Below are 58,402 nucleotides of genomic sequence, written 5' to 3'. Positions count from 1 at the left end.
AATAAAATCAAATTGTAAGCAACGTTTTTCTTATATCATACGCAAGTGGATCAGTTTTCTTTTGAAGAAAACAAAACCGTGGAAACTTTCTTTCCGGGAAATTATGCTTCAGGCAATATAAATAGTTTCCAAATGTTAGAAACGACTACATCTCAATCTATGTACGGATAATGAGGCATGAACAAATTAATGTTACCTTACCGCTTGTTTACAGGGTAACTGCAGGTCAAGTACACTTCACAACTTGACGTTTATTTCTTTGTGTTCTTCTCTTCTTTTTTTGTACTTTGTGTGTGCTCCATTTTGTTGTGCCCATTGTTGTATTTGTTGTTGTTGCTGCGGTTTTGACTTATGTGCGCGCTTAATTGTTGTTAAGAAGTGAAAATCAACGGCAGCAGCAGCAGCAGCAACAACAATGAGAAAAGAGAAATAAATCCAGCAAAGCCCCTGCTGTCAAGTGGTGGGCGGCAGTCAGAAGAAATGCGACTAACGGGGCAAGGGGAGGGGTGTGGTAGGGGGTAGGGCACTAGCACGGCTGTACGGTCGATTAATATGACTACCGTCTTGACTTAATTTCATTTTCGTTGCATGCATGCCCGGATTCAGGACTGTGCCAACAGCTGAAACTAGAGAGAGAGAGCGAGTGAGTGAGAGAAAAGCAGCGGGAAATGGAGAAGCAGAGGGGTGAATGGTGGGGATTTGGTTTGACTCGGTTTGCATTGCTTTTGAAAATGGTTGAAGTAACGCGCGCAACTGCAACCGGGCCACAATCATTTGGCCGTTTTTGCATATTTTCGTGCAGTTTTGCAGCTTGATGGTTTCACGCTGGAAACGAAAGCGTCTGCAGTGTGCACAGTGGGCTGGCTCTATTTGTTTTGGTTGGGTGACCAAATACCATGAGCAAAGATGGCAAAGCTGAAAATAGATAAGGAATAAGGAATAATTAATAAAAAATAAACATATTATATTACGAATTTAACTGACTTATTGTCGTCTCGATTTCTAATATTTTATCTAATTAGCGATAAATACATTTTAAAAAAAATATTGATTATTTTGTACACTCTTGAAATAAAAACAAGTAAAACAAGTAAACATTTCCTTGTATGTGTATGCAGCCACTTCATCATATTTCATTACATTACTCACGCATTCTTGCACCACGGTGCATGCCTTGGCAGTGTCTGCATTTTTTCGCTGTTGTTGTTGCTATGCAGTATCATCAACGCCTACAAGCATGCCAAAAAAAGAAGAAAGAAAACATCTGCAAAATGCATAGGTGGAAAAAGGAATATCAAAAAAAAAAAAACCTAAAAGTATCGTCATGGCGAATGCGACAAGAAGAAGGCAAGGCGATTAAATGCCATGCTGCAAGCAGAAAGAGCAAGATAGATTGACAAGGATACGGGCGAAGAGGGGAGCAAGAGCAGCAGCAGTAGTTTCGTAGTTTGTCGTAGTTCGTTGGTAGTTAGGCGCCGCTTAGTCACAGCTGTGCACTCTCTCTCCCCCTCTTCCGCGCTCTCTTTTACACTCTCTTTCGCCTGCTCACACTTTCCAACATTCTCGCTTTGCATTTGCATGCATGCTCACGCTCACATGCATATCAGCTGCATCAGCTGCAGCAACAATGCGGCGCCCCGTTGAAAACTGACGCGCACATTTCTTAATCTTTTTCTTGCGCCTTTTCCTTGCTTGTTTCTCCCCACCCCACCACACACACACACACATGCATATCCATCATGCCTGGCAAGCTCGACCTATGCACCTCGCTCCCTCTCTCTCTCTCACTCTGACTGTGCTCTTTGGCCTTATGCTACTGCATTCATGTGCATGCCACGCGCCGCTGCGTCGTCATTGTTGCTTCTACCAGCAGCACAGCTCTATTTGTTGCTGTTGCTGCTGCTGCTGCTGCCGTCGACGCTGAGCTCCACTTGATCTTTGACCCAATTTGTATTGCATTGTTTGAATGGTAATGCAAAATCTCCTTTTCAGCTCAGTTTGCAGTTTAATTTTCTGCTTTGGCGTTGCCATTCGTCAGTTCGCGGCTTCAATTTGATTTGATTTAATTCCGCGTACAAAAAAATCACTCAAACACACACACACCCACACACTCTCACACACTGGCCGAATATAAAAGATACAAAAATCAACGCTTGCATTTTTTTTGCCTTCCATTTTCTTCCTCATGTTAAAGTCACAGGGGAGTTGACGGGCAGCAGCAGTAATGCAAATTGCATGTGTGGTTCTCTCTCATTCTGTTATTGTTATTGTTCCTTTTGTTGTTTACATTCGCGCACTGCTTTAATTAATCGCATTAATGTCAGAAACTTATGAGAAAACGAAGCTTTGGCCAAGACCAGGGGAGACGGAGGGTGATGCACTAAGAGAATAAGCACACACAACAGTGCAAGCACTCAGAACAGTGGAAACACGTCAAAACTTTAAACGCTTTGTTGATCTTCAGTTTTCAGCGCATGCCGCGGATTGTTTTATACTCTCAGCGAATGCATGAGATTAAAAAAAAACTGAATGGTTTACTGTAGACTTCAAATAATGCACTTCATAAATTATAAATAAGTAAATGCATATAATAAAATAATAGAAAATTGTTGTGTGGAATATAGACTGAATTACATTTCATGCAATTCCATTTGAATAATGAATTGTAATTCATTATTATATTATTATATATTATCATCATAACATTTTATATTTATTGCTCCATGTCAGAGCATTTGCTCTGCGGTGAGCTTTAACTCTTCGCTCCTCTGCACTCTTTATTGGCAATGCAAATGTACGCCAATTGGACACACTGCCCGCTCATCCGCTTCCCCTCTCCAACCGTCTCACCAATTGTATTTGTATTGACAGGGTTGTCAGCTCTCGTAAGCTGGCGATTATGATTTTTGTTTGCCTGACTGGAACGCATGAAAAACAGAAACACAAAAAACAAAACGAAAACAAGCTGTTGTAAGAAGATGAAATCAAAAGCGATTGTTTATGCGTGTGTGTGTATGAAGATATTCCCGCTTTAAATACACAAATGCAGATTAATGCACAGGCACGCAGGCATATTTCTCAATACACGTGCATACTTGCCATACAGATGTTTGTGTGTGTGTGTGTGCACATAACTAGAACCGTTTACATTTCTATGGCACAATGATTTCAAACACCTTCATTGTCGTCGTTTTTGACGTCGTATCCTCTGCTTCTTCTACTCTGCCTCTCTCTCTCTCTCTCTTGAGCTTGTATGTGTTTGCCTTCTGGTCAGGTGCGTTGCGGGCCGCCGAGTTTGTGAAATTTATGTTATTTGCGGTGGCCGTTTGCATAATTTGCGTGTTTGTATAAATGCATACTCCAGTGTACGCGTATATGTTTGTGTGTGGGTGGGTGTGCGTGTGTGTGTGTGTGTGCGTGTGGACTGTGGACTGCGAGCTGTTGGTATTTCATTTTCATTTGCACAAAATTTAAAACTTTGCACTACACACGAAGAAGCGACACAAAATAACTCAAAAGCAAAGGGGGCACATTTGTGGGGCATTTTATATAAATATTTTTTGGTAAGCTGTTGTCGAAGTCAGCAATGAGCTGCAAGCAAGACGGGATACAAAGAGATATGCTACATCCACAACTATTGAAAAATTACCTCAAGGTTTATTTATGCGAAAGCTCTAAATGTAAGGCTTCAGAATGATATTAAGCATACTTAAATAAAATAATGATATTTAATAATAAATAAATTACAAAGAATACGTAAGTGACTATAATGAAAGTCAAAAAAATGAGCGGTACTTTAAAAATACCTATCGAGAATTCCCAAAAAAGAAAGTAATTAAATGAGGTGTAAAATAAATCAACTGAACTTTACAGGCTTAGTAAATAAATAAATCCAAACATTACGATTTAAATAAAAAATAATAAACTTTATCACAAACGCAGAGCACATATATTAACATTCCAATACAGTTCCTATAAAATGCAATGCAAACTGAATGGAATTCACTACAATCCACATGGATTATAGTTGCTGAAATATGTAAAGCAGAAAAAAAAACATTCTTTCCATTGCGTAAACTCGACTAAACTTTTGCGACCCGTAAACGTTTTATCTATGCATAATCTGACCTGTGCCTGAATGCAAAACAAACTTTATAGGCAGAGGCGAGGGAGGAAAAATATTTTTCTAATTGGGTCAGCAGTTGCATTTTAGTTTAGTTCCGCTCAATTGATACATTTTGTTGTTGTCTTTGTTGCTGTTGTCACTGTATCATATTGGTTAATTAAATTATTTACGTTGCCCTTTTCGGTTTAGCATCAGTCGAATTGGTAGCAAAAAAAATATATATATATATGTATATATATGTGAATAATAGTTGTTTGCATAAATGTATTTTAATTAGCGTTTTATATGGCTGCCATTTTCAATTTTTGCATAATGCAACAATTCCAATTAGCGTTTGTACGACTAAAATTTCAATTACAATTTCAACAGCAGCTCAAAAAAAAAAGTGTTTGCCAAACACTGAATTATGGTGAAATTTTACACATTTGTGAAGATTGACTTTGTGAAGATATTGCCTTATTCAATTTCTGATATAAATAAGTAAATAAGCAAAATTAAACATTTTTTATTTTGTAAAATATAAATGTTCTCAGTGTTATACAAATAATTATTTAAAAATTCTATTACTTAGTTTTTTTTCTGAAGTCCAAAATTATTAAAATAGACAAAATGTTGCATAGTTTTCAGCGGAGCTTTTGGGCGAGTGCATGTATGTGTGTGTGTGTGTGTGAGTGCGTGTAGATTAAAATACTTATGCTTAATTGGCAAAATCATTTCATGAAATCGATTTAAAATGACAGGTATAAAAGCCAGTTCCTGAATTTGGCAGCGACAATTGACTAAATATAATGTGACATTAATGCAGATAAAAGATTAGCATTTTTTTTACATATTTTAAAAATGTTGTTGTTGTTAAAAATAATTTCGTACAATTGCAATTTCTACATAAATGTAGATATTTTTCGGTAGAGTCCAAAATAAAATAATTCACGTATAAGCGTGGTAAATGTGTGCGTGTGTGAAAAGCATCGAATTTCTATCATGTCATTTGTTGCTCATTTAAATACCGTAATTAAGTGAATGCATGGTATCTATTTATGTGCTGATTGTTGTTGTTACTGTTGTTGCTGGGCGTAAAAGGCCTCGCGTGCCACACACGCCTCGCTTACTATGGCGGCCCAGGCCCAGGCTACCGGTTTTAAGCGCAAACAGTTGCTTATTTTGAAATTTTATTTAGAGCTAATTGTTTCCTGCTGCGCCACCTACCCAGCTACTCCCCAATCTCCCTCTATCTCTCTCGCTAACGCGCTGTATAGGTCAGCAACAAGAATAGCAACGAAACAGAACAGTACAACAAAAACAAACCACAGCTCACTCACACAAGCCCCCAGCGCGCATACACATACATGCAAACCTACTCTACTCTCTCCTTCGTTCTCGTTATATCTTTAGAGCACACACGCACACACACACACATTTACACACATGGCAACTTTTTGAAAAGCTTGACCGAAAGCTGCACACACACAGGGAATAACGGTTCACCAGTCGTCCGCACTTCGATTGTTTGTTTATTTGCTTGTTTGCCTTTGCCTGTTCACACCGCGTCGCATCGACGCAACGTTGACGCAGACGCTGGCGCTGGCGCTGACGTTAACAGTACGCCCAGGTGGGAAGCTGAGTGGGAAGCGTGTAAAAGTAGCTTAGTTACTTGTAACGGTATGGGTAATCGATGACAAAAATAATATATAAAACAGTATTTTTAAAGTGCAGCTTGTTTACTTCTTTTACACATGTATGTACATATGTGTAACATCAAATTAAAAAATAAAGCAACAACAACGAACAATAATCTTAAAGAAAATCAATAAAAGAAAAGTGAATTATGTTGCGTGTTTAAATTTTAAGAAGAGGAAGCAGAAAAAGATTTTCAAATATCTACAAATTATTATTTAAGTGAAATCTGAAATACGATAATTTACTAAATACTAAAATCAATTAATTAAATGGCAAACAGAAAGCAATTTAAATATTGAATTAGAGCATTTGTTACAAATCAATTAACTTGAATTACTATTTACATATTTCAAACAACCTATTACGATTTATTGCCTTTGCTCCACTGTTCCATCTTTAAGCCTTCGCATTGCACTCTCGAATAGAACTCAACCGCAGAGTGCTGAGAAGTAAGCGATTGAAATGGTTTGGCTTGGTTTGGTTGCGTCCAAGCTGCCCATTGTCTACTTCCTTGTCTGCTCACACTCAGAGTTGCCTGCTTTGCCAATTTTCGCACCCTATGCCAATTGCAGCTTGTGTTCCTCACTCCTCAGTCTTCTCTCCTTTTTCCATCCTCCACCGCACATACGCACCGTTAACCTTGCCAAACGACCGCAGTGAGCAGCTCTGCTGCAGTTGCAGCTAATGAAAAGCGAGCACTCTCCTCTACTCACTCCCACTCCGATTCAGTCTCACTCTGACTCGCTCTCTTCGCTTCAATCGCATTGCGAACCGCAGTGAGACGTGTTTAAATTTAGGTTTTGTTAATTTTCGTTTGTTTGTTGTCCGCTGCTGTTGTTGCTGCTGTTGCTATCAGCAGCATGCGCTGATAAGCTCAAAGTTAAAGTCGTCGCGGTCGCTCGTTCAATTTGTAACGAAACATATGTTTGCCTTAAGTGACAGCCGCACTCAAGTTGCCCTCTTTCTTTCTTTTTTTTTATCATTGCTGTTGTTGTTTTATTTTTGTCTCCTTCTCGGCTGATAAGCGTCTCGGTTTGCATTGACTCAGCTGCAACGATGTCCGTTCTGTCCGCTGGCTCACACTTATTGCTACATAACAGTTATGTATGTATGTATCTATGTGTGTACAGTGGTCACTCAGAAGCTCGAACTCTTAGCAATGCTTTCTTTTTACGCACTTTTTTGGATTTCAGAGATTTTTGTGTGCAATGCAGCCATTTGTGAGATATTAAGTTGTATATTTTTGAATGAATTGTTGTTTGAACGTACATTTCAATTTACTGTTATGCATTTAAGATCAAATGTATATTTTTATTTATACTTCAAAAAACAATTTGAATCATTTAAATTGCGCACCATCAAGCGGCGACGTTACGTTTTGTGACAGAAAGCTGCATGTGTCGTTACAAATTGTATATCGAAAGCACCAGTGTATCGTTGTGTTTGCTCTAAATTGTGGTAGATGGCGCTGCCGACTTTCGCCATCGCTTCGATAGCGGGCGCCACTGTCACAACCATATGTATATGTATTTATAAGCCACCGTTAACCATATTTTAATTTGAACATATGCAATTTAATTTAATATTTTGTCAATAAGAGTCAAGAGACAATAATGCATTATATAATATTTTAATTTTTTGTTTTGCTTATGGTATATTTCCTGGCTAAATTTAACGAAACCAGTGCTGTGAAATGTATATGTATATCGCACACAACAGCTGTTTTTGTTAGGGCTTGCGATAGTCAAACATAGATAGGCGCTGCACATACCAAAGCTCTTTTTTTTGATTGTCTCTCTCTCGATATCTGTAACTAAATTTTTTATTCTCGGTTAGTTTTTTGCCGCGGACGGTTCTGCTTGCTGGTTGCTGCTGCGATTAGTGAGCGCGCGTGTTTGTATTTCTAAAAAAAAGAAACAATACTAATATGAAGTGCACGCAATTGGATTAATAAACCACGCAATCACACAGAAATCCACAACAACAAAGCCAAGCGAAATTGTGGAAAAACCGAAGTTAGTCAAAAGCACTCGAAATGGCGTCGCCAACAGCAGCAACAGCAGCAGAAGCAGAAGCAACTAAAACCACAACAACAACAATAACAACAATTCCCAATGGGAATGCAGATTCGGCAAGCGCTGTTTATGCAGAGCAACTGCAGCAACAGGAGGAGCAGCAGCAGCAGCAATCGGTGTTCAACGGTGAATCGAATTGTGAATTGTCTGCTGTGCCGCATTATGGATTGAAACTGAAATTCGATCATGTTTGGCCAGAGAAACGCAATCAGAATCTGCGGCCATCGATAAAACAATCGCTGCCAATGGTTCCACTTGTTTGCAGGTGAGTTGTATTCGACGTTGACGTCGACGTCAGCGCCGCAGTCGCAGATGCTGTGTAAATAATTAATTGAGCCACATAATGCGAAATCAATACCAGGCCTAATAATATATATATAAACTGACTGAACACACAATAACAGGGCTGCCCGTGCGTGTTGCCAAATATAGAGTCAGGTCCTGGCAACACAAACACACATATATATATACGTACATTATATATATGTATATAAATTCTATACTTTTGTTCGCTTGGCGCCAACTAAACGACATTAATTCGCCTGTGTCAAAGGCTCACAGTTAGTGATGGGAGCGTTGCGTGACACGATTCTTAAACGTGACAGTTTTTGAATTGAATAATTATTGTATATATTATTATTATGTTTTTATATTTTACTATGCTAACCTTTACACCTTTAGTGTAATTTGTTTTATAATATTTAAACCGTTCTTTAAATATTGGCAGCCCTAAATTGAATATGGATTACATTTACATATACATTTTGTGCAACTTCAATTGCAACCGAGTCCTTTGATAAGAGCCATATGACCAAACGTACTACGAGTACTACGTCATTTTTGGCTTTTGTAGCAGCCCGCATCAGTTTCAGTGGCGCCACGCCCCAAAATGGTCGACCCCTTTTTGTCTGCCCGCATTGGCGCCAAGTTGGGCGGATGTTAGCGTGTCCTGGCCACATTTGAGGCAGCTTAACATGTTTGCAGTTTGTTTGCCTTGGCTTTACACAAACAATCGACACGACGACAGTCACGAATCCTCAGCTGTTCCATTTATGCACTGCCAACGAGGCAATCAGCGCCAAGTGAACTGACCTATCTGGACGCAAAAGAAAAAAAAAGAAACTTAAATCTGAACATAAACCTAAGCCACCAAATAGTAACAACCCACCCACCCATCCATCCCTTCTCCTTGTTCATGCGGTGCAATGAACTCGCCGACAAACTTGCATTTGCCTCCGAATGTGGGTCAGCATCTTAGACACGGTCGTTTAACTACACATAAAGTAGATAAAAATCTTATGAAGCATCTGTATCTTGAATATTTCATTCAACTTTATGTGTTCGCTATTCTCAAAAAACAAACACTGTCATTGCTTTATTTATCTTTGAACTGACACCTCTGTGCAATATTATCAATCTATCTATCTATCTACCGACCTATCTATCTATCCATCTATGTATCTAGATCTACTTAATATGTTTCGTAATTCGTAATTTTAGTTTTGTAACGCTGACGAGGTTGTATGTATAATATATATATAGAGATAAAATGTTTGGTATTTGTTGTGTTTTTGTTATTCTAATCACTAAACATTTCGGTTGCTAATTGTAGGTAGTTGATAACATAGTCATTGTATCATTTTATTCCTTATCTAAGAATGTAGTGTAGATTTTTGTTTTACCCTTGTCAGCTGAATTACTTTTTGTGGGATCTTATTACAATTATTTAAGCTTAATATGAGTAATATGATTTTGAAGTGTTTTGAACTACCTGGTTTAACCTTAGCCCCGGTGATGTCATTTGGAAACAGTGTTTGTCATCAAATCAGCTATTTATAAAAGCGTCTAGTTGGTTTTAAGTGAAGACTTCTTGCGTTGAATGGACAAATTATTCCTAGAAACACCAACAGATAAGGCTGCCTGGACCCCGGACCCATTGTTATAAGAGGGTATAATAAATTTGTGCAAAAGTATACAAAATAATGCATATCCGACCACCAAATACATACATATATATTCTTGATCAACATCAAAAACCGAGTCAATTTAACCATATCTGTCTGCATGAACAATCCCATATTGGAGTCTTTAAGAGCCGGAGTACAAATTTGAAGTAATTTCACATGATCGATAACTGCTCATCAATCGATACAAATCGATTTCCGTTAGCAATGAAAGCCACACCCTTAAATTGAGTATGAATATACCAATATATATTTGAACAACTGTCTAACAGTTGAGCTTAGGGTATATCCAAGTCGAAATCTCTCAAATATTCTCAAATCATTTCGAATAATCTTATCTTGTCAGCTGTTCAATTATTATAAATTCATTTTGATAAAAAAGAAACCTAAATAGATTACAAAATGCTTTGGCAAATGCGAATGGGCATTGCAAATACTACTATTAGTAAACTACAGGGTCTATTTATAGCCGTTGACTCCGATAAGCTCTCCAGACTGTGACCCAGTTGAAGGAAGGCAACGATTCGCAAATACTGCTGAAAAATTCAGAGCGGATTCGCTTCAGTCATCTCAACAATTTCCGTTTCCTTTTTGCCATTTGGCCATTTGCACCCAATCCAAAATGGCAACATCTTGGATGATTCTCTGCCATGAAAGTAATGTGTGCACTTTTTTTTTATACCTTATCGTCATCATCTCGGTAGTAAATGAAATGTGTTTGCCAAGCGACAAGGTGTGCTTTTTTATACCCAATGCAGAGACCATTTTAATTGGGTTACAAAGCGACTTTCATATTTAAGTGCTTGATCGATACATGACCTGTAAGAATAATCACATTTTGCTGTATAACGATACATTTTCTTCGGTTTCAGTTAACAGTTCAGTTTGCTGTTTTATTCTTGAACTGCATCCTAGGGGTGAATAGTCCTCATCTGAATGGATTGCTGTACACACATTTTTATTTCTTTTTTATTTTTTCCCCTTTTTTCTGCTTTCTTTTATTTTCTTGCCCTCAAATCATCATGCTCATCCAGGCATTCAGTCTGCACTCCCCAAAAGCACTTTTCCTTATTGTTTTTCTATGCCAGGCATTTCAGTTCTTTCACATTTCTTCCGCTCGTCTCCATTGGGAGTTTCTGGGGCTGGCTGCTGTTTAGAGTTTTCTTGTCGCATTTCCTTTTAGTTTCTCGACTTGTCGCATTTTGTTTATTTTTGGCTTTGCTTTTTAGCATCTTTTTTTTTATTTCTGTCTGTAAGACTGAAAAACACCAATTTAAGATGCCTGTGTGCACTACTTGTGTATGGGGCATTTTGATATTTATGGAATTATATATTTAGTATAGGAAAATCGCAGCTCAATGAAAGATTTATAGAACATTTTTTTAATTGGATATACGAGCTGACGAATGAATTAAAAATTAGTGTTTAATTATGGAAATTGTCTTCTAGCCTTTTAAATATTGCCTCAAATAAGAATTTCAAATGAGACCCATGCAAATAGCTCAACTAATTTATATTATTCAATGGATCCATCTGATCTGATCAGTATTTTTACTCTCCTCAAATTTGAATTTGTTGGAATGCATTAGATAATTATTGTTTCTAAGCTAAAAACATATTTTTATGAACTTGCAAATCTAAGAATGAATTTCTATCTTTAATTTTCTGTCCAATTTATATCTCGGTTTCATATTCTGACGCTGTCCATCGCTCTCCTTCTCGTACTCTCACTGACTTTCTCCCTGACCACACAATTTGTTTGCAATTTGTATCCCGATTTCATTTCTAGATTTCTACTGATTTGATTACCATATGCTGTGCACATTTCTTGCTCGAGTCTATTTCTGATTTGAAAATAGCTTTTTAATTGAATTGCCGGCCATTCAAGTGTCCTTCCCGATCCGTAATGCTGACAACATTGCAACACGAAGGGTCGACAGCGAAACTTTGTTAGTTGCAAGTGGGAAACGGCAGGTCAACGTGGCTCAAGTGGGTTTTGAGGGCGGAAAGATAAAAAAGAAAAGAAATGGAAACGACGGCAACGGCGAGGCAAATCGCTTGTGGCAAGTAACAAATGAAGTTGGCAATGTTGCTGTTGCTGTTGCACTTTGCCGGCCAACTGATGGGCGGTTGAATGGATGAAGTGAAATGAATTGAATGACGGGCAGCAAACTGGTGTCAGTTCCACTTGGAATTGACTGCAAACCAATTAAAAGTCTATTTAGATTATTCATTTTAGGGCAGACTGAACCAATTATCGCACAATTCTCTGAGTGTATCATCCAAGAAATGTTTATTTTTATGCATGGAGTTGGGCAAGAATTTTCGGTTTACTATTACTAAATCAATCTCTCAACTTCGTGCAATAAAATGTTTATTTTACGAGTCTTATCGCAATTTGAGTAGCATTTGAATCATGTCTTCAATTTTAAATGGGTTGCATAATTTGTAGAGCAAGCAACTGTTTAGCAATGCTGACAAAGACCTTTGACGATCATATCCTATAAATAAATAAAACCTATTCAAATAGTGTTGTTCGAGACAGTAGCTGCTAACTTTATAATCTGGAAATATATATTTTGTCAAAATCAGATTCGATTCGCCTCCAGTCAAGCAACTAAAAGATCTAAGCAATATATTACAACTTTCTGTTTGTATTCTTTATGCATTTTGTAATATACTGATAAAATTACTTCTATAAATAATTCCTCAATTGGGTAAGTCCACAGAAACAAGAACAAAAAATACTAATGGTTATTTATTTGGTTGGACATAATCCAAGAGACGAATATCCAAAAGATCGTACAATGAATCGTCATGAGAACATTGTCTGCACGGGTTGCAGCAAGCTGGAATTTACGGGTCTCTGCTATCGCTGTCTGAGCTGCCAGGACTTTAATTTGTGTGCAGAGTGCTATGAGCATGATTTCACCAACGCCGAGCATCCGTTCGATCATCCCGTTAAGTGCGTCTACACGCCCGCCGATGTTGAGTTCTATTTTGGCGGTGAATATCTGAATGATCCGCCGCAGAGCTACAGATGTCCCTACTGCAAGCAGTGGGGCTACAATGAGTCCACATTTCTCGAGCACATCTCCGCTGAGCATGCGAACGCCAGCACACTGCTTGTGTCCACAATTATCACACTGTTCGAGCAGCAGCAGGCGGTGCGTCTGTTTCTGGAGGATGAGCAACTGGCGATGTTCGCCTCGACGGCCAAATCTCGAAATGAGCTCATGAATCGCAATGAGGGCTCGCTGGAGTTGTATCTGGAACCGCTCAATCCTAATGGCAGCTATCAACGCGAACGTCAGGTGACCTTTCGCATGGACAAACCCGATGCAGTCGATGTGGCTGACAATGTCACCCTGACCACATCCAGCAGCAACGACAATGTGGATAATAACATTTTCATACCGGATGAGGTGCGACGTCAGCGGCTTGTCCGTCTCCGTCATAGGGCGCAACAGCAGTTGAACTTTGACCCGTCCATGCCGTCATCGGATGTGATGCACTTTACTGAGCTGTTGCCCACCATTCGAGCGAATCGTCCACGCAATGTTCGCATCGTCACCAATCAGGAGCCCAATCCAAGCAGCAATGGTCGCAACATGACTCTCGTTGGTTTCAATGGCGGCGCGGCCAGAACACGCACCCAACGACATCGTCCCGTTCGAATGCAGCTGGAGGGTCGTCCGGCCAGCGCTGGCCGGATGCATGTAGAGCGCTTGAGAGGTGGACCCGGTGCGGGTCTAGCAAATATCACCAATGCGGCTCAACGTCTCTTTGAGCTTAGTGAGCTGTCCACTGACATTCATGGCCAGCTTGAGCGTAATATGCGCTCCGGTGCGATCATGTTGAACACCATCGACGAGGAGGAGGTGGTGGAGGAGCAATGCACACCCGATGCCAACCAGCTGGAGCAGGAAAGTGAACGTTTTCTATGCTATCGCTTTCTGTCCACCGCATCCGTTGCGCCCTGTCCGCATGAAGAGCAATCCTTGTTTTTGGCTCAGCGTGCCGAGTTCGTTGCCCAGCTGTTTGCCTCGGTGCTCTGCGAAGAGGAGCTGACCAGCATTACGCCGCCGTTGGACGAGACGAAGAGAGACTCGTCCAAGTTGCGTAAGCGTTCCGCTGGTGCCGGCGACTGGGAGCTAAATATGAAGCGCACTAAATAATACTAAAACGACATACATTCCTCGATTTTGGTTCGTTTGGCATAAATTTTATAGTTTACCTTCCCTTAACCACAGAATCTTTCGGATCTCGCACAGCCTGATGGCGAAAAAAATTTGCAATTCAAAGTCTTTAATTAAAAACTCACGGATTATATGAAAACGAATCAAATGAAGATGGATTATAAGAAAAGAATCGACAAGTTATCGATCTGTCTTGAAAATGTCTTGGATTTGATTCAAGTCAAGTAAAACACCGCAAACAACAATTAACCAAATGAAAACATATATATCAAGAATCGTTAACTTTGAGTAATGAATTTGATCCAGATCGGGCAACACGTACGGACTCTGCAATAAAATCAAAAATTCAATTTAAAAAAGAGATCAAATATCGATAAGTTGTGTCGATAACTCGTAGAAACCAAGTAACACCCATGGATTAACTGCAACATGTCAAAGAAATACCTTTAATCAGATGCATGTGAATAAAGAATCCCCTAACAAGAATTCACTTGTGCTCATAAGAAATTAGATTACTTTCTGTCGTCCTGTTTTCAGAAACAGTAACTCCAAAGATTTTGACAACTGATATCGTTTGCTTTTAAAAATTAACAATCGATAAGCTATCGATAACTTTTAAGAAAATACAGGACCAAGCGCATCACATCGAAGTCTATCTTTAAAATAACTATTCAGTGTATTCCCAGATTGAAGGCCTCTTCATAAACATATTTGTTTATATTTATCAGAAACTATATCTCAGAATTGATTTTTGGAAATTTAATTTCATTAATAAACTATTGAATTTTATGAAAAATCATCATACTCTTGTTGCCAAAGCTAGCTCACCTTATTATTCAGAAAGTATATAATTGAGCGAATTCTGTCATTTTTATTTATATTTTTTTGAGTGTACTTACAAGCCGGAAACAACGAAAACCCCACTAATTAAAAGTGTCACTAGAGTCACTGCCACAACAATGTTCATAAATAGCTCTGTGATAAGGGCTAACTAAGAAGTCAAGAGCTTTGCCCCCTGCTAATGATGTGGATTGTTTTGAATCAGTGCCATCATTCTTAATTCATCATTTCAATTGCAAAGGCATTAAGCAGTCAACCAGATGGGTAAGGGTAACTCAAAAGTGGCAAGCAGCAAGCAGATATTGCATTACTTAAATTGAAATTAATTGGATAAATGAAATTGAATCGCATCTGCGGCTCTCTTATCTCGTCTGTTGCATGATCCGCAAATCCTCTTTGAGTCAATCATGCGTTCCACGCTTGCTTTGCCTACTGAACCTTGTTTCCCCGCCCCACTTCCCTCTGTGAGTCTGTGCTTGACAACTTTTTAATGAGTTCTTTAAGCTAGCTGGCTGCAGACTGCGGTTATTTTTAATTTAAATGGATTCACTTAAGCTTTTTTATTATTATTATTGCTGTGTGTACAACACATCCATTAAGTCCCATATTGTCTGTCCATATGGAATTAACATTTGCAGTGTACACTTGCCTTCTTGGTATGCACAACACTTGCCCATTAGTCACCCAATAGGTGTGTATTCAAGTGTCACGCCAATTTGGTAGCACTCGATCGAAGCCGTTGTCTATTAAAGAGAGCTAATTGCAGAGGTATATGGATATAGAGAGAGAGCATAAATAATGAGGTTCCCAATTTAGAAATGACTTAAGAATTCAAATGTCGTTTGAGGGGTTTTTAAGTGAATTATATAATAATAATGTGCCAAGAAATATTTCTTCAAAATTATGTTCATTTACATTAATTTGTGTTAAATATGCATATATTTTAAGTTATATTTTTGATTTTAGCTTGATTACAAAGTAAAGCAACCGATTTATATAGTGAGTCTATAAATAACTCTTTTAACTGCTGTGCAGTTGAATTCGGCCTATAATTAGTAATCAAGTTCATAGAACCTGCCAGCTTGATTTCCCATTAAGTGTAATATGGCTCTTAAGGCATACTCTTCTTACAAACATATACTATGTATGAATATACATATACTATATATATATATATATATATACTAGTCAGTAGTCAAACTGGCAACTGGGTTTGGTTTCCGTGCAGCTCACACCTTGGACTTGACTCTGGGCCAACGGCACCACTGAGACACTGACCTTCAAACTGAGACACTGGGTAAAATGTTAAGCTGGCCAAGTGACCATCCCTAAATTCGATATACATACGTATATATATATATATATTTACATATATATGTGTGTGAGAGTGCACACAACAACCCCCAAAGTGACAAGAGAGGCAAACAAAGCAAACCGTTATCCGCAACACATGCCACATATTATTGGGGCCAGGCAAACATTCACGCAGTTGTGACATCATCATCGTCATTATGAAGTGAATCCCAATCTAATTGCCTGTCGCCCTTGACTGATATCGGTTTCCATTTGCTCTTGCAGATATGCGGCCTACTACTGGAAGGTGTCGCGGGAAGGTCGTCGTGTCTACATGGATTACTATTACATGGAGAATGGTAAGCAGATGTATGGTGTGCCCATTGGCGGCATCGGTGGTGGCAGCATTGGACGCGGCTATGCCGGCGAATTCTGTCGCTTTCAAATGCGTCCCGGCATCTATGAGTACAATGTGGTGCAGGCGAATCAGTTTATAGTCACCATTAAGGATCACAAGGGTTGTACCATCTTTCAGAGCCTGCTCTCCAAGTGCAGGTGAGTCGCTTGTTAAATGAAATGATCTAATTTGAATGTTAGATTTTAAGTCTACCCTTAATTGGCCATACTCAATGCTTTCACATGTACTTTGATGTCACTTGCCACGTGCCACGTGCCACATTAAAATCGCACATTTTATCAGCTCCCTTTGATGTTTACACAAACGCATGCATTTATTTATTAATGTTTTATTTACGCTAAACGCTTTTCATAAATGTTTTTTTCTTCGTTGTTATTCTGAAAGCCGTTTTTATTACACGCAACTTGAGGAATTTATATTATTGTTTGTTGAATCAACTGTTTTCTTTCTGCTATTTAGATTATAAGAATTAAAAATAGTTGGTTAATAATATCAGCAATCGAACTGTAAATGATATTTGTTGATTTACATTTTTTCATCAGCTTTTCAATTATACATTTAAAACTATAAAGTGTATTTTGTAGATTATTTTTTTGTTCTAATGAAAATCTTATCTTATTTTTTTTTTGACAAGTTGATGACTCAGACAAATGACAAATGTATATATAACTATTTAGTTTCTTCTACAACTTGTGATAACTAAATCTAATCTAAATCTAAATCTACCCCTACGTGTACAAGTCTAGCTAATTTACTTCAAGTACCTTTTCCATAAGCTGCACAAACAAATTTACTACATCATAATGGTTCTGGGGATTCATTTATAATCGGCCTGCGCCAAAATTGAATGCCAATGACAAAGAATTTGATTTATAATTTCACAATATGATATTTTTCTCTCATTTTTGCTGCACCCACCAAATATATAAAACACTCTCGTCAACAAACAACAACAACAATCTCTGTAAACACGTTTTGAATCTGGGAAATGGAAACCATGAACGAACTTTTCTCTATATACATTTTTGGGATTGTTTTGCTTTTGGGATTCGATTTGGTTTGCTTTGCTTTTGCGCGCTAATCAACATTCCATTCATAAATGCAAAAAAAAAAAAAAAAAAAACTATCCATCAATATATATATATATATATAAAGCACAAAATCAATCAAGGCAAAGCCCAACAACAACGATGCAGAGGCCGATGAGGCCGAAGCACAGAAATCTAAATGTCAACTGCCCAATTGCAGCAGTCGTTCCAGGCAGCCGCTCAGTGCCTGGCACTCCAACATCGAGGACGCCCGCTGCAGCTATACGGGTTTATATCCACGCTCATGGACCGAATACGATCTGTCGCATTATGGCGTACGTTTGATCTGTCGCCAGATCTCGCCGGTCATTCCACACGACTACAAGGAGTCCAGTCTGCCCTGTGCCGTCTTTGTGTGGTCAGCCCAAAATGTGTGCGATCATGAGCGCAAGGTATCGATTACGTTCACCTTCAAGAACGGCACCGGCAACAAGAAACAGGATGGAGAGGGCAATGCCGAGTCGCAGCTCATTAGCGAGGGCAATGCCAAGGGCGTGGCTATTAGGCAGACAATTGGCGACATGCCCTGCAGTTACAATCTCGCCTGTCGCGTTCTGCCCGAGATTAGCATCACGCGCTGTCCTCAGTTCGATCCGGCTGGCAATGGTGAGCAGCTGTGGATGCAGCTCAAGGAGCACGGTCAGCTCAGCGAACAACCCACTGCGGAGAGTCTCAAGAGTGAGTACAATATATATTTATATATATATATGAATAATTTTAAACCAATTCGAAATAATTACCACAGCGAAGGACATTGGTGTCGCCGTCTGCGCACATTTGGCTCTCAAGCCAAAGACCTCGCATGATTTGGAGTTCGTTCTGGCCTGGGATATGCCAAAAATACAATTTCCACGCAAACTGCAAACGCACACGCGTTACTATACCAAATATTTTGATGATAGCGGCGAATCGGGTCCCAGGATATGCGAATATGCGCTGAAGCACTATGCCAGCTGGGAGCGACTCATCGATGCCTGGCAGCGTCCCATTCTCAATGATGAGTAGGTCTCAAATTCATTGGTCGCTGTTTAACTAGAGAATTATAGGATTACTTAAATCTAAGTCTTAAATTCTCTCTTCTTCTTCTGTTCATAAGACTATAATGATTCCAAAATTGAAGTAATCTCTAAAATCTCTTATTTGCAAGCGACCATTGTATTATGTACTGAATTATGATAACTAGTCAGATATCAAATACAATTTTCATTCACAGCGGCTTGCCCGATTGGTATAAATGTGCTATATTTAATCAGCTGTATTTCATCTCGGATGGCGGCACATTGTGGCTCAAGTGCGACACGTCGCTGGGCAAACCGTTGGCCTTTGATGATCCGCGTTTGGCATATGGTCGCTTTGGCTATCTGGAGGGTCATGAATATCGCATGTATAATACATACGATGTACATTTCTATGCATCGCCTGCTTTGGCCCATCTCTGGCCCAACTTGCAAGTGAGTTTGCAGTATGACTTCAAGGATGCGATTGCTGCTGAGCTCAGTGATACACGCAAAATGCTGTACGATGGCAAGGTGATGCCGCGGAAAGTCAAGAACTGTGTGCCACACGATCTCGGTGATCCCGACGAAGGTAAGTTGCCAAACATAATATCCTTATATCAGTTTATTACAATTATTATTATAACCATCTTATAGAACCGTTCACGCTTATCAACTGCTATAATATACACGATGTGAACGAGTGGAAGGATCTCAATACCAAGTTTGTGCTGCAGGTCTATAGAGACTACTATGTGCTGAATGAACTGGCCCAGGCCCAGGCGGATAATGCCAGCAAGTTCAGTTCCATTGAGTTTATCGACAAGGAGAGTTTGTATGAGCTTTACACGCAGGACAACAAGCGCAAGAACTCAGCGGATGAAAAGCAGCGTAAACATCTTAAAAGCCTAATAGTATTAATTATATCGAATATCTAATGAATTATTTTTCATAAACTTGCAGAGAATCGAAAGTCGGCTTCGATGTACATCAATGAGACGAATGGCAAGGTATATCTCATGGATGCTATGAGCTATCTGAAGGCAATGTACGGCGCCTGTAAGGCCATTATGGAACGCACCATTGAGTATGACAAGGATAACGATGGACTCATTGAGAACACCAAAATGCCGGATCAGACATACGACTCTTGGGTCATGGATGGGCCAAGTGCGTATTGTGCTGGCCTCTGGCTGGCTGCGCTGCAAACCATGTCTGTAATGGCAACGCTTCTGGATCAGCCCAACGATTGCCTGCGCTACCAGGACATCTTGGAGAGGGGCAAGAATTCGCTCGAGGAGAAGCTCTGGAATGGCAGCTATTATCGTTTCGATCAATCGCATAATCATCGCGATACAATTATGGCCGATCAGCTATGTGGCCATTGGTATTTAAAGTCCTGCGGATTTGACTATGAAATCTATCCCAAAGAGAATGTACGCACCGCTCTAAAACGCATATACGACAACAATGTGATGGGCTTTCATGAAGGCAACATTGGAGCGGCCAATGGCTTCATAGCGAATGCCAACGAGCCATCAAAGCCGGGCCATGTGGACAACAGCAATATCCAGGCCGAGGAGGTGTGGCCGGGCGTTGTGTACGCATTGGCTGCCACCATGATACAGGAAGGCATGTTCGAGGAGGCCTTCCAGACGGCGGGCGGCATGTACAAGACCATTTCACAGCGGATCGGCATGAATTTTGAAACCCCAGAGGCGCTATATGGCGAGAAACGTTATCGATCCATTGGCTACATGCGACCCTTGAGCATTTGGTCCATGCAGGTGGCCTGGGAGCGACGCAGGGCGCTACGTGACTAAATTGCACAGTACAATCTACAATCTATAACTAGTTGATTTACCTACCTATACACTACCGCTACCAACCAAAGATATTTCTAAGTTGTCACAAAGAGGTTCTTAGCTTTTAGTTTTTTGTGGTCGCAACTTTATCGAGCTTATTTGGCGATTCTGAGAACGCCCAATTCATTAAATGGTATTGATATGTTTAAGCAAAAGCTTTATATTTATGTATTTCTAAACTATGTTCAATCAGGTTGCCTGTTTTCAATGTCTTCTCTAGCTACTAAGTCTAAGTCAAGCAGTCACAAATCAAAAGATGGGCACTTGCCAACCGCTCGGCTCTGTTTCAAGTACAATTATTGAATGGTATTCATAAAGATAGCACAAAACGTATTTAAATGTTAGCTAAGCATGTTGTTTAAATTTACTCACGCATTATAATGTTTCATTAACTATATATATATATATATAAATGTGTATTTATGTCTTCAAAATAAGTTATTCAAATACTTAAAAAGTTGCTGTCTAAATAAATTGCGTGGAAAAACCAATATACAAATATGGAAAACCAAACCACCAGCTCCTGCTTTCCAAAACATTTCTTCTTTTATCAACAAAATATAGAAAATGAAAACAAAAAATAAATATATATCTATAAATCAGTCGCTATATTATATCCTGATCTAGCAGTGCTTCTAGCTGCTCAACTGCTGTTTATCTGATGCCGGCAGTGGTGCTTCACGGGAATGGCTCCATTGTTGCAGAAACTTTTCATACTCCCGCAAGCTGCGACATAGGATGACCAGTGACGAGGGTCTACAACCAAGTGAAGCCAGCTCCTCCATGCGCTGCTGTGTGGTCTTTAGGCTATGGCATAAAATGCGCGGCACCTGAGCAATTTCAAAGCGCGTGAATTTGGCCTCATTAAGCAAATAGTCCAACACTTCCTTGATCTGAAAGAAATATAAACTTTAAAATATATTTTAAAATTAAATATGTATTCTCTTGGACCTTTGTCACGCGTACTGTATGCACTTGCGGATGCCTGTCCATAATGGCCTTGGCTTCAGTAACACTAAAACCCAAGCGATGCGCCACATATTCTACAACTGAAGAGAACTCGCCCAACACTTGCAACTCGTCCAGGGAAAGCTTCAAAGAACTGCGGATTTTCAGTTTTTACCTAAAGTTCACACAAACGATTATACTCACCGCTGTAGGATTGGTTCCGGACAACGCACCATCCAAGGCATTATTTTATCCTTCTTGGCCCGCTGGGCTCGCTCTAAGCGCAGCTCCACCGATTTGGGTGTATAGCGAAAGGCCCATAGATCTTTCAGTATGTTGATGGGCGACACATTGTAATGAATCATGTGCTGTAAGTTCTTCTCGAACATTTCATACGGCATTTCCAGTATGAACAGTCGTTTCGACAGATATTTGGTTACAATCTCCGGTTTAACTTCCAGCGTCTCGCTGATGTAGTAGACGCGATTCTTTTGTGCAATTTCGCTTGTTTCCGCATTTAGGGCGCTCACCAGCTTGCGGAGGCGTGGCACCGTTAATCGCAGAAAGGGCACAAAGTGGTTGATATCACGCATATGCATTGTCTTGATTAGACTCAGTTTGAGCTCCAGCCGCTCTAGAAACGATAATGCATTCAGTTTAGACTTAAGAATTAAGGCAAGTTACTATTTACTCTGATCCAAAGCCAGCAGCCAGGGATATTCCAAAAAGCTCTGCTTGTTTACGCCCTCCAATTGAAGCGTGTCCAGCGTATGTATTAAACTGCGATTACGATAGCTGCGATGCACTTGCTCATCGTTCACAATGCGCTGCACTTCGTCATCTGTTAGCCGGAAACGTTCGCGTAGCGCTGAAATTAATACGGCAATGGGGCTGCCAGTTTCGAGCTCCGTACGATACGGCACATATTCATTGTCAGCCTCGCTGGTAGTGCCTAGCATCGCATGGTTGCTAATCCTGGCCGTAGTTGCAAGATCCGGTTTCGTCTTCGATCTCGTGTGGCCATCGTATTCGTATTGTGTAAACAGCGGCCTACGTGCATTTGGCGTTGTTTTTGCGAGTAGAGGTGTTGCCGTATGTAGCTGCAGTTTTAGACCACATTCCAAGCTGCGCGCCAGATTGCGCAACATATTTCAAGTATTGCTGTGTTCTGTATTTGTAGTAATTAGTTGACTCAAGTATTATAAACAATTCGTACGTGCTGAAAATCGACGAACAGCTGTTTAATGCACAGTGTTGCCACTAGGACTGCGATCTGGCAAGGTACGGCAGAGGAAACTATCGGTATGTCAACGATATTACCGAGTATATCGATATCGATAATTAACATCACTAATTGGCATATATCAGCGCGCAATTGAAATCGGCATGGAAAAGCATTCAGTCACATTTCAATTTGAATTGAGTAAACTTAGATAATACATCCTTTTAATTTTATTAAGTCCCATTTCAAATGTTTATTTTCGTATTTGACTTTATTGAAAAAAATACTGTTTTCAAACACTGTTTTCTGATCAACAAACTGTTACAAACAAGTTGAGACATTTACATAACTCATGAAATATGTATCACAATAATTCCATTATCCTTCAAATGGACCAAAGTAAACAGAAACAATTGGAAAATCTAAAGTTAAAGCAATTTGAAACAAACATTGAAAGCAAATCATTTACTCCACATCAATATCCTTGGTGACGCGGCCCACCCAGTAGACAAAGCCAGTTTGCACCACAGTAGCCATGAACTTGACATTGCCCTTGTAACCCGCTGGTGGAGTCCAGGCAAAGGTGACACCGCTCAGTGGGCTGCCCTTGACTGCCTTCAAGTGGGTCAGAGAATCCTAAAATGATATGATCTCATTATTAGCTTTGAAATCAATAGTATTTTGCCCTCTTAAGCTTGCCTGTTTTCCCGAGCAGTCCAATGTCTGGGAGTGCTCAGCGTCGACAACCTGGAATTGTCCAACTACACGATTTTGACCATCGCGAGCCTGAATCAAGAAGCCCAAGAACTCAGCGCCTCCCAAAGTCAACGTCAGCTGCTGGTCACCGCGCACATGTGATGGGCCAGAGAAACTGTATGGTGGCTTGCTGGTCTGCAGCTCAGCTCCATGCTGCGGCGTCAGATCGCGACAGGCAGCCTTTGGAGCACCTTCGGAGTAGGCATTAACGCTCACAGCCAAACAAGCGGCAATCAAAAGCAAACGGAACATCGTTTCTAGAATATTAAAAAATATAAAGATTTGTTTTATGAGAGAGTTATCATTATTTTAATAATGTAATGTTGAAGTACATATTCAAAGAACTGGTTTTAATTGATTGGGAATTATTTATTTGAACAGTCTGAAATGCTTTGAAAATGAGTTGGACAAATTAAGAATATGTTCTTTAAAAGTTATACTTTAATAATTCCCAGTTAAGCAGTCAAACTAAAAAAATAATACGATTATTTTTGTTTACTCTTTTTTTTATATAAAACTTATTGGAAATCATTTATATTTTAATTGAACAAAGTAACGGCAATTGTCCTTAGAAGAAGATCTTTTGATTTAATAAATGTTTTCCAAATGTATTCACTTTTTCTTTGTTCTCTCTATCTACATTCTATATTGTCCTAGTTTTAAGTCCTTCTTGCAATTAATCTTTTAATCAAAATGTTTTTAGTTTGTTTATTTTCATATAATTATGCAGATAATTGCAAATACAAGTTTTGACTAATTAAGCAATTAACATTTGCACTGAAGTGCGACTTTTTCAAATGTTGTGGTTTTTTTTTCAATGAATTAACCTTGGCAAGCTTGATTTTGTTGTCGAGTTGTGTGGCTACATGTAGTTTTTTTAAACATTATATCTCCATATTGCATTTGAAATTTATGTGTAGATTCAAAACCAAAACCCGCCTATTCGATTTGTCAACGATTGTTTGCCTATGCAGTTTGTACAGCTGGCGTTTGGCCTTGAATAATTGGACCCGTTCCCAAATGCCAATTTAAAGCCGGTAACAAAAGAAGAGCTTTAAGACCGTGCAAGGCTCAAATCATGTTTAAGAATTATGACACGTGTTGTTCGTAAACCCTTGGAAGAAGTATAAGTATAAAAAGATACCACATATGTTGATATAATAATCATTTTGGCCAGGTTGCATTTGCATGCTGATTAAAAGAGCTTTAGAAAAAAATCAAATAACTGGTTTATGGACCTATTCGAAATTCGAATAAAAAACAAACCAGTTTCCAGTACATTTATTTAACTAATCGGTGAACTGGGTTTGGGACAACAAATCATATTGTTTATTGCGCTAATAGTTGAACAGGCAAAACGTGAGGGGGAAATGTTTCAATTGCGCATAACATTTCCTGTAAGCGTTTGAACCTATGTATGATCGCTTCAAGTTCAAGGCAACGAAGTGTTTCATGTTACACGTTTCAACAATTCAGCCTCTGATTGATCTACGATCCTATTGAAAGCATCCAATTCACACGCCGACGCAGTCGAGCATTTAAGACCTTGTCGATGCTTAAAGAAATATACAAAAAAATGTGTCAAGCCAGTTTGGCTCTGTACTTTACCACACTCTGTGCCATACCTCATTTCTGAGTATTTTTTTTCTTCTTATATACATGTACCTGTACAAATATATTAACATATATCTTGCTATATGTTAAAGTTCAGCATTGAACAAGTTGTCGTTGGCGTTTTGTCTAGCAACATTAATGTGTTGTCTTTTTCTTGTTTTTGGTGCTTGATTATTTACAATAGTATTTCTGTGCCTTTGTCGAACCGGTTGCTTTATTTATTTAAAAATAAAAACTCATTGGTTCCACATACATATGTATTGTCTTCTCCCAAAACCTCAATTGTCGGATTTTGTAATGTATAATAAAAAAAATAAATATATATTTATACATATACACATATTATGCTGTTCATTGAAGCTTGAAACACGCTTTTCAGTTCATCATCTTTAAATATGAAAATCGAATAACCATTGTTTAATGTCACGCAATTTGTAAATGTGAAAAACTGTGAAAACAATGAGATTATTAATTACAGAAAAATTACAAGAGAATGCAAAAACAGAAAATGAAAATGTTTTGAATACTTTTAAATGGCAGCTATCTTAGGGCGTCAGCTTTTAAAACAAGTAAATTGCATTAGTTATTCCAATCAGTTTTAGTATCCTTAGTTTTTTATTGAATTATTAATTTATGTTTATGGCACTGCACATTGGTTAAGTAATGTCGATTAATCCGTTACCTACCGTATAAAAACAAGGAAACAACACGGCACAAACGAAAAACTGGAAATGAGCTGAAAATTCTACAACAGCTGCCTATTTATACAAAAATCAATATAAAGCTAGCTGCAAGCCGGTCCACATAAACTTTAATTAACAATAGTGGCTTTATACAAAATCAACAACACACATTTAAAGACCGGTCAAAGCTGAGCTTTGTCCAAAAGCTAGTCTCAAAGAGCGTAAAATTGGCAAGCTCAAAGCTCAGTCGTTTGAATGGTATAAGGAATACTAATGTTAGAGTGTATCTCTATGACAGTTATAGCCAATAACTCAAATGCTAAACGCTGACTAATGGCTCTGCTCGAAAAAAAATAATGCTAAGCAATTAGCAACAATATAATTTCAATATTGTTGCTTGCTTAGTAGCAACAATAATAAATAAATGTCACGCATTTCAATTGAAAAGATCAATAGAAAATTGTGCCAATCTTGTAAAGCTGAGTCAGCTTGAAAGTAGATCAAATCTCTGTTTATTTGTTAATAGTTAGTTAAAAGCATAATGTTTTTAATAGTCCTAAACTGAACTGTATCTCAATACAGTCGAACTTCCGTATACCATGAAGCTGTTCTAATATATGCATATTGATTTCAAGTACACATTTAGTTTGTGAATATTTTGGGAATTCCCAAAAGTTTAGAATCAAAATAGAATTTGTTAATAGAGGTAAATCGAACACTCGAAGAGATGAGGATCAACCTATATTGTATATACGTTAATCTTTACATGTATTAGAAAGTTTAATTGAGAATGGAAAATAGATGAGTTTGCCCCACACTAAAATGATTGCTTATTTGAAATAAAAGTGGAAAAATCAGTCATTATAGTAGAATTGATTTTCTCATCCTTTGAAAATGCATTCGGAAATGATTCGGTAATCGGCAATCGACTGATTGGGTCTACCCTGCCACTAGAGTTGTCTTATGATTCCATTCATCTGTCATTTCAACAATATAGCAAGCAAAATATTCTCTTTACCAATTTGAAAGTAAGCTGTTTTTATTAACCTTATAACATGGGAGCGGAGCAATCCGCTTTCTTGGCTTGCACACAAACGGGCAAACATGAGGAGCCCGTCAAGATGTCCAATTCGGAAAAGTTTTTTCAACTCTATTTCGAAAAAATGCCAGACCCGCATACTGGACCCGTAACAGAGGCGCTGCTGCATTTAATTAGCCATATGCAGCAGCAGAATTTGGGTACGTTGTTTGAGAATATATCAAGTCAGCGCTAATCAAATTCAAATATAGAAGAACAAGAGAAGTATACAGGATACGAACACGATGAGTTTGATGATGGAGAGCTGGATATTGATATGATGTCCGAGGAAGAGATTGCTGTTGATCCCTTGTCTGACACAGATATAAGCATTGAATCCAGTTCTACTTTATATAATCTACATAATGAGGATAGCGACTTTGAGATTATTCCATTGGAGTTTGTTGACTTGCAGCCGATAGAATATCCCAATACAGAAGATCTCGAAATTGAATGGGAACAAGACTTTGTTATTAATGTTGCCGACTTAAGTGAGGAATAAATGGGGATATTTAAGGTGGTCATATAAATTGATTAATATAATTTTACATAAACTAAAACTTTATGTACACGAACTGTTTGAAAAATGCCTACTTAAAATTAACTTTCTTCAATCGAAGGGATTTAATTGGCCTCACAATGCCACGGCGTTCCTCGCGATGCCTTTTAAGCTCCGCCTCCCGCTTCTTGACCATGTGCTGCGATTTCTTTTCCTTGTTCACCTCGAATGTCATCTGTCTATTGCCCAAGGAGCGACCAACGTTCGTCACTTGTCCTTCCAGGCTGGACACGATGCGCACGCGATCTTGCAGGCTGACCTGCTTCAATCGCCGCTGCAGCTCGCTGTTGCCCTGATGTTTGTCCAGAGGTGTTAACTTGAATTGAGAACCATTTGTGGACGGCTTTAAGGCGTTGCCATTTGTTATTGGTGCTGCATAATCATCGGGTCCATCTGGTTCCTCTTCGTCGTGTTCATTTTGCTGCTTCTCCTCCTCGTCCTCTTCTTCGTCACGCTGTTTTTTGACCTGTTTGTAGGCTTGTTTCATGTCTTTGATATACTCGCGCCTATCTTCATCATCCGAGGAAGCTTCATCTCCGCTGCTCTCCTGCCCATCGCTCTTCTCAAAGCCAAACAGATCCTCATCGTTGTCGCTGTCCTCACGGGTTTGTGCCTCCTCCGCATGCAGCTCGGCGACGCGTGCAACTTCTACACGCTGTTTAATTTCCTTGGCCTTAGACTTATCCAGGCGATTGAGCACTGGCGCCAGCAGACGATACTCCTCGGCCGCCTTGTTGACGGCAAAATCACTGTTCTCGAACATGGCCTTGAAGCGCGTATCCTGCAGCAAGCTGGGCATTTGGCGTTGTTTGGCGCTATTCGACGGATTCACCTGCTCATCCATAATCTTAAGTGCCAGCTCCTTGTTGACCTTGGGCAATTTGGATTCAATTTGCAAACGCGACTTGCGTTCGCTTTCGATTTCCTGCCTGATTTTCTCCTTACGGAAGCGGTCAAAGGCAAATGGTTCCACAATAGCCTTTGCCTTGTTGTACAATCTCACATCCATGAAATAGCTGTCGAGGATAGGCATATTTAAGAAAAGTGTGGGTTATAGTTACAGTCATAAACTTACCCATGCATATAGCCCCTGAGCAAACTGGAGCCTATTAAATGCTCCATTCCCAGTTCGGCGAGCTCCTTTTGTGTGATGAACTGATAGTCATCGTAGACATTCTCCACCACCTCCGACTCAATTTCCTCGGTGAGATTATCGAGGAAAGAGCACCAGCGAGGCGCTGGTCCCATTGCTGGCACATAGTATGTCAACATTTTCACATCCTCCTGCGCCAGAAAGAACATTCCCGTGTCGGGTATGGTACAGAAGTCATTAAACGAACTGGACGACTCCACATAGGCGATTTGTTTGCCCGTTTGTTCGTCCCACAACTTGAGAGTCGCCTCATCCAAGCTGTAGACGGCATTCTGAGCTGGATTGAAAGACAGTCGCTTGATGGGCAGCTTATTCAAATGATCCTTAATCAGCAACGGTTGTCGAGCGCGTATATCATACAGCAGCACATGTCCAGAGGCGGTGCCAACGCCCATTTGCAATCCATTTCGAAATTTGAGCGCCGTAACCGAGGGAAACTCTTTGATGCCCGGCAGTTTGATAGCCACATCCAAGGTGGCGCAACGTTGTTTGCTACGTGGATCCCAGGCCTCGACCGTTCCCTCTTTGGTGCCAACAGCCAGCAGATGATGCTCTGGATTCACCTCGCAAGCATTCAGGGAGCTGGCATCTGATTCAAAGGGCTGCAAAAACTGCCCACGCTCAAGATTCAACCGATAAATATCCTAGTTAATTAGTAGACAATTTGTTAATTCAATTCTAAAAGAGATTTGTGTTCTTACTCACCCTGCCCACGCCAACGATGAACATATCACAGCTGGCTTTATGAAACTTCATGTCGCGTCCAAAGCGCGGAATACGCAGTCTGTAGTGCCGGCCATGTGCAGCATGGATTTCCACATAGCGATCGCATTGGAGAAACACCATTTTGGTGTAGTCATCGCTGATCACCTCAAATGTGGTCACTTCCGAGTCAAAGCAGCGCTCAAATTTTATTGATAAATTTGACACCTCAAAGCATTTGACGCGCGGCTTGTACGTGCCTGTGGCGAGTATATATTGATGGTCTGGACTCATGCGTATGCTAGTGCACACGCCGGGCATATCAAAGTCCTGAATCAGCTCGATCTGTCGGCGGGAATCCACCTTCTTCATCAGCTGTGAGCGCTTTCGGCGATCGGTGAGCCACTTTAAAGAATTATCACTTATTAGACGCTGCTAACTGTTGATATATACATTTACTTACATCTGGCACCGATTTGCCGGCGCTCAAGTTGTAGATTTTTACATCGTTTACTTCGTTGACAAACATTACTGCATTTTAATAGTAATAATCGGGCATAAACAACAAATAGAACACGTGCGGCTCAATAGTGCTAGGCAACTGAACAATTGCACAATTTTCCAACACTAAGAGCATTGCTCCTACAGCTGTTAATTTGATTACCATTTATTCTGTGCATCAGTCTGGCAACATCAAACCAACTCGTCACCAGCGATTTGCAAACAAGAAAACGCAAAAGAAATTTGCTGCTTGGTGCATCTGGTTTTTCATATTTAATTAAAGTTCTATATATTGGTGTTTATTTTATTTTGCTTGTGCTGCACTTGAATTAGGTGCCCCACTGTGTGCCATTATCGACTGTGCGTAATTGCAAATATAAACAAATACACAAGTGATACACACACACAAGCCCATATTACACCCCTCCAGCCCCGTGCTCCGTACTGGAATCCAAAATACAAAAAGAAAGAAAAAAAACGGTGAGTAATATGTTATTTGATTGCTACTAAGCCAATTATTAGGCTGCATTTTTTTTTGCGTTGCCTAAAGTTCAAAATATGCTTGTCGTGAGAATAGAGGAAAAAGCGAGAAGGGTGGGAGGAGGGGCAAGTCTGAATATCCCGTAATGATAACTTTCCCTTGTACCACATAAAGTACTCGCTGCAATGCTGTTCTTGTTATTATTGTTGTAGGGCAACTCTCCTCTCTCTCTTGCTCTCGTGCATTTGTAATTGATATGTCTTGGTCTACTCCCCTTAATTGTTGTTCTTGTTGTTACTGTTGGTATTTTGCTCTGGCGCGCCTTTTGTTAATTCATAAAGTAACGGTGCGTTAGCATGCCACAGGGAATATTCACAAATTTATATAAATACACACACTCGCCAAAAAAAAGACACCTTAATGTATTTAATTATTTTTTGCGATAAATATAAAACTCATTATCGGCATATTCTATGCACAGCTGACATTTTAAGCAGCAGCTTACAGTTATTATCGGTTATTATCGTTGTTTCTGTTTCTGAGGCAACATCGAAGTTTCCTAAGCGTAACACCCGCTTTCGTTCATTGTTTTGCGATTGACTGATAAGCAGTTAGCCTTAATCTACATACAATATTTCAAATATATATATTTATATATGTACGAACTTGAGGCAACTTTAACAGTATTTCATATCGTATTGCCGATTAATAAATAAAAAAGCGAATTACAATTTAACTGAACACTGGAAAAATTATATTGCTTTTTTTGTGGATAAACAAGACAAAAATGTATATTTTTTAAAATTGTTTTCACATGTTCTGTACTATTATTAACTCTCTGTTTTTATTGTTATTTAAATAACGTTTATTCAATATTAATTTTGTAATATTCTAATTTTTAGCTAATAAACTATTATTTTTAATGTGAGCACAATGCCTTTCAGAGTTAATAATATACAGTAAAAAACGGAGTAAACGATAACTTGTTTATATATATATAAATTAATTATTTCTTGTCACATGCCCCACACGATATTCGTATTTATCATAAGATGTTTGTGAGAACTAGTTTAAACTGAAATTCTCACATACAATATTTATTTTCTTTACCTTTTCGAGTTTAGGTACACTATTAAATATTCTCAATTAAATTCTCTTATTTTGACTTCGGCATCTTTGTACTTGACTCCAATTGTGGTAGCTCAGCAATTTGGTCCAGTTTTCATAATTTCGGCATATTAAAAAGGCCAGTAATTTGATATGCACGCGTCAAGTGTTGCTTTGCCACTACATGTGAAACTGTCAGAAGAGGGGGTTAAGAAGCACAAAAGCCAGACAACAACTTTTTATATATAAATGCTCGGTTTTAGCTCAGTCAACAAACAAACCGCGGACGGCTGTTTAAACATGAAGCACAAGCCTGGCAAATGGGAACAGCCAGAAGAGGCATCCAGAAACAAGCGGCGCTGAAACTTATTAATGCAGCGCTACAATTGATTGATAAGCACAGGGCGCAACACATACTGAAGTTGCACTTTTAAATTATTTGGTCGCACATTTCGTTAGCCTTCTTGAGTAACTCGCAAAATGAGTTTTACAGTGCCAAAAATCCAAAGCATTGTTAACAAGCTGTACGAACACATCGATTATTTCGTTGAAAAATGTGGGAATTACCAAAGAAACCGACGATTATTCGAAATATATTTGATGTATGTTTGTATATCGTTTACAGATCCCAATATGACTGCAGCACCCTATAACTACAACTATATATTTAAGTACATCATCATTGGTGACATGGGCGTAGGCAAATCCTGTCTGCTGCACCAGTTTACGGAGAAGAAATGTGAGTAACTAACAATTACAGTGTACACAATTTTCTCAACTTTGTATGCCCACAGTCATGGCCAACTGTCCGCATACAATTGGCGTGGAGTTTGGCACACGCATCATTGAGGTTGACGACAAGAAAATTAAGCTGCAAATTTGGGATACGGCCGGTCAGGAGCGTTTTCGAGCCGTAACACGATCGTATTATCGTGGTGCTGCTGGAGCATTGATGGTTTACGATATAACCAGGCGGTAAGTCACTTAAACTAGACTAAAATATATAAATAATAATTATTTCAACAATCTGTGCAGCTCCACATATAATCATTTGAGCAGCTGGCTCACCGATACACGGAATCTCACAAATCCCAGCACTGTGATCTTTTTAATTGGGAATAAATCTGATTTGGAGAGCACACGCGAGGTAACTTACGAGGAGGCTAAGGAGTTCGCCGATGAGAATGGTCTGATGTTTTTGGAAGCCAGCGCCATGACGTAAATACGCAATTATGCGCTGTTTTTAATTGATGTTAGCCTAATGTCGTGTCTCATGCTTCTTTTTGAAACAGTGGCCAAAACGTGGAGGAGGCTTTTCTTGAAACGGCACGCAAGATCTATCAGAATATACAAGAGGGACGCCTGGACTTAAATGCATCCGAGTCGGGTGTCCAGCATCGACCCTCGCAGCCATCGCGACAATCGATTAGCAGCGAGGCAATGCATGCCAAGGATCAGTGCTCGTGTTAAATGTATTAACTTTATATACTATATATATATATACACACACACATACAAAAATAGATATACAAATCGAAATTTTATTTTTAGCGCAACTCGTAATCATATTGATTTCTTATTTATCCAAAAGCAAAATGCAATGATACAAAAAAAAAGCAAAGCAAAAGTAAAAAATACACTTGTATGTAGTTAAATATTGGATTAAGTCGTAAAAAGTGTGAACAAAAACCAAAATACATAAACGTCCCCCATATGACAAGCGACATTTAGAAATCTGTGTAATATCTAGTAAGCTATTGATAGTAAATTGAATATTTTCAATCAACTGTTGCATTACTTCTCATTAATCGTTGCAATCGCAATGAAACTGTTTTGATATTTAGATGAAAAACAAAAAGAAGAAAACCAAATGATAATGTTGGAAGATATCTCTTATTTCTATCCTTTATACATTAAACATGTTTATTATATTTTCTTTGTTCTTTATATCACAATTTGTTAGAAATAATCTGTATATATTATAATATAAATTTGTAATTTGTATCTCTCCCTTATGCTCATTTTGTTGAATGTTGTGTATTGTAAACGTGCAAAATTAGAATGCGAGCAATGTTATATGAAATATTAAAGACGTATTTAACGCATAAAGCTATAGGTAATAAAGAAACAATATTTATAAAACCCTAGCAAAAGTTGTAACTCATTTATTGGCAGTAGTGGGCTCACAAAGCAGTAAGCACAACTGCTATTGACTGTATACAATTATTAAATTTAATAATTGTTAATCTACGTCGTAAATTGATCATATGCCGTGCACATCCACTATTCACAAATCAAAAAAGCAACGAGTGCGCGCGCTCAAACACGAGTGGCAACGCTGCGAATGCTATCGATAATCCCACTATCGATAGCCGTCCAAGTATGCAAATTAATTGAATTTAATTAAATCAGTGGTAGTAAGCCAGCAGTTGACGACATGGCACAAATTCCGGTTTTGATGGCCATGCAGTGATGAAATCTACTCCACACACTTAACACAACTGAACATATGATGCAAATCAAGCGTCTGCTATGCAAATCCTGCACCCTCGGCACGCTCCTCATCGCTGCCGTATGGTTACTGGCTTTGCTCGTCTACATGCACACGCTGCGCACCTCCATTCCAGCAGCGGGTTGGCGCTTCAACAGCTCAGCAACCCCCCGGGCGGAGTTGAGCTACCAAGTCCAGGTGACCGTTGGCTGCTCACCCGCATCCGTGGGGGGAAATGTGACGGCGGAGGCGCCACCACAGCAGTTTGAACTGCTAGGCGTGGTGCGCAACAAACAGGACAAATATATACGTGACATTGGCTACAAGCATCATGCGTTCAATGCATTGGTCTCCAATAACATTGGACTCTATCGGGACATCCCCGACACCAGGCACAAGGTGTGCAAGCAAACGGAGCCGGACAGCCACCTGGTGCAGTTGCCGCAGGCTTCGGTTATAATGTGTTTCTACAACGAGCACAAAATGACGCTGATGAGATCGATAAAAACCGTGCTGGAGCGTACACCGGCACATCTGCTCAAGGAGATTATACTGGTGGATGACAACAGCGATTTGCCGGAACTGGAATTTCATCTGCTGGCCGATCTGCACGCCCGCCTGAAGTACGACAATTTGCGCTATGTGCGCAATGAGCAACGTGAGGGTTTGATACGTTCCCGGGTGATTGGAGCACGCGATGCCAGTGGCGATGTTTTGATTTTCCTCGACTCGCACATCGAGGTGAATCGGGAGTGGGTCGAGCCCCTACTACGACTGGTCAAGGCAGAAAACGCAACGCTGGCCGTGCCAGTCATCGATCTCATCAATGCAGACACTTTTGAGTATACGCCAAGTCCGCTGGTGCGCGGCGGTTTCAATTGGGGCTTGCATTTCCGCTGGGAGAATCTACCGGAGGGCACGCTCAAAGTGCCGGAGGACTTCAAGGGACCATTTCGCTCGCCGACAATGGCGGGCGGATTGTTTGCCGTGAATCGTTTGTATTTCCAGCACATTGGCGAGTACGACATGGCCATGGACATTTGGGGCGGCGAGAATATTGAGATCTCGTTTCGCGTCTGGCAATGCGGCGGTGCTATTAAGATTGTGCCCTGCTCCCGGGTGGGGCACATCTTTCGCAAGCGTCGTCCATACACGGCGCCCGACGGTGCCAACACCATGCTGAAGAACTCGATGCGTGTGGCCCATGTCTGGATGGACACATACAAGGAGTACTATCTGAAGCTTGAGAAGGTGCCAAAGGGCTATGATTTTGGTGACATTAGCGACAGGCTGCAGTTGCGGGAGCGTCTGGAGTGCCAGAACTTTGATTGGTATCTCAAGCACGTCTATCCCGAGCTGCGTGTACCCGGCGAGGAGTCCAAGAAGCCGGTGTCGGCACCAGTTTTTCAGCCTTGGCATTCGCGAAAACGCAACTACCTCGACTCCTTCCAGATGCGTCTGTCGGGGACACAGCTCTGCGCCGCCGTCGTCTCACCGAAAGTGAAGGGCTTCTGGAAGAAAGGCAGCCCGCTGACGTTGCAGCTGTGCCGGCCCCGTGCACCCAATCAGCTGTGGTACGAGACAGAGAAATCGGAGATCATATTGGACAAGTTGCTGTGCTTGGAGGCGGTCGAAGATACTATGGTCGTCGTCAACAAGTGCCACGAGATGCTTGGCGATCAGCAGTGGCGCCACACGCGCAACTCCAACAGTCCCGTCTACAACATGGCCAAGGGCACCTGTTTGCGTGCCTCGTCGGCCGAGGTGGGCGCCAGCATCAGTCTCGATCTCTGCTCCAAGGCGGACGGCATCGGTGGTGCCTGGGATATTGTTGTGATGAAACTGGAGCAACCACAATCTAAGATGGACAAGGCGCTGTGAGCGGAGCCTGCAATATAAAATAGACTGAAGTTAGTCGCTAAGCTGAAGAATAAGTATTAAGTTTTTCACATAGTCAGTATTTTTGCAAAACATGATTTTTTGTAATGCTAAGAATAGTTTTGTATAAAAAATAACGCAATGAATCGAATCGAATTAGTTCAAACAGATGTATTCATCATAATCAAATAGTATCAAATATGTTTATGTATGTAGTTTTCTATTGGTGTTATATCAATTTATTGTTTTTAGTGTGCATAATAACAATAATATCTTAAATATATAATTAATTGATAATGGCAAAATTGAACTTACAGAAATTTTAAATATTGGTTGGTTGAGAGTGGGGTGAAAATTGCCCATATTTATTTGTGTCCGACATTTAGATATTATATTGAAAGTAATCTTTTTTCTATTTTAAATTGATATATTCATTTACATTTATTGATTTTTTTGCTGATATATCAACTTACACATTTCAACAAGTGTCATTTTACTCTTTACCTTTTTGAGTTGCAGCTGCTTTCATTCGATTTTTGACGCTAACCAACACTGGTTTATTCGCGTCGTTCTTCTAAAGTGGCGCGTGAATTGGCAAATTGTTTAAAGTCGACTCAAAATTATACATTAAATCCATATGATGGAAGGAAAAACTATTGTCAGCAGACAGGAGCCGGTGCTGCATTTAGGTGAGCATTAAACAAAGCATACTTAACTCTACAATTTGCTAATGCTTTGCTCGGTTAGACACAAATGCACGACGCAATTTCATTAAGTTCTACAACAAGTTGGGCGAGGTAAGTTGCTCTGTGCTTATGCATTTATTAGCTAGTTACAAATTTACATATTCGATTGCATTGGCCCCACTAGAAACCCAGTTCGACGGTACGCTTTTACGATCACACTGATTGTTACACTGTGCACGGCGGCGATGACTGTGAACAGGTGGCCAAAATTGTGTACAAATCCATGGCATATGTGCATCCCCTGCTGAAGGAAGATAAAAAGGAGACGCTGCAGTATGTGGCGATGTCCAAATCGAATTTTGAGTTGGCCGTACGCGATCTGCTGCTAGTGCGTAATCTGCGCGTCGAGGTTTATGTGAAACGCGAGGAATGGCAGCTGGAATATCGTGGTTCGCCGGGCAACCTCCTGCAGTTTGAGGACATTTTGTTCGCGAACAAGGAGGTCCTGGTAGGCAACAGCATCATCTCGCTGCAGGTGAAGCTGGAGGGCGGTACAATGCGACGCGTGGGCGTTGCAGCCGTCGAGCAAAATGATTGCACATTTCAGCTGCTCGAATTTGTCGACGATGATTTCTTTACGGAGCTGGAGGCCACCGTGGTGCTGCTTGGTCCCAAGGAGTGTCTGCTGCCGTCAGCCGATGGTGAATATACAGCTGTTAAGGCGCTGCTGGAGCGCAATGGCGTGATGATCACCCTGCCCAAGCGAAGCAGTGCTGCCGAGCGCAATGATTTGTTGCAGGATCTAAATCGCCTGCTGCGCTTTGCCAAGGGTCAGCAGGAGGATGCCAATGGGCTGAAGGAGCTGCAAATGCAGCTAGCCGCCGAGGCACTGCGCGTGGCCATAAAATATTTGGATTTGGTCAATGATGCCGGCAATTTGGGGCACTACGAAATGAGGCAGTTGGATCTAAAGCGGTGCGTGGCGTGTACATAAATATCTTCAATATTATATCAGGATAATGTTACATTTTTATATACTTAGGCAGCAAGATTTTTAGGTATCTTTATATTTAGTGTGTTTCACATGTAATTCTTATAATTTTTTTCTTTACAGTTTTGTGCACTTGGACTCTGCTGCTGTGGCCGCTTTAAACATTATGCCCAAGCCGGGCACGCATCCAACGATGCCCTCGTATCGCTGGCAGAGCATACTGGGTGTGTTGGATCATTGCCGTACGCCGCAGGGTCATCGACTCATGTCGCAGTGGGTGAAGCAGCCGCTGCGCAGCTTGGACATACTCAATGATCGTCACAATATTGTGCAGTGCTTGCTGGAGGCGCCCGAGACGCTGGACACTCTCAGCCTGGACTTTCTGAAGCGTATACCAGATATTCTAATGCTCACCAAGAAACTGATGCGTCGCAAGGCCAGTCTACAGGATCTGTTCCGCGTCTACCAGGTCATCTTGCGCACGCCGAAGATTCTGCAACTGCTGTTGGATTTGGAACATAGCACAGTGCAGAGCGTTCTATGTGCGCCGATTAAGAGCTTCCTAGAGGATCTAACTGGCCTTAAGCAGATGGTCGAACAAGTCGTAGACTTTGAGGCTATTGAAAAGGGCGAATATTTGGTCAAGGGCTCCTTCGACAGCCGCCTCATGGAGCTGCAGCAGACCATGACGGAGCTGTACAGCAAAATGGAGCGGCTGCAGCGCAAGTGTTGCGATGAGCTTGATCTGGATAGTAAGCTGATAAAGTTGGAGAATGTGGCCAAGTTGGGCTATCATTTTCGTACCACACTCAAAGATGATTCGGTTTTGCGCAAGAATAAAAACTATCGCATTGTGGATGTAATCAAAGGCGGCGTTCGCTTCACCTCCGACAAACTGGAGAGCTATGCGGATGAGTTTGCCAGCTGTCGCACACGCTACGAGGAGCAGCAACAGTCCATTGTCGATGAAATTATCCAGGTGGCTGTCGGCTATGCAGCGCCGCTGACCTCGCTTAACAATGAGCTCGCCCAGCTGGATTGTTTGGTCAGTTTTGCAACAGCTGCGCGTTGCGCTCCGACGCCCTATGTGCGCCCCAAGATGCTGCCCGAGGGCGCTGGTCAGCTGCTGCTCGAGGATGTGCGTCATCCGTGCCTGGAACTGCAGGAGCATGTCAGCTTTATAGCCAACAGCGTAGCTTTTGAAAAAGGTGCGTAGTCAATGCAGTTGAAATTTTTGAATGCACTTCAGCGTTTTTCTTTCTTTTCCATAGATAAATGTAATATGTTTATTATAACTGGTCCAAATATGGGCGGAAAGAGCACATATATACGCTCTGTGGGCACAGCTGTCCTAATGGCCCATGTCGGGGCTTTTGTGCCCTGCAGCGTGGCCACAATTAGCATGGTGGATTCGATACTGGGACGCGTAGGTGCCAGTGATAATATTATCAAAGGTCTAAGCACGTTTATGGTGGAAATGATTGAAACTTCGGGCATTATAAGGGTAAGTGATTACATGAAAATCTTGTTATATTGAATATTGTTTGTAACAAAATATAAACAGATAAGACACATAAGTAATATAATTTTATAAACCGCAGACAGCTACGGATAAATCACTGGTCATCATCGATGAGTTGGGACGTGGCACATCTACCTATGAGGGTTGTGGCATTGCCTGGTCCATAGCCGAGCATCTGGCAAAAGAAACAAAATGCTTTACACTGTTTGCTACGCATTTCCATGAGATAACCAAACTGGCCGAAACGCTGCCAACGGTTAAAAACTGTCATATGGCCGCCGTGGCCGATAAGGATAACTTTACGCTGTTGTATCAGGTGCGAGCTGGCGTCATGGAGAAGAGTTTTGGCATACAGGTGGCACGTCTGGCTAACTTTCCGGAGCATGTGGTGCAAAATGCCCAGGAAGTGTACAATGAGTTCGAGGACGAGCATGCTGGCAAGCAGAGTCAAGAGGACAAAGCGCTGCTGGACAAGATACAAGTGGCCATAGAGCAGCTATCAACAGCTGGCAATAACACCGACATCAATGTGGAGGATCTCACACAACTTGTGGCCCAATTTGCCAAGGATATTAAACAACTGGACAGCGATTATTTTAAGGCGGTGCTGACCACTAGCGAGTCTTAAGTCTGGACTTGTTTTGATATTTCATAATTCTGTTAGGGCTCCTGTAAAATATCATATAGAATAATAATGTAACAATCTTCCACATGCCATCCATCAAGAGTCTATCGTTTATTATTTAAACATTTATTGGTCTTTTTTTTCTTATTAGCTGTAAAATGTTTTTCCTTTTCTATTTTAGTTTCATATTGTATCAGTTTTAAACCGTTTCTGTTTTAAACATCAAATTTGCATACGAATTTTGTCACTAATGCATTGAATTTGTTAATGAAGTTATATAATTAATTTTACTATTATAAAATATTATTATTAGGGGTGTTTAGTTTAGTGGACTTTCGGTATTATATATTTAATGTGTATACATGGCATTGCGATATTATCGTCTTGTATTTGAAATCCATGTAAATCATTTCATTATGTTTAGTTTAGTCATTTATTACATCTTACAACGTTTAAACACTCCAAAAAATAAATATTATATTAGTATGCGTAATATAAACATTTAATTAGTTTTTTTTTTAGTTTAGTTGTTATTTTATTATAAATATTTTTTTTTTTTGTAAATTACATTTAGTAGTTAACTGTTTGCTTTTAAAATTTCCGTCTCCATTTTGATTTCAATTATGTTTCAAATTCGATAAGAAACTGAATTTAAAACACTTCTCTCCACTTTGTTCTAGCTTCCATTTACTTTTCTATGCATAAATTCATAAAATGTTTCGAAATACGATACAAAGGCAATTAGGTTTTTTTTTTTGGTATTTGGTTTCTCTTGTTGTTGTTTTTTTTCTTTCTTTTTGTTGCTCGTGTAAATGTTGCAGAATTTTGTTTAGCTAAAAAATCGGTATAGTTAAAGTTATTAGTTTTGTGCAACTCAACTGAGGTTCTCGAAAATAGTATTGCATACTTTTCAGGTGGTCCTATTTTGAATACACTTGCCAACGATATTGTTCGTTAAAAGGACATCAGGCTAGTTTGATCGGATGTACTCTTCAAAATATTTGCTGGATCTGTTTTTCTTTTGCAAATATCTGTGGGAAAATCAAAAGTTAATACGGACTACTACAATTGATTTGTTTATTAAAACAACTGCACCAAAATGTAGTCTCAGCTTTTTCAGAGATATTCTTTAACATTCAAATAATATATTGGCAAGAGTATTTAAACTTCGGTTACTCCAAAGTTGGCTTCTTGATTTAAGTGCAAGTTGTGTGTGTCTGTGTGTGTTGTCTGTGCGAGCGTTAAACAAAGATACCATTGTTACAAAATACAATAAAATCGTTACAAATACTTGGTACATATTAAAATACATATACAAAACCATATATAAACTTTGAATAGCCATTAACCGATATCTATATAAACATTTTGCATACATTAAATATATATATTATATATAATATTTATACGTATCGCTTGATTTTAATCATTTAAAATTATTTTGATTGTATACGAAAAGCTAATGAATTTAGAGGGACTTTCATATATTATTCGATTGGGCAAAGGGTCAAAATATTTATATAGTGTTGTTTCTCTGTGTGTCATACGTTTACATTTATTCATTTAAAAATCAACAAATTTTATAAAATTACAAAAATAATTGTCAGTTGAATTATTTTTGGTTTCATTCGTTTCTCGTCAATATTTGGCATTTGGTTTACCATTTTTAAGCTGTAAGAATCATTACCGAAACGTGGGATATTTAACTAAGTCTATGCATATCAAATAATATGCATATATATTAAAAACTTAATATTTCTTACAACATTTTGGTATAAAGTCAAAAGAGCAAAATAATGGGGGAAATAATAGGAATACTAAATATACTCATTGGGACTCTTTTGACTGCTTAACCACTAATCTGTTTAGTATTTTGTAGGATAAAACGATTTCTCCTAACATTTGGCGTATTTTGTAAGTCTAAAAGTTGAAATTGTTGTTGCTAAACATGCTTAAGGTGTTTTTTTAGATTGTGCCTTTTTGTTTTGGTTGGTTTCTCATTTTCTTGTTGTTGTTCTTGTTAAACATTCGACTAGAATTGTACTACATAATAGATTTCAATCTAAAAACAAATAGATCGCAATAGTACATAGGTATATGTATGTATATATATATATATAGATTGTATAAACTAGACTCGCATAAAGCAGCGCGTCAAGTAAAACATCAAAATAATGGTCAGCGGCAGCAGCTGAAGCGTCAAACCCAGCCGCGAGGCATTGCCGCAATAGGTGAACAGTTCCTCCTACAACAAAAAGGGTGTCATTATCATTAGAGAGATATATATATATATAAATTTATACTATCTTTCTTTCACTTACATCCTCGTGTTCCGTGTAGCACTCCTCGATGCGTCTCCGCTCGTAGAAGCTCATGTTGAGCTTGTAGCAGGGAAATTCCTCTTCGTAGTCAGTTATGGGCTGAGGTTCGGTGGTGAGGCGTACACTGCGCGATGGCATCAGCACATTGACAACCACCAGCACCAGATTCGTATTGGGTATCTTTTTCACCAGAAACGGACGCGTCGATGGCACCTCCACATAGTCAGTGATGCCAATCAGCGCTTCGGGTTGCAGCGCATATAGCGTTGAGTGCATATCGCATGCTTTGTAGACGGGCTCAGGTTCCGGGTCCTGAAATATGGCCTCACCATCATCGCCATCTTCCTTAGGCTTGGCTGCCGATGGTGAATTCCTATCGCCCACAGCTACATACTCATCCTCGATATTGTCCAAATATTCCATAACTAATTGTACAGAATATATATGGATTATAGATGTTGTTGATATTGCTGATTGGGTTTCAATTGTTTACTTACAGGGCGCACCATCCACCCACCATTGAACCCTCTGGTAGTGCAAGAAGAGTTGCGCTATCAGCCACTTCCAGACCAGGCCCAGCACTTTCAGCGGCTGTAAAACATTTACAAATTAATGTGTGTGCATAAAAAAGGCTAAATCCCATAAAACGACTAAAACTCTGTTGGTGAATTGCTTCGCAGCCCATTAATAATTATTGTAATTATGTTGTAGACAATCAACTGTCAACTCACATGAAGTAAGCTGTGTCCATCGCTGGGCGTTGTGGCTTCCACTTTGCACAGTTCCTGATAGTCGTAGACCTCGATGCTCTGAAAGATGCCCTTCTGCACCATGGCGGCCATAACATCGCCATGGAATTCGCCAAAGAATTTGCCCGTCGTGTTGATGTTCTGACCAACAACAATGTACGCATTGTTATCAATGACCACACAATCAACGTCATCATCCGTGCAAATGGGCAGACAATTGTTGCACTGGAAGGATTTTTTTATATATATACAAATCTGTTTATATGTTTGTTAGCTTCGATACTCACATTATCCTCGGCGGTGATGTTGAAGAAACGCTCCCACATGCGTGCATGGGAGAATTGGAAGCCGACGACGCAGGCGGGCGCCTCCTTGCCGCCGTCGCGCGGAAATATGGCATGTGACGCGGTGACCTTGAGATCGCTATCCTCCAACGGATCATTGTAGTGCTTCACCGAATAGACAAAGCTCTCGGTGTTACCCTGATGATGCTGCAGTATGGCACTCTTGTACCATGTCTCATCGATGGCTGTCGTATGATAATCTCCAAACTCCTGATCCGTATCGACCTCCACCTCGCCGTAGATGAACTGCCAGCGTGTGAGGCCACTCATTGTGGCCACATAGCGCAGCGTGGCACCAAAGCGTTCGATCAGCTGACGCTCCTGTTCATTCTCGAACTTCCATTCGCCGTAGCTAGAGTTTGTCACCTTGGCGTCGAAGATGAGCAAGTGCACCAGCTCCTTGTTGCAGTAGTAGGCATCATCTCCGAGCGTTTTGCGGCCGCAATTCACTGTCAAATATTGAGTTGTGGTTGAACTGGCTAAGATTATTTGAACATCTGGGCATACATACAATCATCTTTGTCATCCCAATCGGACTCGTCCTCGGCATATTGTTCTGGCCATTTCCAGTCCATTTTCATCATCTTATCGAGAAACTCACGTAGCTCTGCTTCGGGCGTTTTGAATTCGTGTCCCTCCAGATAATGATACTTGCAATAGACCCTATTGAAAAATGCGTTACACAACTTTCAGCAAGTTGATTTTTTTTTTATTTCAACATACCAATCGGGATGCACTTTCCAGTTCTCGCCAATGAAAAACTCGGATATGTTAACCTTCATGTGTTTGTTTTTGTCCACCTCATCGCCCACTTTGATCCAGGTCTTGCCATATTCGCTGGGCATAACAATGCCCAATGTAAATGGCGTATTCGGTAGCGGTGCAAAGAAGTAATCCTGTTTCTCCTCGGAGACGCGACGCATTTTGTCGTAGTGGAACTTAACCGGAATATTCTTAAACTCCTTGGACTCGTGATGCACCATGGCGCCGCGTATATTCAATATGGAGTCACCGGGTTGACGTGGACTCTGATCCTCAGCCAGATGCTCCACTTCGGTGAAATCGATGCTATTGTAATTGGGATTCATTTTGCCATTAGACTGCGGAGTTTACAGAAAATATAAATGTTTAAATCACAATTGTAGGGATTAGGCACGCTGCTTACGCCAATGGGTCGCAGATCCGGATGGAGCAGTACATAGCCATTGTTGGACACCACAAAGGAATAGCCATTGACGCCCAGCTGTAAGCAATGCACATCGTATTAATAAGTGACAAGAAGAGTTAACTTCCTTGAATGGGATAAAGGATATACAATTCGCAAACCTTATAGGGCAGCGTTAGCTTATCAATGTCCTCCACAGGCACATCCGTGCCAGCCACACCCAGCAGCCGAGCTCTCCGTCTGGTGCTGTTCTCATGGCGATAGGACCGATCAAAGGCGGGCACGCCCACGGCTATCATAAGTCGGGGTCGTCGTTCCGTGCTGTTCATGGGATCATACTAAAAGTGGGAAACATTCAATTACGTTTGCGATGAAATTTGAGGCAACTGTCAACGCACCGTTTTGTCTGTAAAGGCGTGCGTCCAGGTGGGCGGATGCTTGTCATTCTGCAGCACCAGAGGCGTGGCAATGACGTCCACATACTTGAGCACCTCCTCATGCACCTCGTCCAATGTTTGGACGTGGGAGTAGTAGCCCCGATTCAGGCATGCCATCCATTGAATCTCGCGCACCTTCGTCACCTCCTTGCCAAGTAGATAGGTAAAGATGCGCACATTCATCCGTGAAGTGCCATTCTCGCCGTTGCCATAGTTGTATTTCTCGAAAATGTCGGTGGTGTTGCCGGCAACGCCGTCGGTGACCAGCATAATGGCCTGATTGCAGGTGGATGTTTCGTTGCAGCGTCGAGACACGTAGTAGGTGCGCAGGATTTGGAAGGCCTGCTCGTAGGCGAGCGTTAGGTTCGCATAGCCCTCCGGATCAGGTAGCTCGGCAATTGCCGTATTAAACACATCGATATTCTCCGGCGTGGCCTGTACGAGGGCATTCTTAAAGCAAGGAATAATGCCTTCCACCTCACTCGAATAGCGAAAGATCGTAAAGAAATCATTGTTGGAGAAGGTGTCCAGAATGCTGCGTATGGTGAACTTGGCCACATGATTTCGATGTCCCGTCATCGAGCCGGAATGATCCAGCAGTATTACAATATCCTTGGAGCATGTCGCCGTCTCAATGTACCACGAACGCTTGCGACAATCGTATGTGTCCGCATCCAGTTTATTGGCACGCGAGTCCGACCACAGCGAGGCGGGATAGTGACGCAGGATGCCCGTGTCGGAGCCAAAGTATTGCCACGACAGAGCCGGATCGGACTGATAGTTTTGGCGGAAGACCTCATCCAGCTGTTCCGACCATTGAATCGTTTTGAGCACATGCGGCGCACGATCCCACACATTGGACGGCACATGCACCGAACTGTGCTCCGTGTCTACGGATATATTGTAGAAATGTGTATCCGGATTCAGAGTCATATCGCGATACATGAACGCGTACTCCTTCTCACCCGGCTCCAGCTCCTCCGAGCTGTTCCCATTGAATTTGGAATATTTACTGGAGTAATAGGTGAAGTTGGCCTTTGCGGACGTTAGATTGAATTCAAAGTTCTCGTTGACACTCTCCGCCCGTTCCTGAATGCAGCGCACTGCGTCCATTTTGCGCGCCAGCATTTTGCCAACATTGGCCGTTATCGACTTGATCAGTTCGGTGCCATTTTTGAGCTCGACGCGGGCATTGTACTCCTTGTATTTCGCTTTGATCTGTTGCGATTTGGTTATCTTTTGGGCCATCAGAAACAGCTCGTCGCCAAACTGTGTCGCCCATTTGCCAACACTGAAATGATTTTCAAGAATTACATTAAATATTAGCATGAATATTGATATTATAATTTGAATTAAGAAGATTAAGAAAATTGTAAGAATTTTAAAATTTATAAGTTTATTTGGCAAAAGGCGGTCTGTTCTTTGAGTCGATCTAATTGCTTATTTTATTCCTGGCTTATTTAATGTTATCTAAGTGCTGCATTTAAATTATTCAATTCACGTTAGTTTTTATGAAAAACGGCAAGCAGTCTGGCAGTCTGGCAACCTCAAGTGGCACGTCACGGCTGCCCCTAAAACGAAATGTCAACCACCTGTCGACGTGCAAGTGGTCCAACAAGACCACTAATTAAATTAGCGCACATGTCAGTCATGAGAGTGTTGATAAAGAGCCCGGGATGCACAGGGCAGCATCTGTGTGTGTGCGTGTATGTGTGTGTGTGTGTGCGTGTGCCAAAGAAAGTGGCTAAGTCAAAAGCTGATTTGGCAGCAGCAGCGCAGCAGCGTCGTATCACAGGCAGCGGGCAGAAACAGCTGTGATTTGGCTTTGCTTGCATGTGTGTGTATGCGTGAGTGTGAGAAATCAACAAGTGCCTAGTTAATGCGCGCGCATGTTTAACCAAAAGCTCTTAAATTGCAGATTCTCTTAAAATATAATGCTCTTAATTTAATTTACAGCAATTAAGGATTGCAATGATCTACAGAACGTTTAAGAATGGTTTTTATAATATATTGAATTAAACACAATTATAATTAAGTTGTATAAGGAAATTATAAATTATTAATAATATGAAATATATTAATAATACACACATTATTATTACATTATTTTTTTGATTTGATTTAATTTTTGCTTATCTTTGAAAATCTGATTAAATATAGTAAATCAATTTCAAATATTCCAACTAATTTGCAGATCATCGAAAATACGAAATGTCTGACCTACAAACTCAAGATAAATATGTTGGAAATCAGAGCAAACCTGCGCATACCATCTGCCATCTCGCTCTCTCATGCGATTTGACAATTGGTGTGCGCTCTCTTTGCGCTCTTTTTGCGCTCTCTTTGTGTTATGCGTTTGTAGCTGCCGCGGCTGCCGGTGGCGCTGCTGCGGCCATTTTCAATTCAGTACTATGGCCATTGGCGCTTTGCCTTTGACACAGTTACTTTGCTGCATACAAGTGTTGGCAGCGCCGATTCTCAAGTTTAATTGTTGATGTTGTTGTTGTTCGTGTAGTTGTAACGAGATTTTTATTACATTTTGGAGTTGTTCAATTAAATTCACCATTCCTTTGTGGGCTAGTCAGTTGTCCCCCATCCGCCCCACCTAATCGCAACTTCTGTTCGTCTCACATTGTTTTTAAATGGGGTCCGCTCTTATCTGCTCTAAATCGGACTGTCTTGTTGTGGGCGTTGGGAACGTGAACATTGTATTGCTGCTTGTGGGTTGCCAAGTTTTTTTTTTTTGGTTTTCCACATTGTGTTTTTATTTAATTTTCTTTGTTAATGATTATTTTTGGTTTTTCTTACAATTTACACTAATTTTTTTTTATGTGCTCCTGGCCAATGGCCATTTTCTATTAATGTGCGCAGTGCGCCAACGCAAAAAAAAGAAAAGAACAACTCATAAAACGATTGCAATTTATGTTCGTATGATCATAAATTATATAGTTTTCTGCCAGTCAATTTGAAATTTAAAAGCCTTTGAAGTGTTCTGTTTGCTGTCTGGATTGTCCATATTTTAGCAAGAATTTTGTTTGGGATTATTTGAATGCTTCACTTAATATAAGTTATTAGTTATTTTAAATTTAAAATCTGTACTGCAATTTAATTAACACTAAAAGTGTTAGCGGAGCATTTTTCGGAATTGTTGTTCGGCAAGTGGGAAATGTTTTGATCTTATTTAAATTCAAATAAAAATGTATTTTCTTCCCAACGATTTTTAAATATCAAATGAACTGTCACGCTCTAAATTATGGCTAGGGGCTTGAGTTGATTAAATTTATTGTTAAGTATCTAATAGTTCTTTAGAGAATAAACTTTTACCAGTTCAAAATATGAATCGAAAATACGGAAACTATGTGTATATTATATTCAAAATTATGAGATCATTGGCCATTTCTTATAGCTACGCAGCACGCCTCAAATTTTCAAAATTAATCCTTGGCTAATTTATGAAAATGAACTTTTTTTATTAGCTGAAAATTTAGGATTGGCCAGGTAAGTTCTAAGCGTATGATTCTTGTGCATGTCAAAATGTAATGGCTGAGCCGGTTATTGCGTTTACTTTTTGATTTAATTACATTTCCTAATTGTATTTGCTTGGCCCGTAGCCTGACGCCTGTTTGCCGAGCAGCGACTGGTTAAGTAAGCTAAACTGGCCTAAACTTCGCCGCCCTGTGCCCCGAAAAGGTTGGCGTCAAATTAATAGAACGACGACTTTTAGGCGGGCTTGCAAAATGTCCAATAAAATATGCATTACGCGTAAATAGACGTCTGTAGTACCTGCTGTGGCCCCAAGTCAACATGCCAGACAAATAATTCTTTTATGTGACTTATGAAATTGTAAGGACCCAAAACCAGCAGCAGAAATAGGCAGAAAAAAGGTTCGTTGTCGTCGGCGGCGGCAGTAGCTGAAATTGTGGGCAAATACGTTGACGCACACTCTCTATCTCTCTCACACACACACACACACACCCAGCACACATACTCACGCGATGAAATGAAAATTCGAAACAAAAGACAAACGCGTAAACACGCAAAGCGCACAGGGCAGAGAAACCCAGTGAGAATGTTAAACATCTGCGTAAAACGACTACGTAATACGCTGCAAACAAGGCTATAAGAAAAGTTAATGGATTTAAGTGAAAAAAAGGGGGGAACACAAACAGACAAGTTCTTTGGGGAAAACTTGTTAAGATGACAAATTATCTATTTATGAATATGGGATTACTCATCCTAAAAGTGAAATAGAAAATTACTCATTGCTATGCTGACAATGATATCTTTTCAAAATGGGTATGATGGATATTATGAAATTATGCAAAAATATGTAGTGTCGTAGTAGTCGTAACTTTACGCGAAGGGCGAAACATCGAGTTATAAGTTACTCTCAAATTTGCATTTGAAGGGAGCAAGGAGGTGGTACAGCAGCCTCTCCCTGCGTACGCCCATATCTGACACTTTGAATACCTTACGCAGATTACGTTTGTTAAATTTGATTGACAATTCTCATAATTTCCCCAATAATTTTTACAAATCGATGAACAACATCAATAAAAACCATAATTTTATATTTTATATTCATGATATGGATCATCAGTTAAAATTTCATCAAAATCTGTTAAGGAAGATAATTGTATATATAACTGCATACATCTCATAGTCGAGCTCTCTCGACTGGAATATTGGTTTTAAAAATGATATATTTATAATTAATTTTATTTTGTATAATCTACAATATCTATGTGAATGAAACAGCCTTATGCCGACTAACTGACTAGTGGCCAACGAAATTTTTAATGTTTCATATTTAATTTTATGAAAAATATGAATTAGTTTAATCGCAAATACCCTGCTTTCTATATGCGCTACACATGGCTATAGCGCACATGCCGAACTCATGACTCGCAGGGCTTTCGATAAGAAACGTGAGTTGATGGTGGCTGCCAAAAAAAATTAGCATAAAATGTTCGAAAAATTAACGAGCGACGTCGACAACGCGACGAGCACAACGACAGCCCAACAAGGACTAGGATGGGGACGAGCAGAATGTTGATGATGATAATGATGGGAACACGCCCATTAATGGACTTGTTTTGAACGCGCCAAAAACAATTGGTCACTCCGATGAAGCCGAAGAGTAAATTTAAAGAGTAAAGATAATATGATAGATAATATTTGTGCAGAACTTACGCTTCATCCGCGGCGGAGGCGTCCACCAGAAATGTGGATAATGATGATGCGGGGTCGCCATGCGGTGTCGCTGGCGGACCGCAGATCAGCAACAACAACAGCGGCTGGGAGACAAGAAATGCGGTCAAAACTACAGCAAAATGTGTCATCAACTTTTCGCATGAACCAAACATTTTGCTAGCATTTTTAAATTTTTGTTTGCTGCTGTTGCACACACACACACACACACGTACAGTTTTCACATTAACCAATGCACCAATGCAATATTTAAGCAAGGGCAACTACTGTTTGCTACCAAATTTGGTATACAATTTTGGGTGGAGTCGCGACGTCAGCAGCGGCGCTGACGCTGGCGCCAGACGCAGACTTTCTCGCCAGTTATTTTTCACCACACGCGGCGTATGCGTAATATACCATTTATTGCATACAAAATATGTAAAAATAATAAGATACAACTGAACTGAAAAATCTTCGTAGTTCTCGTTAATTTATTTTCAGCTGCACACCGAATTTATTTTCCCTCAGCTGTGCGTACAATTTTCTATATATAAACTTTTGTTCTTAGTGCGGCCCGTTCGTTTTGATTACACATATGGCACACTGTCACTGTGTACGTGTGTGTCTCTGTTAGTGTGTGTGTGTGTATGTGTGACTATGTGTGTGTGTTTGTGTATGAGTGAGTGAGTGTTGTGTTTGTGTGTGAGCGACGTTGAGTTTTCCGCTTGATTTTTGGCTACCGCCAACGTTGAAGAGCTGCGTTTGACTAAAGTAGAAAATCGGAAAATGTACAGAATGTTGGCTGGCCCAGCCTGCGAGAGCAAGAGAGCGAGCGGCTCTTTCTCTGATGTTGCCCTATTTATAGTACCGCTCTCTTACACACACACACACACTCTCTCTCTCTATCTCACTATGTGTGTGTTTGTCTCTGGCTGTCAAAGTTTTCCTCCGTTTTGCTTGTTTACGTTTGCCTTGGCTGGCGGCACAGCTGTTTTGGTTCCTATTGATTTTGTCATGAGGGATTCCGCTTGTGGTGCCACATACAATGGCATTCCGTCTGTTCTGCTTCTTATTGCCTGTTTTGCTTTGCGACGCATATTCACAACAGAGAGCCAAACTTTCTGCTAAGAGACAAAATGTGAGAGCTCTGTTCGAGAGCGTTGTTCTTAAGTGTTTTTCTTGGCAGGCGATTTCATTATTTGGACAACTTTTTATTATTTTTTTATATATGTTGAATCAATTCAATTTTCTGTTAAGAGGTCTATTTCGATTTCTGACTTGTATAAATTAATATGTATGTTAAGAGGTTAACCTGAGAGTCTGCAAATAAATGTATTGTATACTTTAAAAATAGATCAGAAAATAATAAATGAATTAATTTGTATACATTTTTTTTATTGGCAATTATATGGTTTTTTTTTGTATATATATTTTATAAAATTTTCGATTACTTAATGTTCAAGTATGTCCTGCAAGAATGTTTCAGTCCAAACTTCAGATTCGTAGCTCTTAAAGTTATGACTTTGCATTTTATGCTTATAAATAATATAAATCGAATTCAAAATAGCTTTTAAATTGCAACTGACACACTGCACATTATAATTAATTATTTATAGCTACAAATCTCAGTACAGGAATTCAATTGTTAATTTTTATGTGAAATTCAACATCGTTACCGCTAAGCTCTTTTAATACGATAAATAATTAATTTCCGTTGCTTTTGCTTCTTAAATGCTTCATAAATCCAAATTAGGCTGCGGGGAATTATTCGGTGCAGATTCGTGGCAAAGCATTTTTTCTACTGAGCTCAGCACAAAATAACATATTTGCTGGCAAAACAATTTCCACACACACAATTACATACATACATATATATATATAAATATACACATAAAGTTGAAGTATATGCCTGTCGTAGTCACGGTTCACATCATCATAACAGCAATAAGGACATGTAGGAAAACAAGTGCCTGGGCTGACTGCAGAGGTGGGGTTTGGGAGTCGGAGTGAAAGTGCGGATGGGATCGGGTCACGGAGGGCAGTCGCATGGATGATGATGATGATGACAACGCACTTAGTCAAATTTTTAATGAACTCAACAGCGTTTTACTTTTAAATACAACAACAACAGCAACAACAAGAACAGCTGCCTCTGCACAAGGATCACAACGTGAAGGACACTTTTTAGTGCAGTTGCCTGCAGTTGGCTGAACACAAAGCTGGGAAAACGGCGATTCTTGTCTGTGCCAGGAAAGGGCATAGCCGAGCCGTTTGGTCTTAAAAAGAAGGTTCAAATGCGTTCCTGTAGATACTTTTTCTCTTTGCTGAAAGCAAGAAATCGAATTCTCCAATAAGAAGATTTAATCATAAATTATTAGCAATAACTTATGAATATTGGACAACAAGAATGATGTCAACAGAATAATCTGGTTTTTGTATAATGAACTTAATGGTTTCTTGAAAGTTGTGTAATAATGAGATTTCTGATGCTCTTTCTGTTTATCTGAAATAGTTTTGAATCTTTGAAAGATCATTATTAAATCCAGTTATCTTAACATTATCTATTTACTATACCATAAAGTTAAATTAATTTAATATGAGATACAGATAAATTGGCAAGGGTATTTAGACTTCCGTAGACACACCTTGTCTATTTTGTACTGAGGTAGGCTTAATTACGAGCTGGCATTTTTATTTCGCATAGCATACTTTCGAGGGCTACCCGAGCGTAAGCCCCTTGCTTTTCCTTGTTACATCATAATGAGCATAATTTGCGGCTGATGCCAAACACGCAACTACCATAAAAATGAGACCGTGTGTGTATGTTATGTGCGTGTGTTGTCCTGACATGTCCTGAAACTTCTTGGGTGTCTATGCCAAGATGGCAAGGTAAGACCCACAATGTTGACTTGGGTGCATTTCATTTGCATGAAATTTATGAGTCGCGCAGTGGCCCGCAAGTGATAAGACTGTAAGGCATAAGTGTCGCGCACTTAAGGCACATGCTTTGATGCTGATTACACTTTAATAACTAACTGAAAAGTTAACTGAATTCCTAATTAGTGGGACCCAAGCGGTGCGAACACCTCAGAGAGCAAAACTCATGCATACACAAGCAAAAAACAGAGAAAATAATGAGAAAAACAACTTCAATAACTGTCAGCACACAAAAAAAAAAAAAACGCAACCCAATCGAATCGAAACGCCTCGAAGCATATCAAAAACTTTTAGCAGTTGAAAAGTTTTGCCACCTTTTCTTTTCTTTTGCTTTTCTTTTTTTTTTGCTTTTTGCTTTGTTCATTCTTGTTGTCCCGAACAATATGCGCTAGGTTTCTGGGCCATGCATATAAAAATCGAATTGATAATCAAGAAAATGATACAAAAAATAAAACAGCAGTGAAAACTTCAAGCCCGGTTAGGCAGAGGGTGTTCTTTAGTACACATTTGCTTCAGTGAATTCAATTATCTCAAGAGAGCTAAATTAAAATGATGATCAAATAGGCAACACTAAAGCGATGATTTCTAATAAAAATCGGAGCAGCTTTGCGAAGTAAGTGAAGTGAAATAAAAATTGCCAATTAAAACCAATCTTTTTCGAGTATTAGAAACGAAGGCTTTGGCAGTTTAATGCTTTTCTTACTACGATTTTTTGTAGCCCTTTTTAAAATAGAAAATCGATATCAAAATTGGCATTTTAAAATTTATTTTTAGAGAATTAGTAACGAAGGTATTTAAGATTCTTAGTCTCAACAATAGCTTGGAAACTTACCTTTTCTCTCATTTTACTTCGCAAATTCATATTGACAATTTTAGATCGAGTATTTGTAGTGAAGTCCTTATTGGCCATATATAAAAATCGAATACTATTTGACAGTGAACACCCTATACGTGAATAGGCGAATGCTCATCTATAGCATGTAGACTCACCTATTTTTCATTTTACTTCGCTGCTCCCCACGACGGTCACCAATGTTTGAGTAACACCAAACAGATATAGTGAAGAACAAAGAAAAATAGAAAAAATTGTATAGAGCCTGATACCAGTGTCAGTTGACATTTGCCATTTTTGCCATTTTTGCCGTTGGGCTGCTGCCAATTGCATGCCAATTTTTCAATGTGTGTGTGTGTGTGTGTTTGAAATTCGATGTGTATGTGTATCCTTTGTGACAATTTTGGGTACATGAATATCTTATACATTTATTGGCATACGAATTTCGATGATACTCGTACTTTTAGAGGCGTTTTCAGAGGCCATTGAATGTCCTTTGAAAACTGTATCTACTTATTGCTTTTAGTTTGCTTTTCTTTCATTCTTTAATCTAGCGTTAAGCTTAAATTATGCGCAGTGAGCTCATTGCTCTTTCCCCTGCTTCCTGTTATTTACAGTTGGTTGGCGCTGTTCTCTATGCCAGCATTTCAGTTTGACCACATGTCCTTAAACCAAAATGTTTGCTGCCAATGGGCAAAATTGTTGTGTACGCGGTCACCGGAAATAATCGGGGCCTAGACCAGACCAGACGAACCAGGAGATAAAGAGTGCGAGAGTGTGATGGATGTAAAGTTCGAACCAGTTGACATTTTTGAAATAATATACAACAATATTGTTGTTGTGTGCTGGGATGTAGGGAGCATATTCTCTGACAGCATGGACATCCCTCTATATATAGGGATGAAAACATGAATGTTCTTCGAAGCTTTCAAAGTATTCGCATGGTCTTAATTGCATATCAGCTGACAAAAAAATCTCGAGTTCAAAACAAACAGCTCCATAAATTTCACGCCTCTTGGCCGGCAAGGGCGATAATTTATGAACTTGTGCCCATTTACAGTGCTTATACCCTAAATTATGGCCACTTCGGCACGTGTCCTTGTGTCCCTTTGTCTCTCTGCACACACACACACACACAGACGTACGCATACGCATTGTGAGCACTGTTGTTGACACATTATTGTTATCCTTTCTCTTGACACACACATACACACCGAACACCGACATGTGATTATATAATGTGAGTCCGAAACGCCCTCATTAAGCAGTCCACATTTTAATTAATTTATGCTTTGCTAATTTGTAATTCGACTCATTTGTAAAAACATTTATATCATTCGCATACCTCTCGTATCTGATGTGTGTGATACCAAAACCAAAACCGCTAATTAGTCGGCCATTAATTGAATGAAATTTTCTGACGGGTTTCAGTCAATTTGCGCAAGATTTGAAATAAATTTAAGCATTATTATTGCTATGTGAGAATTTGAATGTAAATATTGATTGACAGTTACAAAAGGCATCATTAAATTCTTCTTCCATAAATTTGACTCTTGCACAAAATATAGAATCTTTATCGAGTTGAGAATTTCATCTTTGACGGTTTTCTTTTTATTGTTCGAAATTTTTTTGATTCTGCGCCTGACTGTTCCTAGTTTAACTAATTGACTTCTCAGTCCACAGTGTTCTGTCAAGAGACCTGTGAGTTTCTTTACTTTCAAATTGATATTACTTGCTCAAATTGTTGCTGAGTAAAGCCATCTTAGTACAAGCCTGTTGTGTGATCCGATTTGATCCTAAAAATCATTAAAAAAGCTAAGTTCAGTTTGATTGCATTCACAAACAACCATCGCTTAAAAGGTGTAAAGCTTATAATTCTCAGACAGAGTAAACAAGTACATCGTGGAATCAAAAAGTTCGTCATCCAGTTGCTTTAGCTTACAAAGGAAACCCAATTCAAATAAGTAGCACAACAGTCTCTCATTTAAGAACCGTTGCTTTTCAATAAACCTATGTTTCAAACAATGCCAAAATTGATAATAAGCCTTATGATAAGCTCTGTCTTAGGCATTCAAATTGTGAAATTTTGTGGCAGCTTGAAGTCACTTCTGGCTCAATCTGTTCGCCTGTAATCCCCACACAAATTGCCTAAAATACAAATCCATAATTGTTTTGGCATCAACTTTGGCATTTGCAATGGCATATTGAAACGACTTGTGATATCATCGTGCGGGCGTGACCCCCGTGACCCCCACGACCCTCGTGACCATTAGCCCAATGCGAATTGGTCTTAATGTTGCCATCATGCCAACTGTTTTGCTTGCTTTTTAATTAGGCGTTAGAGCTTTTGTCTGGATTCGTTTGCGTTTTTGTTGGGCTTTGCCTAATTCACTGCACCACTTTGGTTAATTTATCTTTTCAATGAAAACTCACTACTGGCATCTTCAATTAATTTCTGCCGCCCTTGAATGGCGTTAAAACAAAAAGATATTCATCCACTTGGTTCAGTCGGCACTTTTTGCGCTTTAACTTAAGTAAATTGCTTTTGGTTTTGAGTTACATTCATGTTTCTGAAGCACTTGCAATGCCTATCTATATATAGAAATGTTTTTTATAATCGATAATTGGTTTGTTGGCCAGAAAATCTGTAGGTAAGAATATTAATTACATGAGCAGCGCAAGTTTCTAGTGACATCAAATAATCAGACTAAAATATATTACGAAAATTATCAAAAAATTATATTTTTTTTGAGGTATAACATTAAGTAGTCTAATCTCGCCGATTACCCTCTAAGAGCACCTTTCTCAAGTTACTCCTAATGATATGTGACCCCTTTTTACTAACTTGACTGTTCACCTACAGGTATAATTGCAATTAATTTACTGACGTTGACAAACGCTGGCATTTGTAGGCGTCAGAGCGCATTTAACGACCTTTTGACCAGCATGATAGACGGGGGCTGGACTGACCAGGCTGTTGTTGGTTGCTTGGCTGCTCGTGTCCTTGACTGATGATGGACATCATATGATTTATGGACATGCACGTTTCCCAGCTCTAGGCAGCCAAAAACTATTATTTATACATTCTTGGTCTAGAAAACTTCGATACTGTTATGCTCCCATGGGAAAAAGAAGACAAATATGGACAAACTAAGAAGAACACAGAACAGTCATCAGGGAAAAGTGACATTTCAGATTTTTTGTGTACTCTAGCAAAAAGTGTTAAGTATAAGTATATATATATATATTGATATTAAAGATTGTTAAATGACAGTCGTTTGAAATGGGTGAGCAATTTTTATGGCTTGCATTGAAACGAATTTTATAGCGATTTTCTCTAATATTTCTTTTGCAAAAATATCTAGCTTATTTTTGATATGAAGATGCATGTTAAATCGATAACTTCCAAGAAATTTTACAATTATATTTCCCATGACAATCAAACATGCACATATTTAGACTCTTATTTTATATGGGTTGGTCACGCTTAAGTTTACCTATGTTTTTCAGGAATAAGAAACTAAATGTGTGGATGACCAATAGTATAATGTTGTGTTTTAATTGAATTAGGGAAGCATCTAGAGTTCGAAACAATTTCCATCCTTATTGATTTATTTGAAGTAGATAAAAGCGTCTTTTAAAAACACCAAAAGCACCGTCCATTGATTCACTTCATTAGTCAAAGAAAATAGCTGACTTGGCAACTTTGTTGCCCAAATCAACATCGTATTTTTACCCTCGCCACAGTTATTTTTTCCCTTAAAGGTGAAAACAAACCGAGAACTTAACTGACAAACAACAAAGTCAAAGCATATGATAAAGCCAGAAGAGGGCGTGGCGGTGAAAGGCAAAGGAGAGTCAATGTGTTGAGATACTAAGTATCTGCCATTATGCAACTAATTAAAATGTCAACAATGGGAGAGATGGCAAAGACAAGACCAAAGCAAATATCATCAATGGCAAACTTCTCTCACCCAGAGACAGAGGCTTCAACATGTGCGAACCTATAAAATACTAAAAGGACTAAAATCCACTTAAATGCTGGACACAACTATCGACCATTTAGCAGAGACGTCGGAAGGATGGACAGACGGATAGACGCCACACGTATAGGACATGCACTAGCATTGACATCCTTGTGACGATTGGCAGTATTGTCAGCACTTACGCTCTCTATAGGTGTGTGTGTGTGTGAGTGTGCGTGTGTGTGTGTGTGTGTGTAAATGCGTGAATATTCATATGACCACCGTATGGATAGATGACAGAATGTGCAAGTATTAGTGGCTGTTACTCATGCATTATGCAATTGATAAAACAACTTAAACAAGAACAACAACAAAGGCTATGTGAAGCATCCCATACCAGGCTAGAGAAAATTCTATAGATTTCAATTGCTAAACGACAACTGGGAAAACTCACGTTCTGAATCGATATTTGTGCCATTTGTTGACTATGTGCCAAAAGGTATTCAAGTGGGAGAACAGGAAAAAAATGAAAGAATTTAATGAATTATTTATTAAGACCTTAAGAAAATTGTTAATTCTTAGTGGATTTTTTTAAAATTAATTTCACCTGGTCTTTGAAGCTGATGAATATTATAAGAATATTATATAATTGAGATATACATATATATATCTTACATAGAGTTAAATATATTACAATCTAGAAATGGAAAATGCTATCTTTCAGTAATGTTAACAATTACACAACCTTGAAGACTTTATTTGCGCTGAGCATATTCAAATTTATTTACTCTAAATCTTTTTGACCTGAAGCCAGCGAAAAACATTTAAATTATAAAAAGAGATCACCAAACACTAAACAATTCAATGCATTTACTATTTCAACAAAACGACCTGTTGTTCCTAAAGCAGCTATATGATAGAGTCA

At 39.7% G+C, this 58,402-nt stretch overlaps 10 protein-coding genes across 11 annotated transcripts; 6 read left to right on the top strand and 4 right to left on the bottom strand.

The window, feature by feature from the left end:
• The first annotated feature begins 7,632 nt into the window (after positions 1 to 7,632).
• LOC6562771 (non-lysosomal glucosylceramidase) lies at positions 7,633 to 21,071 on the top strand. Of its 2 annotated transcripts, none has more exons than XM_032736477.1 (7): positions 7,633 to 8,143; positions 16,460 to 16,729; positions 17,841 to 18,358; positions 18,426 to 18,681; positions 18,894 to 19,267; positions 19,333 to 19,566; positions 19,639 to 21,071. In XM_032736477.1, exons 1-7 carry the CDS (start codon positions 7,839 to 7,841, stop codon positions 20,496 to 20,498), a joined length of 2,817 nt encoding a protein of 938 aa, XP_032592368.1. In that variant the 5' UTR covers positions 7,633 to 7,838; the 3' UTR covers positions 20,499 to 21,071. The 2 variants fall into 2 exon arrangements, with proteins under 2 accessions (XP_032592368.1, XP_032592367.1); XM_032736476.2 differs by having other exon boundaries at positions 17,748 to 18,358; positions 19,639 to 20,990.
• On the top strand, positions 12,569 to 14,777 carry LOC6562770. The gene has a single exon (XM_001988725.3). It carries the CDS (start codon positions 12,593 to 12,595, stop codon positions 14,018 to 14,020), a length of 1,428 nt encoding a protein of 475 aa, XP_001988761.2. The 5' UTR covers positions 12,569 to 12,592; the 3' UTR covers positions 14,021 to 14,777.
• Positions 21,071 to 22,753, bottom strand: LOC6562772 (transcription termination factor, mitochondrial). The gene is made up of 4 exons (XM_001988727.3): positions 22,180 to 22,753; positions 21,693 to 22,122; positions 21,492 to 21,642; positions 21,071 to 21,433 (listed from the first exon to the last, which is right to left on the bottom strand). Exons 1-4 carry the CDS (start codon positions 22,634 to 22,636, stop codon positions 21,176 to 21,178), a joined length of 1,296 nt encoding a protein of 431 aa, XP_001988763.1. The 5' UTR covers positions 22,637 to 22,753; the 3' UTR covers positions 21,071 to 21,175.
• A 209-nt stretch (positions 22,754 to 22,962) lies between these two features.
• Positions 22,963 to 25,812, bottom strand: LOC6562773 (defense protein l(2)34Fc). Its single transcript, XM_032736478.2, has 3 exons — positions 25,767 to 25,812; positions 23,410 to 23,723; positions 22,963 to 23,346 (listed from the first exon to the last, which is right to left on the bottom strand). The coding sequence occupies exons 2-3, from the start codon at positions 23,716 to 23,718 to the stop codon at positions 23,176 to 23,178; spliced, it is 480 nt and encodes a 159-aa protein (XP_032592369.1). The 5' UTR covers positions 23,719 to 23,723; positions 25,767 to 25,812; the 3' UTR covers positions 22,963 to 23,175.
• Positions 25,813 to 26,792: 980 nt separating this feature from the next.
• On the top strand, positions 26,793 to 27,343 carry LOC6562774. The gene is made up of 2 exons (XM_001988729.3): positions 26,793 to 27,002; positions 27,054 to 27,343. The coding sequence occupies exons 1-2, from the start codon at positions 26,819 to 26,821 to the stop codon at positions 27,341 to 27,343; spliced, it is 474 nt and encodes a 157-aa protein (XP_001988765.1). The 5' UTR covers positions 26,793 to 26,818.
• A 9-nt stretch (positions 27,344 to 27,352) lies between these two features.
• On the bottom strand, positions 27,353 to 29,821 carry LOC6562775 (nucleolar protein 10). The gene is made up of 4 exons (XM_001988730.3): positions 29,719 to 29,821; positions 29,259 to 29,660; positions 28,476 to 29,197; positions 27,353 to 28,416 (listed from the first exon to the last, which is right to left on the bottom strand). Exons 1-4 carry the CDS (start codon positions 29,782 to 29,784, stop codon positions 27,432 to 27,434), a joined length of 2,175 nt encoding a protein of 724 aa, XP_001988766.1. The 5' UTR covers positions 29,785 to 29,821; the 3' UTR covers positions 27,353 to 27,431.
• A 192-nt stretch (positions 29,822 to 30,013) lies between these two features.
• Positions 30,014 to 33,130, top strand: LOC6562504 (ras-related protein Rab-14). Its single transcript, XM_032736479.2, has 5 exons — positions 30,014 to 30,236; positions 31,970 to 32,083; positions 32,139 to 32,319; positions 32,380 to 32,562; positions 32,637 to 33,130. The coding sequence occupies exons 2-5, from the start codon at positions 31,978 to 31,980 to the stop codon at positions 32,812 to 32,814; spliced, it is 648 nt and encodes a 215-aa protein (XP_032592370.1). The 5' UTR covers positions 30,014 to 30,236; positions 31,970 to 31,977; the 3' UTR covers positions 32,815 to 33,130.
• Positions 33,131 to 33,714: 584 nt separating this feature from the next.
• Positions 33,715 to 35,920, top strand: LOC6562505 (polypeptide N-acetylgalactosaminyltransferase 35A). The gene has a single exon (XM_001988732.2). It carries the CDS (start codon positions 33,854 to 33,856, stop codon positions 35,714 to 35,716), a length of 1,863 nt encoding a protein of 620 aa, XP_001988768.1. The 5' UTR covers positions 33,715 to 33,853; the 3' UTR covers positions 35,717 to 35,920.
• A 357-nt stretch (positions 35,921 to 36,277) lies between these two features.
• On the top strand, positions 36,278 to 39,660 carry LOC6562506 (DNA mismatch repair protein spellchecker 1). The gene is made up of 6 exons (XM_001988733.3): positions 36,278 to 36,402; positions 36,461 to 36,510; positions 36,584 to 37,374; positions 37,514 to 38,598; positions 38,662 to 38,894; positions 38,992 to 39,660. The coding sequence occupies exons 1-6, from the start codon at positions 36,351 to 36,353 to the stop codon at positions 39,538 to 39,540; spliced, it is 2,760 nt and encodes a 919-aa protein (XP_001988769.2). The 5' UTR covers positions 36,278 to 36,350; the 3' UTR covers positions 39,541 to 39,660.
• Positions 39,661 to 40,949: 1,289 nt separating this feature from the next.
• Positions 40,950 to 50,511, bottom strand: LOC6562507 (voltage-dependent calcium channel subunit alpha-2/delta-3). The gene is made up of 11 exons (XM_032736729.1): positions 49,747 to 50,511; positions 44,515 to 45,844; positions 44,278 to 44,454; positions 44,117 to 44,194; positions 43,675 to 44,051; positions 43,463 to 43,614; positions 42,895 to 43,400; positions 42,590 to 42,832; positions 42,356 to 42,449; positions 41,859 to 42,283; positions 40,950 to 41,782 (listed from the first exon to the last, which is right to left on the bottom strand). Exons 1-11 carry the CDS (start codon positions 49,917 to 49,919, stop codon positions 41,669 to 41,671), a joined length of 3,669 nt encoding a protein of 1,222 aa, XP_032592620.1. The 5' UTR covers positions 49,920 to 50,511; the 3' UTR covers positions 40,950 to 41,668.
• Positions 50,512 to 58,402: the final 7,891 nt, after the last annotated feature.

The sequence above is a fragment of the Drosophila grimshawi genome, unplaced genomic scaffold (assembly GCF_018153295.1).
Source record: "Drosophila grimshawi isolate 15287-2541.00 unplaced genomic scaffold, ASM1815329v1 contig_1377, whole genome shotgun sequence".
In the NCBI taxonomy this organism is placed as follows: Eukaryota; Metazoa; Arthropoda; class Insecta; order Diptera; family Drosophilidae; genus Drosophila; species Drosophila grimshawi.
The sequence above is the reverse complement of the archived record's forward strand: the minus strand, read 5'-3'. Positions and strand labels throughout refer to the sequence as shown.

Coding starts and splice junctions, on each gene's coding strand:
- LOC6562771 (XM_032736476.2), top strand. CDS start 7,839: ATGGCGTCGCCAACAGCAGCAACAGCAGCAGAAGCAGAAGCAACTAAA. Junction 18,682..18,893: donor CGTCCCATTCTCAATGATGA/GTAGGTCTCAAA, acceptor TTTCATTCACAG/CGGCTTGCCCGATTGGTATA. Junction 19,268..19,332: donor TCTCGGTGATCCCGACGAAG/GTAAGTTGCCAA, acceptor ACCATCTTATAG/AACCGTTCACGCTTATCAAC.
- LOC6562770 (XM_001988725.3), top strand. CDS start 12,593: ATGGTTATTTATTTGGTTGGACATAATCCAAGAGACGAATATCCAAAA.
- LOC6562772 (XM_001988727.3), bottom strand. CDS start 22,636: ATGTTGCGCAATCTGGCGCGCAGCTTGGAATGTGGTCTAAAACTGCAG. Junction 22,123..22,179: donor GCTGCTGGCTTTGGATCAGA/GTAAATAGTAAC, acceptor TATCGTTTCTAG/AGCGGCTGGAGCTCAAACTG. Junction 21,643..21,692: donor CCGGAACCAATCCTACAGCG/GTGAGTATAATC, acceptor GAAAATCCGCAG/TTCTTTGAAGCTTTCCCTGG.
- LOC6562773 (XM_032736478.2), bottom strand. CDS start 23,718: ATGTTCCGTTTGCTTTTGATTGCCGCTTGTTTGGCTGTGAGCGTTAAT. Junction 23,347..23,409: donor TGGACTGCTCGGGAAAACAG/GCAAGCTTAAGA, acceptor ATATCATTTTAG/GATTCTCTGACCCACTTGAA.
- LOC6562774 (XM_001988729.3), top strand. CDS start 26,819: ATGGGAGCGGAGCAATCCGCTTTCTTGGCTTGCACACAAACGGGCAAA. Junction 27,003..27,053: donor TATGCAGCAGCAGAATTTGG/GTACGTTGTTTG, acceptor ATTCAAATATAG/AAGAACAAGAGAAGTATACA.
- LOC6562775 (XM_001988730.3), bottom strand. CDS start 29,784: ATGTTTGTCAACGAAGTAAACGATGTAAAAATCTACAACTTGAGCGCC. Junction 29,661..29,718: donor CCGGCAAATCGGTGCCAGAT/GTAAGTAAATGT, acceptor AATTCTTTAAAG/TGGCTCACCGATCGCCGAAA. Junction 28,417..28,475: donor CTCAGGGGCTATATGCATGG/GTAAGTTTATGA, acceptor TATCCTCGACAG/CTATTTCATGGATGTGAGAT.
- LOC6562504 (XM_032736479.2), top strand. CDS start 31,978: ATGACTGCAGCACCCTATAACTACAACTATATATTTAAGTACATCATC. Junction 32,320..32,379: donor GTTTACGATATAACCAGGCG/GTAAGTCACTTA, acceptor CAATCTGTGCAG/CTCCACATATAATCATTTGA. Junction 32,563..32,636: donor TTGGAAGCCAGCGCCATGAC/GTAAATACGCAA, acceptor TTTTTGAAACAG/TGGCCAAAACGTGGAGGAGG.
- LOC6562505 (XM_001988732.2), top strand. CDS start 33,854: ATGATGCAAATCAAGCGTCTGCTATGCAAATCCTGCACCCTCGGCACG.
- LOC6562506 (XM_001988733.3), top strand. CDS start 36,351: ATGATGGAAGGAAAAACTATTGTCAGCAGACAGGAGCCGGTGCTGCAT. Junction 36,403..36,460: donor GGAGCCGGTGCTGCATTTAG/GTGAGCATTAAA, acceptor TTGCTCGGTTAG/ACACAAATGCACGACGCAAT. Junction 37,375..37,513: donor AGGCAGTTGGATCTAAAGCG/GTGCGTGGCGTG, acceptor TTTTCTTTACAG/TTTTGTGCACTTGGACTCTG.
- LOC6562507 (XM_032736729.1), bottom strand. CDS start 49,919: ATGTTTGGTTCATGCGAAAAGTTGATGACACATTTTGCTGTAGTTTTG. Junction 44,455..44,514: donor ACGCCTTTACAGACAAAACG/GTGCGTTGACAG, acceptor TCCCACTTTTAG/TATGATCCCATGAACAGCAC. Junction 42,284..42,355: donor GTGGGTGGATGGTGCGCCCT/GTAAGTAAACAA, acceptor CTGTACAATTAG/TTATGGAATATTTGGACAAT.